The sequence below is a fragment of the Physcomitrium patens genome, chromosome 3, assembly GCF_059467195.1.
Source record: "Physcomitrium patens ecotype Gransden chromosome 3, ASM5946719v1, whole genome shotgun sequence".
NCBI classification, from domain to species: Eukaryota; Viridiplantae; Streptophyta; class Bryopsida; order Funariales; family Funariaceae; genus Physcomitrium; species Physcomitrium patens.
In genome coordinates this window covers 2,208,030-2,280,118 of record NC_143412.1, presented here as the reverse complement: position 1 = coordinate 2,280,118, position 72,089 = coordinate 2,208,030, and the positions used below count along the sequence as shown (strand labels likewise).

The following is a 72,089-nucleotide window of genomic DNA, read 5'->3' as shown; positions in this document are numbered from 1 at the left end:
AACAGAGATCAGAGTATGTGGCGAATACAATTCGTCGCATCATAGATTTCCTCAACATATGATGACTGCTCCTCGTGGAACTCGTCTCTAGAAGGAGGGGTAATGTCACGGCCATAATCATGTAAGCTAATAATTACATATAGAAATAGGTAGAAGTAAGTAAAAGTAGATAAAAGTAAGTTAATTATATAATATTTAATATAGAAGCTTCCTAGAAACTTCCTAGACGCTGCTTTGACTTCATAGGTGTCTTTAATTGACTTTTTGGATTAGAAACGTGGTCAACAAGTTGGCCATGTGCCACACATGTTGTTAGCTTGAAGATCAAGCTAACTATGTGGCCCACACGTAGAAAAACTTGCCTTGTAAGTCAAGGCATGTGTCCTACAAAGTCAACACATATTGGAGGTCCTATAGAACGTCGCCACGTAGCCCCTTGTTAGATAGTATATATAGAGACAAGAGTGAAGGCTTCTTCGCTCTTGTCAACTCCTTTCTTGCTTCTAGTCCAGGTTCAAGAGTCTTTAGTTTCTTGTCTTGTGGCAATAGCCATTCCAGTTTCCTTTTAATATACCTACTTATTTATATTTTGACTTATTATATCGAGATAGCCTTTTGGTGTATATTTTTCCTCATCGAGTCTTTGTCCTTGGCAAAAAGTCATGGTATGCTTGAAGAACGCATAGGCAAGTTGGTCCTTCAGGAATAAACAAACATTCTTCAAAGAACAAGAGGTTGTCTTCAATCTTGAATTTAGAAGACTATTTAAGAAGGTTGTTGGTAAGAAGCTTGATATTAAGAGGGTCGATGATTAAGGTTTTACAAACCTGATCAAAAAATAATAAATTCACAAATATTGATATATTAGTTGCTCAAAAATGAAATTTCAGAAGCTTTAATAAGGTTGCCCATTGTTGGTCACATGCTACCTTACCTTCTTTTGTTTCAAGGTAAGAATATTTTGATAATGCACTTCATAATCTTTGTTGGTTCTTGTATCAATACATGATGCAAAAGTCAAATTGGGATAAAGATATATTCTAATGCACTTAGCAATGGTTCAAGACTTGGACTAATATAAAGTATTCAAGATTCTTAAGATTTGTATATATAGTCACCTGATGAGAGGTGCTTTCAAAAAAATGGTACTATTCTTAGAAGGAATCCATGATGGTAAGCAATTCTTTATTGTAGATTTTGTAGTTGATTTTTGCTAGTGAAAATTTTCTAGAATAGAATGCAATTGGATAAAATTTGTCATCTTCTCTATACTGCAATGACATTGTTCTCAATGCAAAGTTTGAAGCATCGGTCTCTATAAAATATGACTTGTTGAAATCTGAATATATCAAAATAGGAGGTGTTATAAAAGCATCTTTAAGCTTTGAAAAGCTTTCTCTACTTTGGAGCCTCAGTCTAGCTTGTCTTTATATATCAACCACGTAAGTAGAACAATCTTGGAGTAATACCTAACAAAAATTCTATGGAAGTTTACAAATCCAAGAAAACATTGGACATCACGTACATATTTGGCTTTGTTCAATCGATAATTGCTTACATTTTTTTTAGATCCATAAAAAAGTATTTATTGGAAATAATATATCCAACAAATTTCACCTGAGATACATGAAATATACACTTTTCCAATTTTACATATAGCCCAATACTTTGTAGCTTTTCTAACATAAGCCAGATATATTTTTTTATGGTCTTTTGGATTATTGGAAAAGATTAGAATATTATCTAAATAGATGACAACAAAGTTATTGAGATGTTTATCAAATATGTCATTCATTAAGTGTTGGAATATGGTTGGTGTATTGATAAGTCCAAAAGGCATGACATTGTATTCAAAATGTCCATACCTAGTGCAAAATATTGTCTTCCATTCATCTCCCTCTTAAATGCATACCAAGTTATATGTACCTCATAGATCAATCTTTGTAAAGATCTTTGCTTGGTTAAGTCGATCGATATTAATGGCAATGGATATTGATTCTTTACCATTATTTTATTAAGACCACAATAATTGATACACATCTATAAAAATCTTTCTTTTTTCTTTACAAATAACATTGAAGTACGAATTGGTGACTTGGAATATTGAATAAAATTCTTAGCTAGATTTTCATCAATATACTCTTTTAAAGTCAAAAGCTCATTTTGAGATAAATTATAGATAGATCCAAACAGTGATTGAATACTTTTTTAAAGGTCAATTGCATAATCATAACGACAATGCTTCAACATGATATCCTCATTTTTTTTTTTTAAATACATCTATAAAATCTTTATATGCCTTTGAAATTGTTCTTATAGAAACCACATGTCTGATTGTAGATTTGCATAAACAAAAAATGTAGTGCCTTATTTGGCTGCCTTCATAAATATTCTAATTCTAATAATTAAATGTTACTTAAGTTTTGGCTTGTCAGGTATTAAAAGCTTTTTCATTGATTTGGAGGTTTTATGATCTATTAGAAAAAATTCTAACTTTTGGAATATCCAATCTATTTATGGATTATATTTTTTATGCCATGAAAGTTTTAAAATGACTAAACTTAATGGTGATTTAATGATATTGAATACTACTTGACTACTATGGTTATTGAAGGTTATTTCTAATAAAATTGTCTCATGAGTGATGTCTCTAAAAGATTAAGATCAACCATCTATACCTTCTATATGTACGGCTTTGGATTTTTTGATCGTACATATTTTGTATGATCTAGAAAATTCTTTATCAATAAAACATGTAGAGGTTCCCGAGTTAAGTAATATATAATACTTTTATTTTGTAACTCCTAACTATACATGTATAGTAAAACAACAAGAAGAACTAGCAAAGAATATAGGACCTTTTTTGATTTGTGATAAAAAAGAATCTAATTATAAGATTCTTATTATGGCTAGATACCCTCATTTGTTTGCAAAGCTTTTGATGATGTCGTAGTACTCCTCATTCAATATGTATGTTGGTATTTCTTTGATGAATTATCAACCTTATGGCCAGATTTTTTACAATATAAGCATAGGCCAAATTCCCTTTGATGCTTTTTTTTATTGCTTTGAAAGCGGTTTGAAGCAAATTGCATCAATCTACATATATGCTGCTTGTAAATGCTCATTAAAATAGGATGGTGAAGAAGCTCTATAATAATTAGTATATACATATGATGTAATTGAAGAACATTTATCTTAATGTTGTTGAAATAAATAGTTATTGCACTTCACGGCTTGACTAATGGCTTCATTGAATATTTAAAGATTTGACATAGATAACAATAAGTCCTTGCTATCATCTCTTATCCTCCAATGAAATCGACTCATCAACCTATCTTTTTTTCAATTTATATGATATACTAATTGTCACAAATTTGAGGCATACATTGATGCAGAATACATTTGTTGTTAAAGACTTTGAATTTTAGTTGTTGAAGAACAAATTCTATCATATTCACCAAATGCTTCTACAAATGTTGTCAAAAATGCTTCAAAATTGTGCAATATAGGAGAATTTTTTTTCAAATAATGGAGCAAACCAAGATAAAGCTTGATTTAAGAGCAAGGTTCCAATCAAACCTACACAAGATGCTTTAGTAGAATATTGTTGAGATTGAAAGAAGGAAATTAGTTGTACTTGGTTTACAAAGCTTCAAAATTTTGAGCGGGTGTTATTAAATTTTTTTGGAAGGCTGATCTTTGGTTCTTTTGATGTTATTGTTGTCAGATCATCTCCTTGAATGGATGCGCCTTCTATATTTATTAAAGTAGACATAGTGATTTGAGAGTTTGGAATCTCTATTACTATTTGATGTCATGGTTGAAATACTTTGGCTCCTTGACCATTATCTATGGTCATATATAGTTCTTTATTTTATTTTGACAAAGTCTTTGACTTGATTTTCAATACTTTAAGAGCATTAATAGTAAAATCTAACTTAATTTCTTTGAAGTCTATCATATTGACTTTTCTACCTTTTGCAATAAAAAATCAGAAAAATACATACATTCAAAGGAAAAAAAGCTTGATCTATGATATAAAGAAAAAAAAAAAAAAAAAACAAAACAAAAGAAAATTAAGAACAAAATAATATTACTCTAAAGGAAGATAATCCATAACCTCTAGAATGTTATAGTACTTTCAAAAATAAGGATAATCTACTTTGTATCAAGAAAGACCAAGCTTTTAATATTATTTAATAGTAATCTCGACAAATCATTAGAGGTTGTATATAAGATAAGAATTGAAGACGAAGAAATAGAATTAGCTCAAAACTAGAACAATAACTAGATATAATACAAAAAGGTCCTAACTAGACCACAAGAAGTGAGTTGTTGAGATTGGAGATCCCTTCATCCTTGACTTTTATATATATAAGGTCCTAAAGAGCTTCTTCATAAGTTTTTGTGATGCTTGAGAATAAAACAAGCCTAAAATCCTTGTTTGACAACTTCATAAATCATCTAAAGTCTCCTAGAACCTTCTGGGATCTTCTATAATCTTTTAGAATTTTCTAAGAATCTTTTAAAACCTTCTTAGAACCTATTGGAACCTTCTAGAATCTTCTAGGATCTAAAAGTATCTTCTTAAAACCTTCTAAAATCTTCTTGAACCTTCTTCAATTATATGTCCATGATAGACAAAATTCAAGACTGATTTTGAACTTTTTATGCCATTTACTAGATTTTTTTATTTTTCTTTTGTAAATTTGGAAGAAGCTAGAAGTCATTGTTAGCTTTCCAATAAGCTTTAGCAAATAAAGAGAAGAGCTATGACAAGGGTGATCCAATCTAATTTCTAGACAAAGATTTTGAAGTAGTGACTATAATAAAGAGCCAATCTTTTCTTCCTTGGTCTGACTCTCATTTTTCAAGATTTTATTTATAAAACTTATAAATTTGAAGTTTGCAGCTTGATATAAATACATTGATGAATACTTGACTAAGAATTTCATATGTAGTTCAAAATCTCATGTAGGAGCTCCTATCTTATTTGTGAAGAAAAAAGATGGATCATTACAAATGTACTTGGATTATCAAGGACTCAAGGAGATTACCATCAAGAAAAGATATCCTCTATCTTTCATATCTAAACTTTTTGATCAATTAAATTAAGCTAAGATCTATACAAAAATAGATCTATAATGAGCATACAATTTGGTCTACATTAAAAAAAGAGATGAATGGATGACTGCATTTTAAAAAAGGTATTGACACTTTGAATAAAATGTCATACCTTTTGGACTCACAAATGCACCAACAGCTTCTTAACATCTTTTGAATGAAATTTTTTGTAAGTTTTTAGATGATTTTATTATCTATTACTTAGATGATATTTTAATCTATTCTAAAGATGCAAAAGAAGATGAAGTTCATGTTTGTTGTGTGTTACAAAAATTAAGAGATGCAGAATTATATACTAAGATGGAAAAGTGTGTATTCCACACTACCCAAGTTGACTTCTCAAGATACATCATTTCAAACAATGGTCTAATGATGGATCCTATAATAGTTCAGACAATCATGGATTAGAAGATTCCAAAAACAATAAGAGATGTACAATGCTTTTTGAAATTTGCCAATTACTATCAGATCTTCATCAAGAACTTTTTTCAAGTTATAGTACCACTTATATGCTTAACTTGTAAAGATAAGTTCGAGTGGAATAAAGAAGCAGAAGCATCATTTGAAGTTTTGAAGAAAGCTTTTACTTCTGCATTAATTTTACATTGCGTCAACTTCTCCAAAGTATTTTTTATGGAAAAAAATGTATCTAATTTTGCCTTAGGTGTAGTCTTATCATAAATAGGAGTAGATGGCAAACTTCATCTAATAGCTTTTCATTCAAGAAAATTTTTAATAGCCAAGATTAATTATAAGATCCACAACAAGAAACTTCTTGCAATTACGGATTCTTTTTAAGAATGGCATTATTATTTAGAAGGCACTTTAAATCCAGTCATGGTATATATGGATCACAAGAACCTTGAATATTTTATATTAGCATGTGTTTTGAATTATCACTAGACTCGTTGGAACATGTCTTTGTCAAGATTCAAGTTTAATATGACTTATTAGCCAAAAAAACAACAAAGTTTGTTTGATGCCCTTTCTAGACATTCTTATCTTATACCAAAAGAAAGAGAAGCAGCTTTTAACCAACAAAAGATAATTTTAGTGAAGCCAGAATAATTTCATCTTTAAGCAATGAAATCAATATTGACTATTGATTTGACTTTTTTCAAGTAGATCCAAGTAAGTATGTCGTCAGACCTTCTTGTTCATGATATTAAAAATAATTCTTCTAAGTCTTAAGATACTTCTAAATTTGAGTTTAAGGAGAAACTATTCTATTTTGAAGGATGTTTATATGTTCTAAAAGAAGAAGCATGATTACATGCTCTTAAAGCTTGTCACAATTTCCTTGCAGCATGTCATTTTGGATATAATAAGACTTTGAAGCTTATATCTAGAAATTTTTGATAGCCTCAAATGTAGAAGGCTATTAAAGAATTTTTTATAGATATGTGATCTTTGTTCAAGATCAAAAACTCATCATCATCGACCTTATGGACTCTTCTAACCATTACCTATACCAAGATAATTATGGTCTTCTATTTCTATGGATTTTATCATGGATCTTCTAATTTCAAGTTCATATGATTCTATATTCATGATTGTAGATCGTTTCACTAAGATGGCATATTTTGTATCATGTACAAAATCTATCACAAGTGAAGGAACAACTAAACTCTTCCTTCACAACATCTATAGCTATCATGGATTATAAAGGGATATTATATCAAACAGAGGAACTTAATTTTTATGGAATTTTTGGAGAATTCTTTTCAAGATATTGAAGGTGGATATAAAACTATCTTTAGTTTTTTATCTTCAAACTAATGGACAAATAGAATAGATAAATCAAGTTTTAGAATAGTATTTAAGATGTACCATCAACTATCAACAAGATGATTGGACAACTCTTTTTTCATTAGCAGAGTTTACTTACAATAATTCTATACATTCTTCTATCTAAAAAATATCTTTCTTTGCCAATTACAGTTATCATTCATAATTTGATACTTTTGACTTTTTAAAAGTTGATAATCCTAAGGCAAAAGATATGACAAATTGATTGTCAGAGCTACATGCAAGAATGAAGGTACAATTATAAGAAGCTCAAGAATGACAAAAAGACAATACAGATGTTTATCACAAGGAACAACGTCAATTCCACGTAGAGGATAAGGTATTTTTACTTCATCGTAATATTAAAACTATTTATCTTTGTGATAAACTGGATTATTGTAGGCTTAGACTATTTTCCATTTATAAACATATCAATCCAATTGCTTATCGATTATACCTATCGTAATATATGAAAATCCATCTTGTATTCCATGTATCTTTACTTGAGCCATACAAGACAATGGATATACAAAGAAGGAGACAAATGCCACCACTTCCTATAGAAGTAGAAAATATTGAAGAATTTGAATATAGAAAAATATAGAAGAAGTCTTAGATTCAAAGTAGTGTCGAAATAGGTTAGAATATCTTGTACATTGGCCTAGATATGATATTAATCAATGCACATGGGAGCCATTTAAGAATCTAGCAAATGCATCAGCCAAAGTTAAAGCTTTCCATCAACAACATCCATCAAAACCAAGATAAAGAAAGAATAAATTCTTTGCTATAAAACAAAGCAAGTCCAATGGAGATTTCATTTTATCTTGTATTATTATTTTTTTGGATTATTTAGTACTTAGGAGATAGAGAATCAACAACTAGTAGATTCAACTCAACGATCATAATTTATTGAGCTACCAAATGAGACATTACAACTATCAAAACCTTTGAGATGGTAAAATCAACATGAAGTTCTTCAAGAATGATATATTCTTTCTTCAATAGATGGCAAGATACAATGCATTGTCGTAATACGTGAAGTCTTGCTTAAGAATACTCTGGATACCTAGCTGTGGAAGGTAGAATGGAAATTGCTACAAAATTTTTTTAATTCTAATAGAACACTAATAAGGCTAAAGAAGCTTTAATCAAATTCAAAGAAACCTCAAAGGAATTACAAAGAAATAATAAGAAATCTTAAAAAAATATTAGAATGATTACAAACATATCTCAAATACATCTCAATTCAATCTTAATTTAATCCTAGTTAAAATCCTAATAGACTTCATTCAAATTTTAGGCCAAAAACTAATTAAATCTTAAATCCTAAACTAACTCAAATAAAAACCCAAATCCTAAATCAAATCCTGACCAAATCCTAATCAAAACTTAAATCCTAAACCAAATCCTAAATCCTAAATCAAATCGTAAATCCTACACCAAATTCTAAATCCTAAATCAAATCCTAACCAAATCCTAAATCCTAAATCAAATCCTAACCAATCTTAAATCAAATCCTAAATCATAAACTAAATCCTAATCAAGTCCTAATCCTAAATCAAATCCTAATCAAACCATAAATCTAAACCAAATCCTAACCAAATCCTAACCAAATCCTAACCAAATCCTAAGCAAATCCTAAATCCTAAACCAAATTCTAATCTTAAATCAAACCCTAATCAAATCCTAATCCTAAATCAAACCTTAATCCTAAACCAAATCTTAACCAAATCTAAATCCTAAATCAGATTCTAACCAAATCTTAAACCCTAAATTAAATCCTAATCTTAAATCAAATCCTAATCAAATCCTAAACCAAATCCTAAACCATAAATCAAATCCTAGTAATTCCTACTGCAGATTTAAACCTCAATTATTACGAATGAACTATTAATCTTAATTAAAAATTTACATGCTTTTGAAAAATTAAGTTGCAAAAAATCACAAAAAAATTTAAAAAGGATACGAATTATAAAATAGACAATAGCCTCAAAAACAAGCTTAAATATTGGTCGGCCCCTTGTCCGACCTTGATGCCAATCTTCCAAAGCCAATATCTCTCTTTTTAATCGTTTGATTGATTTCAAAATTCTCATACATATAGAAAAACAAGTCTAATATCCTCATACATAAATTTAATTCCAATCCAACTAATAGATTACAAGAAATCATAAAAATCCTCATTGGATCTAAAATTCTACTTTCTAAGACCTTGGCCCACTTAAATCTCAATAATCCTCAATTCAATTGTTAGATTGAGCTAAGATTCACAACACATATTAAGCACAACTATGACCATTAATCCACTAAATTTCACTTATAGATCTACTACAAAACTCTTGAAATCACTAGAAACGTCAATCCCATTTTATTTCATAAAGCCCAAGTCATCCAAAAATAAGGTTAACTTTATAAAGAAGAGACAAGTTTTAAGAAAAAAGAATATTGTAAGAGCTATTGGAGTACATGAAGGTGAATCTTCATCAAGTGAAAGGAGATATCCTTTGAGAGATCGAAAATAACTTGGTGTATGGTAGAAGAATCACATCTTTTCTTAAGTAAGTGAAAAACATGTCAATGTTGCACTCCTTGTTGATCCATTGAGTTTGTGTGATGCAATGAAGTCCACGAATGCTATGAAGTGGGAAAATGCCATGAAAAAAGAGTAAAAATCACTCATAGACAATGGAACATGGGAATTGACTCAACTTCCATCAAATCGATCTTCAATTGGTTGTAAAAAGGTGTTTAGAACCAAAAAGGATACAATAGAAAATGTTATGAGATACAAGGCTAGGTTAGTTGCCAAAGGATATTCATAAGTTGCTGGAGTTGATTTCAATGAGACATTTGCTCTCGTGACCAAATTCAAAATAATTAGAACTATTCTGGCTATTGAAGCAGCAATGGACTTGGAGATGCATCAAATGGATGAGAAGATGGCTTTCTTCAATAGAAAGTTGGAAAAAGACATCTACATGGATCAACCTCAAGGATTTGTTGAAGATGGCAAACAAGACCTTGTTTGTAAGTTGAAGAAATCCTTGTATGGGCTCAAGTAATCTCCAAGGGCATGGTACCAACATATTGATACATTCTTTGTGAATGAAAGATTTGTAAGGAGTGAAGCTGATCATTCATTGTATGTGATGCAATCAAATGAATTCATATTGATTGTTATCATCTATGTTGATGATTTAATTATCTCAACCAATGCTATGAAGATGATGGATTGGTTGAAAATAAAGTTAGAAAAAAAATATGAGATGAGTGATTTGGGAGAGCTTCACTATTATTTAGGATTGGAATTTATGAAAGATCATGCTAAGAAGACCATTACAATGAGCCAAAGTAATTACATTAAAGAGGTGCTGAAATAATTCAACATGGAGGAATATAAGCCTATTGAAACACCTTTGGAAGTCAATTTGAAGTTGATGAAGCTCACGGAAGAAGAATTTGCTGAAGTTGAAGGATAAATGCAAGGTGTTCCATACAAGGGAGCAGTGGACTCACTTATGTATGCAATGATTGGTACAAGGATGGATCTTGCATATGTAATGAGTGTTGTGAGTCAACACATGTCAAAGGCTGGACTAATCCATTGGCAACCATCAAAAGGATCATGAGGTATTTAAAAGGTATTTTGAACTTCAAATTATGTCTTAAAGGTGATAACATTAATATGCATGGTTATTGTGATGTAAATTAGGCTAAAGATGCAAATGATAGAAGGTCAACAATGGGATATGTATTCTTTGTTGGAGTGGGAGTAATTTCATGGAATTGCAAAAGACAACCAACAATTGCAAGGTTAACAATAGAGCGGAGTACATAGCAGCAAGTCATGATGCAATGGAGGTAATATGGCTAAGACAACTTTTGGAGGACATTGAAGATGTGCAAATGGAAGCAACTCCAATGAAGTGTGACAACCAAGGATGTCTTCCATTTGCAAAGAATCCAAAGCATCATTCAAGGACCAATCACATTGACATTCAACATCACTTCATAAGAGAGAAGATTAAAATGGGAGTGATTGATATGAAGTATTGTGCAATAGAAGACATGCTTGCTGATTTGTTGATAAAGGCATTAGTAAAGGATAGACACCATATATTAACAAAGGTATTAGGATTTGAAAGTCTTTTGACCAATATCAAAGTGAGAGTGTTGAAGTAAAAGTAAATATATATATATATATATATATATATATATATATATATATATATATATATATATATATATATATATACCTTGTAGAGGATATTATCTTAGGTAAGTTGCTAATGGTCAAAGAGTTGACTCTTGATATATAGAAAGGAAATTCTATAGATATAGGATAAAGTTAAGGACTAAAAGTCAAAGTCAAGAGCATAAAGTATGAACTAAGAAATATCCATAAATTATGTAAGAGTAATTAGTGTTTGGCATAGGATACCTTTAAGATTAGTAAGATGCAAAAGGATCCAAGGACCATAGAATAACCTCGAGGTACGTTAGATACCAAAGGATCATAAGACCAAGGATCTTATGTATAAAAGTCAATGAGTGGAAGTTGTCTTATAGGGCAGCAACCACAACCTATAAGTATTGGGTGTTGGAAGTGAGAGATATCTTATTCCATACTCTCTTTGTGTACAACTTTGTTTATGCTATGTGTTGTGACTTCAAAGTTCTATTTCTTTAATAAATAAGTGCACCACCATTCCACTTGATATCAGTTGCAGGTTTTGGAAATTATAAAGCATATAATGTTACTGATTGATTAACTTGTCACAAAATATGGATCTTATTGGTTACAACATGAGTTTCATCATATTTTTCATATATGGACTGGAATTCTATGAAAAATGCCTCCAAATTATTCAATATTGGATCTCGTCGTTTAAGAAAAGATGAAAACTACAATAGTGCTAAACGTGAAAGAATTGTAACAATGAATCTAACTTGTGATCTTGGAGTTGAATAGCTTTGAGGTTGAAGTTCAATCACAAGTTGTATTTGATTAATAAATCCTCAAAATTTGGATCTTGTACCATGAAATTTCTCGGATAAAGCAACTCTTAATTCTTTAACACTTGAAGGATGTTCCACTATGGGTAGAGGGACATGATTTGGTGCAGATGTTAAAGCAGCTCTAATCATTTCTATATCCTCACTTCCTTCCATTCTTGTTAATATATATGGTGGTAAGTTAAGTTGATGCATCGCAAGTATCAACTCCCTCAATTGTTTTTGTATTTGTGCCATTGTACTCTTCATTTTAATAAGCTTTGCCATAATAACATTCAAAAAAATATCTAATATCACTTAAGACAAGTAGAAGAAAGGGCTTGAGGACAAAGAAAATATTAAGAACAATATCAATTTAGAAGAGGACAATCCATAACTTCTAATATACTTATGTCTTATCATTAGCAAGAGATAATCCACTCTTAATCAAGACACGATAAAGCTCTGATATTATAAGTGTACTTGTATCAATCTATTAAAGACATGAACTATAAGATGATGCATAAACCAATGAAATCTATATCAAAGAAAGAGTAAAAAAATAAAAATAAAGAAGTATGTATATTAAAAATAAATTAGAATAGCTTCTTGCGAAAAGACAAGAAAATTTGAGACTCTTGAAACTAAACTAGAAGTAAAAAAGGAGTTGACAAGAATGAAGAGGGATTCATTCTTATCTCTATATATACTATCTAATTAGAGGCTATGTGGCGATGTTCTATAGAACCTCCAATATGTGTTGACTTTATAGAATACATGCCTTGACTTATAAGGCAAGTTTTTTTATATGTGGGCAACATAGTTTGCTTGGTCTTTAAGCTAATAATATGTGTGGTATATGGCCAACTTGTTGACTACTTTTTTAATCCAAAAAGTCAATTATAGATACCTATAAAGTCAAAATAGCATCTTTCTATTAGAGACATAGTCCTTAGAACCTTCTAGAGACAAGTTTCTAGAACCTTCTAGAAGCAAGTCTCTGGAACCTTCTAGAAGCTTCCTAGTTGGTAGAAGTTGCTTGAAAAGCTTCCTAAATAGAAGTATATATTGGAATTGAGGCTGAAGAGTTCTTCAGTCTCGACAACACATCTCTTGGAGCTCTAGCTCACCTCTTTGGTATTGTTCTCATCTGATTAATTTAGTTCTTGCTAGTTCTTCCTGAACTTCTTGTTAGATCTCGAGTCTGTATTTCTCTGTCCGTGGCAGTTTGTCAAGACTACACTCATCTCAAATATCAGAGCTAGTTTCTTCTTTGTTAGAGTGTGGATTATCCCTCTGCTTGGAAGTGTACTAGCATTTTAGAGGTTGCGGATTACCCTCCTCTAAACTAATACTTCTTTTGTTACAATATTAGAGTCTTATTCTTCTTGGAGAGAGTGGATTATCCATTTTCTTGAAGCTCTTAAGGCATTTTAGAGGTTGCGGAGTACCCTCCTCTAAACCAATATTGTCTTCTTATAGAGTTATTTTTGTCCTTCTCTTAGAATGGCCGGAGGCCAAGACATTAGTATGATGGAAAGTTCGGAGTCCAAGTTGGATGCTATCATGAATGCCCTTACTATGTTATCGCAAAGAACTGCAGAGATTGAAGGAGTCATGGCAAGGCTTCATAATGATGGAACATCTGAGATGGCACAATCTAGGTTGCACCAGCCTCAAACTTCTGCACTTGGAGAAGCAACTTTGCCTCTGGTTCGACAAGCACCGCTAGTTCTACAACATAAGGAGCCCCGAGTTAGCCTTCTGAAGAAGTTTGATGGTACGCGTTCCAAGTTTCGAGGATTCGTCAACCAAATCAGGTTGATAATAGTTTTACAGCCCGAACGCTATCCAACGGAGGAGTCACGTGTTGGGCTTGTTGGAACCTTACTTACAGGGCAAGCTCTATCATGGTTTGCTCCTTTGTTTGAGAAACGATCGTCCATACTAAACAACTTTGAAACCTTTTTGGACGTGTTTGCAGAAGCATTTGGTGAACACGATAAGGTTCGATGGGCTACAACAAAGATCCGGTCACTATGACAAGGAATGTGCTCTATATTAGTCTATGCATCGGACTTCAGGCAATTAGCATGCGACATCAATTGGGATGAAGAAGCATTGATGAGTTGATTCTATTAGGATTTAAGGGACGATGTGAAGGATTTGCTGTTAACTCTTCTTGATTTGCAAACGCTCAACGAAGCTATTAGCCAAGTTGTGAAGTACAATAACTGCATATTCCAACGTCGCCAAGACCAACGTTCAAGACAACATACGATTTGCCATGCCTCAACTATGTTGGCAAGCAGCATGAATTCACATTCAAAGGTAGAAGATATGCAAATTGATGAAGTACTTATCAAATCCCTAACTCTACAAGAAAAAAAGTAGCATATGGAGGAAGGTCTATGCTTGTATTGCGGTGAAAAAGGCCACAAAGTTGGAAATCGCCCAAAGAAGTAAAATTGATGTATTGTCATGACTAAGGGCACGTTTGTTCAGGAAAACGAGGATGCCCAACCAGAATAGGAACCGTGCGGCTGGACAGTGAAATATTGCAACAACAACCAAGTTCCTTTCTTTCCGCTCAATCTGCCCTTTATTTTACAATCCCTTTGCTTATTGGTCCTCACAAACTGAGAACCTTAGCATTATTAGATTCAAGAGCATCTGCTTGTTTCTTAGACGAAGAAATTGTGAAGTGTCATAAGATCCCTTTAGTACAAAAATCCAAACCTATTCACATTGAGGTCATAGATGGACGACCTTTATTGTCTGGTAGTGTCACCCATGAATCAGAACCTATAGAAGTGACGTTTAAGGGCCATAGTAGTCATATTATTTTCAATATTATTAGAACCCATCATATCCTGTTATTCTTGGTCTTTCCTGGTTGGAAAAGCATAACCCATCCATAGATTGGAAGTTGTAGAAGATAACCTTTCCCACAAAACCACCCAAGAGCAAGCCTAGTAGAAAATCCCGAATAGAGAAATCCTTATTTATTGGAGCAAGAGTGTTTATAAGATCGTCCAAGGAAGGCACACCGTTTGTCATTTATGTGACTCCAACTACCGGGGAGAAGATCTCAACAGCAAGTATACTTGAGCAATATAAGGATTTTAAAAACGTGTTTCAAAAGAAGAATGCCGACATGCTACCAGAACACAGACCATATGATTGCGCCATAGACTTGTAGGAAGGAGCACCGATCTTATTTGTGAAGAAGAAAGATGGCTCGTTGCGGATGTGTATAGACTATGGAGGCCTCAACAAGGTAACAAAGAAAAATCGTTATCCATTATCCTTGATTTCTAATCTCTTAGAATAACTTAGACGTGCAAGGATCTTTACAAAAATTGATCTAAGGAGAGCTTACAACCTCATACGAATTAAGGAAGGAGATGAGTGGAAGACAATGTTCTGTACAAGGTATGGCCATTTTGAATATAATGTCATGCCCTTTGGTCTTACCAATGCTCTAGCGATCTTTCAACATATGATGAATGAAATTTTTCGAGAGCACCTTAATGATTTTGTTGTCATCTATTTGGATGATATTTTGATATTCTCCAAAAACGAGGAAGAGCATGAAAAGCACGTTCGTTTGGTCTTAGAGAAACTACGTGAGCAAAGACTATATGCGAAGTTAAAAAAGTGTTTATTTTACTGAATAGAGATGGAGTTTTTGAAGTTCATTGTGACTACAGAAGGCTTGAAGATGGACCCCAAGAAGGTGGAAGCAATCATGTTCTGGGAGGTTCTGAAGACGGTTAGAGACGTACAATGCTTTCTTGGTTTTGCCAACTTCTATCGGAACTTCATCAAGAATTACTCTCAAGTTGCTACTCCTCTCACTAGGTTGACATGCAAGGATAAGCTAGAATGGGGACCTCTAACGGAGAAGGCATTTCAAGACTTGAAGACTGCATTTACTACAGCTCCAATCTTGGTACATCAAAACTTTACAAAGGCCTTTTATTTAGAAACTGATGCTTCGGATTTTACCTTGGAAGCTGTACTTTCACAAATGGGAGAAGACAAGAAGTTCCATCTGATTGTATTCTATCCTCGAAAGTTTTCTGCTGTTGAAATCAATTATGAGATCCACGATAAGGAACTTCTTGCTATAGTGGATTCTTTTCAAGAATGGTATCACTTTCTTGAAAGAGTTGCACATCCATTGACCGTATACACAAATCACAAGAATTTAGAGTATTTTATGTCGGCTCGAGTACTAAATTGACGTTAAGCTCGGTGGACTATGTCGCTATCTAGGTTTGATTTTGTTATCACTTATCGACCTGAAAAGTAGCAAGGACTATCTGATGCCTTATCGGAGAGATCGTATCTTATATCAAAGGCTGAAAAAGTAGCATTTGATCAACAATGTACGACGTTATTGAAGCGAGAGCAATTTCGGCTTTATGCTACTATTGTGCCAATTGATGCTGACTTCTTGAATCATGTATGTGCCGTGACCATTAAAGATTCAATAGCCATTGATATCAAACAGCGTACCAATGACAACAAATTCAAGGTGGAAGGAGATCTTTTATACTTTGAGGACCGGTTGTATATCCCAAAAGGACCAGTACGACTCCAAGTTCTTCAATCTCTCCATGATTTTCTAGCTGCTGGATATTTTAGATTCAACAAGACCTTGGAGCTTATTTCTCAAGATTTTTGGTGGCCCCAAATGTGGAAGGATGTGAAAGATTTTGTCCTCTCCTGTGACATCTGTTCAAGATCCAAGAATCCTCAGCATCGCCCTTATGGACTCTTACAGCCATTGCCGATTTTACGTCGACCATGGTCTTCAGTTTCTATGGACTTCATCATGGACTTGCCATCATCGATTTTATTTGACAGCATCTTTGTCGTGGTAGATCGGCTTATAAAGATGGCGCACTTTGTCCCTTCCAAGAAGACATTATCCAATAAAGTCATAGCAAGGCTCTTTCTCGATAATGTGTATTGATATCATGGACTACCAAATGATATCGTATCAGTTCGAGGAACCTAGTTCATATCAAAGTTTTGGAGATCTCTCTTTGAGATACTGAAGGTGGATATCAAGCTTTCTTCGACTTTTCATCCTCAAATTGATAGCCAAACAAAACGGATGAACCAAGTCTTGGAACAATACTTACGATGCAGCATCAACTATCAACAAGACGATTGGACCACATATCTGCCGCTAGCCAAGTTTGCATATAACAACACCCTCTATGCGTCGACTCAATACACACTATTCTTTTCCAACTATGGGTATCATCCGAAGCTTGATTTATTGAGTCCATCAACAAATAATAATCCAGCATTTGAAGGATTTGCGAAACAACTATCAGAGCTTCAAAATACGTTGAAGCTTCAATTACAATCCGCTCAAGAATCCTACAAGGCATTTGCAGATAGATTTCGGAATCAAGCACCTACTTTCAAAATTCGAGATAAAGCATGGCTTCTTGGATGGAATATTAAGACCAAGTGACCATGTGATAAGTTGGACTATCAAAGATTGGGATCATTTATCATTCAGAAGCAAATCAATCCACTGGCGTACCCTCTGGAATTACCGGCTTCTATGAAGGTACATCCAGTCTTTCATGTTTCTTTATTGGAGCCTTATCGAGAATCGTCTTTTCTTGGAAGAATGCAATGTTTGCGACCTAGTATTGAAATTGAGAACCACGAGGAATATGAGGTTGAAAAGGTACTGGATTCATGGTGAAGGTGGGACGAGTTAGAGTATCTTGTTCATTGGTGCGGCCACAATATTAATGAGCGAACGTGGGAGCCAGCTGAAAATCTCACCAATGCGCCACAAAAGGTACATGGATTTCATCAACAACATCCTCATAAACCTAAGCCGGTTCAACGATAGCTTCTTTCTGAAGCTTGCTCACCCAAGAATATAAGAAAAGGGGAGAGCACCACCAAAATTCGTAGTTGATGTAGTTATTTTCTCCAAGATAAAATAGAATTTTTTCAGTAGCCATAGTTTGGTCTTCTGATATGGATAGCCAAGAGATAGATACTATACCAGTCAGATTATCTCAACCAATTAGCTCACGAAGGCAACTCCGAGATGAAGAACCGCCTACACCACGATGACGATGGAGGATACCAAGTAACCGATTACTGGTGATTGTATTTGAGTCCGAGCCTGCTTACGATGGTCAACCAGAAGGCATATTTGTAGGACAATTTCACAATGAGGACACGAAAGTTCATGCTTGGTCAAAAGTTGAAGGACTAGGCCACTACCGTTGGCTTCAAGGGCAGATAAACCACTTGCGTCGTGAACAATAGTTGGAGTTCATAACAGACGTTATGCGACAGATCTTCATTTTCTTGTGTTGGTACTGATTAACAATAACATTACTTCTTGGAGACCTCGAAGCTAAAGGAGGGGGTGATGTTAGGGACATAGTCCCTAAAACCTTCTAGAGACAAGTTTCTAGAATCTTCTAGAAGCAAGTCTCTGGAACCTTCTAGAAGCTTCCTAATTAATAGAAGTTACTGGAGAAGTTTTTTAAATAGGAGTATATATTAGAAACGAGGTTGAAGAGTTCTTCAGTCTCGACAACACATCTCTTGGAGCTCTAGTTCACCTCTCTGGTATTGTTCTTGTATTCATCTGATTAATCTAGTTCTTGCTAGTTCTTCTTGAATTTCTTGTTAGATCTCGAGTTTGTATTTTTTTTTCCGTGACACTTAAAAGCTTTTAGAAAGCTTTTATAGAAGATATTATAGAATTAACTTATATTTACCTACTTCTACTTACTTCTACCTATTTATATAGGTAATTATTCACTTACATGTGTATGTCCATGACAACAAGTCAAAGATATATTCTTTATCTTTTATACTTTAGATTTTAGTTGGGATAGTAGATGGCAAGATGGTTGTAGTATATTAGCACAATTAGATTGTACATATGTATTGTGTGTCTTCAAAAATATTATTGATGATTCAAAATCTTTTATATTTGGGAATAAGTCATATTCTAATTACTTTATTTTTTGACAATAGATTTTATTAAAGCCAGAGGCAAAAATAACATCTCTATATAAGATGAGCTGTCAATTTCTTGAAGACATCAAAGTCCAATGTCAAATCAAAAAGATGTGGCAATGTCATCTAACACAATTGTTTTATGAAAAGTTACAACTTTGTCTTTTTTATTACAAAATATTTTGTGTAAACCAAATTATAGTTTGTAATTGTGAGAATGAACTTCTATAAAAAAAATCTCTATTGCAACAAATAACTTACAAGCTTGCTCCAAAGATGCCACCTATCAAACTTGCTTCACAATATGTGTCGATTGTCTTCAACAACTAAAGCGACAAATAATTGTAGGACAAAAATTTTAATCTAGAATTAAATAAATTAAGGCTTAGATTAATGTTCTTAAGATTTTTTCTATGATATATAAGAAAGACCATCTATGGCCTATATTATAAAATTAGAAGATGAAGGCATCGAACTCTAAAATCATCTAAAAAGTTTAATTCATATTTATTAGAATTTTTATAGCGAGTTATATTAAGCTTGCACTCCTACAACAATCTCAAAAGAAGTAATAAACCAAGCTAATCAAGAGGTTATTGACAAGGTAAGCCTTGAAGAAAAAAAAAATTTAAGATGCCTCTTATTTTAGATAAATTTACTAAAATATTATAAGAAATGAGTAAAGATAAATTCCAGGGCCCAAAAAAAATTATTTTAGAATTTTATTGAATCTTTTAAGATGTTATAAAGCTAGATTATTTAGTCATATTACAAGACAATATATGCAAAGGCTATCTTCTTCTAAAAGTGACCCAAGAGCTTATAATACTAATCTATAAAAGAATGATAGAGTAGAAATTTTTATTTTCTATAATAGAAGCTATGAGACTACTTAGAAAGTTTTATCACATAGTTAAGCTACTTTTTTAAGGTGCTAAAGCATGTATGAAGATTAGTAGGTCTTTTTTAAATTCTTTTTTAATAGAAAGAAGAATGAGATAAGGTTGCCTATTAGATCCTTATCTACTCTTTATAATGTTAGAAATCTTCTATATAATAATTATAAAGCTTGAGACTCATAAAAAGTATTCAATTATCTTTAGTTTTCAAATAAAAAATTATGGCTTAATATGTAGATAATATACCTTTGACTTTTGTTGGAGAAGAGTCTAATATACATCATGCCATATATACACTTCAAGCTTTTTGTCTAAACTAAGACTTAATACTAAATTAGAACAAATCAAGTGAATATTGGAAGAATTATGCTATACCAAACTAGCTTCTACAGACAAATGATTTAGGCATCACATGGAAAAAAAATAAAGTGAGAAAATTATTAAGAGCACTATTTGATATTTCTTTGTTCCTCTTAGACTTTGACTCCTTCCTATAATAAAAAATTACCAAAAAACTAAAATATTGGAGCTCTTAATTAATTATTATTATAAATAGAAGAATAATTGTTAATATAATTTTATTTTCTATAATATTCTTCATTTTATCAATTTAGGGAATAATCAAGAGAGGTATATCAAAGATTAAAGCTTCTTTAAATAACTAATTAGCATGATGTATGATGCAATGAACTTGTATCAAAGTGGTATGGCTTCAATGTTGTCAACCTTTGAATAAAGGTGGAATTAATCTTATCATTCCTTAGGATGCAAGAATGGCCTTTTTAGGCAAATGGATAGTTAAAAAAATTAAAAAAATTGAATCAAATCTGCACACATTACTAAAATACCATCTCAAGGAGTACAAACCATATACAAAAGATAATTGGCAACCAAGTTTAGAATTCTTCACCATTGTCATATGGCATGATTTGCTATCTGGGAATATACTAGATATCTACCTATAGAGAGTGTAGCTTAAACCTTTATATGAGTCTTGGTTTAGCCTCCCAAAACTCCTTTATTTTGCATAAAACTCAAAATATAACAAAATCCCTTCAAAACATATTTTTCCAACAAAGGGTTTTCTTGTCATAAACTTTAGAAATTCATAACTCTTGATCTAACCGTTCAGTTTGTCTCAAATTTAAAGAATAGGTAGATTTCACCCTTAACCTTTATCACTAAAAAAACCAACGGCAAATTCACTTCCGAACTTCTGGCATCTAAGAAACCCTAGCAGACACTCTAAACCCTAATTTACAAGCATCCGAGCACTATTTTCTTAATATCTCAAGAATCCAATACTCAAATGTCATAAAACTTATGTAAAAAGTTTACTTAAATGAAATTACGCATTGACTAAAATTTTGAGCCAAAACTTCATCAAATTGCTCCAGATATAGTTCAAGACACAGTCACTAGTAAATCGGGTCACTTACTACCCTTAGATTGCATGCACTGACTTCAATATCCAATAACTCCTTCACTTCAACTTGGAATCCAATAAGAAGTATGTAGAAAGTGTAGCCGCAAAAGTGCTCTCTCCAATCGCAGTCGCCGATCCTCAATTGCTATCTGTACGCGTGCGTTGTACTAAAAAGAGTGACAATAGCTCCCAATGAACACCTTAACTTTGAGCGCATATATCTCTTTTATATAAACTTCAAATCATACAAAACTTACACCAAAACCATAGCCAAAAACCTAAACTTGCTGAATTTAGCCTTCAAAGCTCGAATGGCCCCAAAAAACTAACACTAATCTCTAATATGGCCTCGGGCAGCCTCCTCAAAGCCCATTGGTCATGATTTTTGACCAATAGGAATGGAGATTTTCATCATTCATCTCCATTCATCTATATTGGTGCCCTAATTACTCCCTTTGCTACCAAAACCCTTCTTCAATCCTTTTTCTTGTAAGATTTTCATAATTTATGCTCTAAATACCAAATAAAAGAATCAAAATAAGTTTTCAAAGGTAACCAATGTCTAACAAAGGTGACTCTAAATATTTAGAAGTTACTATCAACCAAAACCAATCTTAAAAGCTATTATCAACCAAAACCAATCTTAAAAGTTAATATCAAAAAGAAATTAAAGTTACACAAATTCTATAGTAATCTTTTTAAACAACCTCTTCTCAAGGTAATAATCAAATTATATTCTACAACCAACTAAAATCTACTAACATGGCTCTCACCATGTTCCTTATTAAATTATATATTAAGTACATAATTACATTATTTTCATATAATGGCCAAACCACAACACGACATCGTACCAAAGTACCAAAGTAGAAAAGATTCAAAAGTATGGAATAGAATTGCATTAGTATGGAAAGACCTCATTCTAGAAGTACTTCACTCTAATGTGTCATGAGGAATGGATTAATTGTAGTCTATTGTATTTTTCCAATAACAATCACAACAGGTTTCTAGGAGTATTATAAGAGGAACATGATACCAAAAAGTTTGGGATGGGATCAAAAACATGTTATAGATTGAATGCACAAAAAGCTAAAGGCCTCCACAATTCTCTCCTTCTTGGAAGCATTGTATATTTGCATACAAGATTTTGAGAAGATTCAAGAAGGCGAGCAAATTTTGGTTGCTACTTCGGGAAATTATTATGTGGGTTTTGTGGATCAAAAGAATACAGTGGTCATAGAAATAAGTTCTTCACACAATTTGGTTGAAACTCGTTAACTATGGCAAAAGCACAAGTTTCAATATGCAAAAGAATGCCAAATGCAAGCCGCAATAAGCGACAAAAGTCATTAGGCTTTTCTCCATGCAATGGTGTACAAACCAGACTCTAGCAAAGTGGGAATGCAATTGACCAGAATGGAAGCTTTCTAGTCCGATTAACTCATTTGTAAATAGTAACCCATAAGTAACTTTAATACACTTGGCCAGACCTGGCCCAGTACTATAATTTTATTTTACTTGGAGTAGAGTAACTCACTATTTGTGTCAAAAAATTAAAAAAAAAAAGTTTCCCTGGGCACTGAACACCTCAAAGACAGCTAAAGCTGTAGATTGTTTTTGAAGTTATTGTGCAGAAGGAATCCAGATGGAGTTCTAGAACACATTCAATGGATTGTGGCCATGGTGATTTCATACCTCTTCCAAGTCGTTCACACCCTTTGATCATTCCAGTTTCTGTCTATTGAGGCATGAGATCTCATTGGTTCTCTAATTTAAGGATGCTTTGCGTTGAGCTTCCCTGAGGGACGCCATGCAGGACACGGTCACAGAACGCATAATGTGGGGAGCTGTGGACATTGGAACTCCCAAGAAGAATATCCATTTCGTGTCACGCTTGATGGTGCTCCTCAAGGTTTCCTGGCAATACGTGCATCAGCACTGGTATCAATAGCCACACACCAGTCCTCAACGGTATACATTATTCCTCTGAACTGCGTGCAGATTGATGCTTGCATATGTTATGGGAGATCTCATATCTATCATCCTGCTGCCACATTGCATTAGCAAACAGGAGAACGAATAATTTGAGGAACAACAAAGTTTCTACACCATTAGTGGGGACTGATGGACGCCATTCAGAGTGTATTATTGGTCACGTGACCTGGTTTCCACAAATGATTGGAGAATGGATAAGTCAAGATCAAGGCTGGATTATCTTACCGAAGTTGAAGCCTTCTCATCAGTAGTCTTCTCATCTGATGCTGTTTAACTTGCACTTGTTCCTAGAGGAAATGTTTTGAATTCTACTTCCTTGATTACTATACCCTCTGATATGAGAATAAGCAACCATCCCGTCTTATGCCTAGACTTTTCTACGCTATCGCAGCCTATTAGCAAAGCCCATGAAAATTGAACCAAACCAGATATCCACAAAGATGGCAGTGTTGATCTTACGTAACTACATCATATTCTAGTATAGCAGGAGGATATCGACGCATCCTGCGCCCGTCCCATCTCCTCTTCTTTCTCCACCTCCAACACCGATACCAAAACCCAGTCACTAGAACAACTTACCAAATCTCTTCCGACGAACGCTGTTAGAACTTTGAAGCAACCTGCTCCTTAATTAATTGGCTGTGGACACAATCTCGACTCACTCACTAGCTGCTTCCTTTGCGCAACTATCCTCCACTACCCAATGCGTGACGACGCTATCCACATCCAAGAAAGGCCCGATGACTTCAACAAACGTCATTTCAATCGAATGCTTCCATCTTTCGCGGAATAATGCTTGCAAATCCTCTCAAACATGATACCCAACGAAAAATTGAAGGCCATCTGACCACTTATAAGTCGAACAGATTTCTCGAAGCCAAGCCCTAAACTTGTGATAAAATTTATAATTGATTTTTTTCTTATATAGGGTGGGAATTTCGACAAGCATCGTAGAATAGAATCTTTGCAACAGTGGCATACTGCAGTTCAACAGCCAAGTGGGACGGGGAAGAGTTTCTGAAACCATGTGGCGTGATGATGATCTGGCGAGTCTGTTTCTTGGGTTACTTCTGGGTTTGGTATTGTTTGTCCGACTGAGTTCTACTTGGTTTGCAAGTCACCGACTCGAATCTGTCGCATATTTTAGTTTTCTATCTTTTGAAAAGTAGTGAGTTTGCGTTGACTTGTAGTAAAAGAGTTTCGATGTTGCTTCGAGGATAGTGGTGCGATTGGGCGGAATTCGATCCGTTGGGGGTTGAAACTATTGATACGCGTTGCTGGTGGAAAATGGTCGGTCAGAGTCTGGACGTAGTTTTTGATGTTGTGTGCGAGCGATTGCCTCTTGTGCTTAGGAAGTGTCACGCTAGAGTTTGCTTGTTTTGAAGCGTAGATTCTCGTCTACTTGTCACAACTCTTAAACATCGGTAGGGAGGTTTGCTGAAGCTTACAACTCTGAGGTCTTTGGGTTGAGGAGGTTCAGTCACCATGAGTTCAACTTGTTTGGAAAGAAGAAAACTCCCGCAGGTATTTGACGACAGCATCATCGTCTGTGCTTGGTGATAATTTTGTTTTCATTTTCTATGCAATATGCGTTTTTGGATAATGTATTTAATGTACATTGGGAGCTCTAATTTGCGACCAGGACGTGATTCTTAAACTATAAGAAGCACAGACCTCTGTTCGTGATGAGAGTGTAATGCATTGTGGGTTGTTTGACAGAACTTCTTCAAGTCTATTCATGAGATAGAGCGCGAGAGACAAAATTTGCAGAATCAAGAGAAGAAGTTGATTGTAGAGATAAAAATGTCGGCTAAGCAAGGCCAAATGGTAGGTTTTTAACTCATCTCGAGGATATTTCAAGCATTGACTCTTGGCTTGACACACACGTTATCAACAGCAGTTTGCATTGCTACGTGTTAAATATGTTTGTGCTTTAAAGTCAAGCCTAATCGATTGTAATTGAGATCGTTTTAATGTTTTCACCACCTAGGTAGCAAAGAAAGCACGTGTTTTATGAGTGCTATTAATTCATCAACAGCAGCTCACATGCTTAACTTTACTAATTGAAAACTAATTCTAGGCTAACCAATGTTTGTTTCCATATCATACATGGTGCTAATTTCATCAATCACTGTTGGGCATGAACTTTTAATGGCGCAGTCTAGGTGATTGCGAAGGATTTGATTGGATCTAGACATCAAATAACTAAATTCAGTGGTCTGTAATCACAGCTGCAAGATATGTCACTACGCAATTAAGCAAGCGATTCCATAGCAATTACTCCCTTGTTTACAGGAGAACATGAGTGCTGCGGTCTGCAACATTGCTCGGTATCATGGGGCGGTTGTGGTGCGACCTACACCTTGGGTTCGGAAGTTGTTGAAGTCAACGCAGGCTATGGAGGACGCAATGAAGGGCGTTACAAAAGCTATGGGGCAAATGAATAAGCAGATGAATTTACCTGCATTGCAAAAGATTATGATGGAATTTGAAAGGCAAAACGAAAAGATGGAAATGACAACTGAAGCCATGGGCGATGCTATTGACAATGCTTTAGATGGAGATGAAGAGGGAGAGGAAACTGAGGAGCTCGTGAGTCAAGTACTTGATGAAATTGGCATCGACCTCGACTCTCAGGTTACTAAGCTCTCATGATAACTCAATTGTTTCCGTATAGAGAGCTCTCTACAGTATTATACTTATCCGTCGTCATTGTGAATGCCTGAAGAAGTTGATGTGTTAACGAAAATATGGAAACTGAAGGTCTTTGTGGAAATTATTTTCATGAGTGGAGCTGGGCACTTCAAGGAACAAAAAAAAGAAATTTTTAAAGAACCTAGATATGAACCTGGCAATATTGTCACCCGTAAATATTGCGAATTGTCTTGTCTAATGCAATTATGCGGAGTTGGCATTTATTCACAACACTGTCTATTATGGGAGCTTTTTGTGGTCCTCGTCAGGGTTTTGAGCGTCTCATACTTAAGTGCATTTTGATGTGGGTGGGCTTCAGTTGTTGACGGCTCCAGCTCATGCAACAGCAGCTCCTGAGCGAGCTACACCGTCAAAAATATCTCAACCTCAGGGAGCAAGAGATCCAGCATCGGATGATGGAAAGATCGACAGTGACTTACAAGCTCGTCTTGACAACTTGCGCAAAATGTGTTCTCAATTAGGGGAGTAAGCGCATAATTTTCTCAGGCCGCTACTTAGCTTTAAACCAGGTGTTTGCAAATCCAGAAAATTTGTTTATGAGATTCTAGTGAGATACATAACCTAAGTTAGCTATGGCTGTGGCACAAGAAAACTTGATTATTGTTGATATTGGTTCTGTGTATAGTACATGTACTATTTCTTGCAGCTGGCCCATAATGTTGAATGTTTGGTATTCAGTTCTTACAAAACTAGTTACACAAGTCCATTGGAAATTTCAAGTCCAATAGACATATGGTGCACACCTAAGAAACTTGCCTTGCAAATTAGACATATGTTCTACAAGTTGAATGCATATTAGAGGTCCTATAGCATGTCGCCACGTATTTCTTAGTTAAGTAGTATATATAGAGGCAAGAGTGAGGCCTTCCTCACTCTTGTCAACTCCTTTTTAATATAGTTTCAAGAATCTTATGTTTTTTAGTCTTTGGCAATAGCCATTTAAATTCTTCCTTGAATATACATACTTTCTTCTATTTTGTCATTTTCCTTTTGACACAAATTCCATGACTTTATGTATCTTCTTCCAATTTGTGTCCTTGACATTATGTGATTTATATCAAATATAATTTATTTATTTTTATGAGGAAAGAATGTTGGAAGTAAGAGGCATTTTATTCAATACTTCTTTTTTGTAATCTACATCAAATGTAATCTCTATGTTATAAGTAAATAATGTTAGAAGTAAGTCATTTTACTTCTAACATTATTTAGAGTGTTGACACTTCTCTTTGTGTGCAATCTTGCTGATGTTAAGCATTGAGACTTCCTACTTTTCTTTTCTTCCATATATGGTCCTCTTAACAACTCTTTAATTTTACTAGTACGGGTGGTAATTGCATTGATCTAGAGCCAACGTTTCTACGCTAGGTAGTTGAATATGTACTTGTGTAACGTGCTGAATTTCCTGCATTGCCATTCAAGAGGCATATTCATCAGTCAACCGGACAGTAACCCTTTGTCGGCATGCTTTGGAAACTTTCAGATGAACCTGACGCCCGACCTAAAATTGACATCTGGTGATAGTAAAGGGCGTCAAGAATTGTCCTCAGCTGCGGTCATCATCTTGAAGTGGATTGTGTGAAAACTCCGTATGCCTGCATCCTACATCGGAGCGCAGAAAGGTCTTGTGCGTCCACGGGTTGAGTGTGATTACGGTGGCACAGATTAACTCAGCAGTGAACGGTGGCATCCTGTGAACCCCTGTCGCTGGCCTCACATTTGATCGATAACTCCAATCCAAATTGACTGTCAAGCTGTCATCTCTGGGGTTTCATTCTTCGGCCAAGTTCACAAGCCGTTCTTTTGAGGTTTTCGGACGCCATTGCCTTTTTAATCATCACTGTCTGCGTCCTCTCGGCAGAACACCGAATCATGCTGATCGACTGTTGGACGGTGATTTCGTTTATATAAGAGAATATTGGGTGTAAGAATGATTGAAATTGAAGTATTCGCAAGTACTCTATCTCCAGACGTAAGTTAGCCTGAGGCATTTCTAAGGATCAAATTTGCTTTGATCAAATGAAATGCCGTCTTGTGTGTAGAAATATTTTATGCCCGTGTCCTTTCGAGGTCATATGGCGCGAATTTTCTGAGGAGCTGTTGAAATGATACAGTAAATGGGAATCTTTGGGCGGCTGTAGCGTGTAAGTAATCTTGCTTTGTTTGTACGTAATTTGGATGTGCATGATCTGCCAGGTTTGTTTGGATTTCATATTAGGTTTGACTTGACTTGATCATGATCGATTGATCCAAGTGACCCTGACCCACAGGATTGTACAGCACAACCCAAGCTTAGCTTCGTGCGAAATGTCCACATGGTGTGCCATGCAGAACAGACGACCTGGGACCGGGCTGACTAGCAATCACGAAATGCATCCAATGCCTAGGCTAAGACAACTTCATGGCTGCACTTGGCTCTTGGCTCAGGGGATCAGCAGACAGATTGAATGTCTCTATCGGTAGCTACAATCAAATTTTAGCGGACGATTCTCTGCCCTTTTTGTGAGAATCTGTGCACTTGAATCTGCACCAACTAGCATGTAACCCTCAATTTGTGGTAGAGTATTGGTATTATGGTAGAATGTGTGCATTGACCAGCTCCAAGCCTCCAACCCTGTACTCCAATATATCGGTAGGGCCCTCAAGGGCTGAGGTACCGGCGAGTACATAATGCAGGTTGGTGTCGAGAATCTACGAACATATCCGTCTGGAATGACAGGATTGCAACTGGTATGAGTTGGTGTGCTATGCAAGACAGCTACGTCTTCTCTCATCGGTTGATTGAAGGTTTCTACTCAAACGGGACCCATGGTCACCCATAATTCGAAAATTGTCAGATGAAACATCGGCCCGGACCAAATTTTTTAGGCCATGCGAAGGGACAAAACTGACCTCATACAGTGCCTAGTGAACCTCAAGTCCCAGTAAGTTGTCTTCATGGAGATAGTTAAGCCTGGCAAGATCTCACTGAATGGGCAAAAGGATTGCGAATATAAATAATTCGCTAATATCTATGCATTTCTTATCCTGACTGATTGACTGCAGCTTGTAACTGCCACTCTTACGTTACGTCAAAATTGGACCTGTCTTGAAGGTCTAGAGTTTTTCTTCACTCAACGAATCCAGCAGTCTCGCAATTATTGTTCAAGAGTTTAATAAGCTGCAGTGTCCTCCAATGTGCAGTGTTTCGGTGTCCTATACTCATTAAAAACAGGTGGGCAGGTCATCAAATTAACCTCGAGAGGCTGTGAGTTGTGATTCATTCCAACCGATACTCTACAGGTGAGTTCTTCCTTGACGACATCATCCTTTGGGCTCTCTAGAAAGCATATTAACGGAGAGTCATTTCTTAATGAACTTTCTGTAATGTGGCAAAGAATACTATCTCTTCTATAAAAACTTTTCAAGAAATGCTACGTACATTTTATTCTACTTTAAAGTATCGAAAATGCTATTTTTTGTACACAAATCTTCTTGAAAATTTTACTTGAATACAAGTATGTATTCAAGATCATGTTCAGATGGTAATATCCTAAAAATATTTCTTCCAGAACTGTTTTAAAGAAACGACATTAAAATTGAGTGGATTACGGTTTCAAACCTTATTTTTCTTCATTCTGTAAGACCTAACAACCAGGATTTGATGCTATTCTATGAGGTAAGTTATGTATTTGCGCATATCTAGTTTCAAATTTCCATTTGGATTCTGTTGATATCCAGCATTATGGGAAATGACTTTAAAAACTTTCAATCTGAAGAATATCTAACTAGAATGCGTTGGGTCTAACATATGAAGTGGATGCTAATTGTCAGAAAAAGGCCAATGCTAGATTCTTCTGACTAATGCTACCTGGTCTCATCCACACAAGCTCAAAAGCCTCTTATCACCGCAGAAATCTATGATAAGGCTACCTTGTTCTGAGCTGGAGCAGCTTTTAATTATTCTAATCTTTCTCTTCAACCTTGAAGGAAAAGTCAGATTTGAGTTATTTCAACAGAAGCATCTTGTAATTCATGCTAGACACTGTACTGTCAGTAGAACATGACCATCCCACCGTCCGCTCAGTTACATGTGACTTCTTTAGAGAACAGAAACTGTGTTTCTAGAACTTAGTGTCATGTCGCCTAGAACCTCAAAAGCGATAAGGGGGACGTTTAGTCTTTCTTGTAAAACGTGTCCATTCACCGTGGAGAATGAACTCTAGCCTGTTGCTTAACTGTTTAATTTGTATTCGATTACGAGAACCAGCCATCACATTATAAAATTTGCACCGGTTAAAGTCTCTCACCGAAGTTTGTCAAATTAGTTGTAGCCCACGGGTTAATTACTTTTATCTGTTTTATCCTCCAGCAACTTCAGTCGGCTGTATGACGAACAGGACTACTGAAAAGTGCACTGCGATGTATATTCTACTTGTTGAAACCGAGATCTTGTGCAGTCGCTGTCGTACAGACAATTGTGCAGAGCTGTGCACGAATTGAAAACGAACACTGCGGTTGAGTTGACAGCCTATTTGCAGCTTCGCCAAGATCATCCTCGTAACGCATGCATACACTGATCATCTATGAAGTTTTAGGAACTTTGATTTTGTCCACGGTGGACCCAGGAGTGGCACCACTCTTGTAGGACCTATATTGTACAGGCAATGAATGAGCTGGTCATGCCTCCGAGGTCATTGCCACGACCACTATAAAGTTTCTCACTTGAAGATATGTTTAATTCACCTTTATTGCTCTTCATCGTGGTTAGTGGCAACATCCTCGGGACTGTCTCTTCGGAGGTATTGTAGTACTTAGACAAGCTCTCACAATCAAGAGTTAGCTGGCGGTATAAGTTACGTGTGTATCACGACATTAGTCTGGTTTGAATAGAGATTCACGGTTGCTTGTCTGTGCGATGGCTGAAGCAGCTCCAGGATGTCCGACTGTACACTGGAATGGTGTGGTAGAGAAGAGCATATCTGCGCCTATTGACAAGGTGTGGGACGTGGCGTCTGACTTCCTTAGATTCCCGAATCTGCTCACAATTGAGCCTGTAGAAGGGGAGAACCGAGTCCCAGGGTGCACTAGGAAGGTTACTAACCTCCCCGGCCGCACAGACACCGAATCCGCCCAGTGGGCGAAGCAGAAGCTGGTGGCGATCAACCCTTCGGAACACGTATTCTCTTATGAATTTCTTGAGAACAATACCGGTGTAGATCCCGGCTATTACTCCACTTTCCAGGTAATAATCTCGTATGCACCTTCTTATCATTCTGTGCATCTATTTTCCAAGCCTCCCTACCTAGCTGATCGAAGTAGTGGCTATCTAGCTATGGATCAGGTGATTCGTGGGTCAAGCTCTGGCAAACCATTGTGTTGCAGAGACCAGTAACAGAGCTCTGAATGGAGTAACTGTCACGATTTGAGATTCAGATCGATTTTTCCTTGGTGATCACAGGCCATGCAGGAAGAAGATGGGAAAACTCTGGTGAGGTGGGCTTTTCGGTTCAGCCCATCTCAAGCTGGTAGTGACCGGTTTGTGCCCTTCATTATGAGCGGGACCAATCTGTATGTCCAAGAATTGGAGAAGCTCGCTGCCCCAGCGCCCCCAGCTTCGGTACTGGTGTCTTGATTCATCGACACACTGAAGTATATGTGATCTATTATAGAAAAAAATTAATCGAACATCCTTCATTTCATCCTTGCTGAACTTTCAAGAATGCTAGATGCTGTATTATGGGCCATGTGGAGATTAGTATAGAATACTAAAAAGATGAGTCAGAATAGACTGACTGTGGATTGAGGGAAGACTATTCGAGGGGTTAAAATTTGAGGTAGAGCTGTTCAAAATGGTTTAGAATGAAGTGTTCTGATGGCATTTGGGACTGTTGAAGATATTGTATTTCGCATGTAGGGCTGCAAATTACCGAATATATTAATATCGCTTTGGTAGTAGAGAGTATTGTTCAACCTTCTTATGAGCCAGATTTACTTCATGAAGATGGGAGGAGACGAAAAATTGTGCATTTACCATCAAAAACTTCCTGCGTACTTGGCATAAACTTGACATGCACATTGTGTTATCAACATGCGTAGCAATAGATTCCACTAGATTTGGTCAAATTTTCTTTCTCTTTCCGAAAGCTTTTCTCAAGCTATGTGCATGAGTTGATAACAGACTTTCTCGTAGACTAGAATCGTGAATTTTCGTCTCACCCTTGTTGGACCTTCAATAAGAAATCCTTGACTGACGATAAAATTACGTCCCAAAGGTCAACACATTTCAGTATATAATAACATTCTCTTTTCTAGTACTCGTACAAGGCAACTACTAGCAATTCTCCTGTGATTTCTTGTTTAGACTCCTTCATGGGATAAGTAAACTATAATGCAATAGACACTGACGAGTTTAGCAGGATGGCAGCGTATGACTCTGGAAACAATACTCCCTCTGTACAATGGAGTCCTGTCCTAAAGGTGAGCTTGTCCAAAGAGAAACTATTGAACAAGGGTATGATTTCGAACTAATTTTCAAGGATGAAAAGGATTTCATACTTGATTCCTGTTTCCTAAAGACTGGGTTAAATCTGGAAGGAACCCTGACCACTAGACCTGGGACTAGTGTAGTATGAAACCACGGAACCATTGTGCGAGCCAATGGATTGCTGACCACGAGATGCAGTCAGAGAACCATTCGAAGTTCTTGGGCTGTAAAAGGATGCTGAGCCAATAGAAGTTCTTGGGCTGAACAGACCTAGGTCTCCAGGTCCAACAAGGGTGAGAAGAAAATATCGGTAGGTACCAGCTGTGTCGTTGGCAACCATCTCTTCTAATGTTCTCTTGCTTAGGTTCGTAAACTCCAACTTGATATATTGCATGTCCACCTCAGCTCGCGTCGTTACCACCCGAATCAAAGCGTCGTCGTCTGTTCCTGCTGCTCCCAATGCATTACACAGTTCCTGTTAACATACCAAAAAGTTTCCAGTTAGAACACGCCAATGCTTTCAACAAAACATGAGCTTATAGCCAAAAACCCGATCAATACACATTTTTGGGCACAAAGAGTATTCAAGTCAATACAAAGACGCATGCATTGCTGATGAAATGATTTTCTATCACCATACACAGTAATGTACATGTTTCGATGGTCAAAGAACCTCACTGGAATAGAATTGAATGAATAAGAGTACCTCCGCGTAAAATTTCGCAGGCTGTCGGAAACATATCACGGTGCATCGCAGCGCTTGTTCGAATTCTCCAGAGTTTTCCCTCGTTAGGGACTGCATACACAACATTGGATCTCAACATGTAGTGATCATCATCAACCCAGATACAAAAGGGGCATCTATATTTTAAACCAATAAGGTGATAGGGCCAAATTTAAGCAAATTTAATAAACTAGAAAAACTGTAAGACAAACCACGAAACAGACCAACCAAACCTGCTCAAAATCGTGGCCGTAGTGTTGATGATAGTAATTTAATGTAGCAGTCAGCTGCTGTGCACTCCGGGTACAAAAAATGCGGATCAAAGTGTCTTCATTACCTACTTTTCCTACAATAGTGAAAACCTTATTCAGTTGGTGTGCGTCATTCAAAGCAATGTGTCTGTCAACGGTTGAGTTCTCGGGTCGACTTGCACGAACTAGCGCCAAAAGAAGCTGCACGTCATGCAAAGAAAACAATTTAGACATTCTTTTTATCAAGAAAACTCTAGACCATATGCAACATACTAGAAACAGTCTGATAAACTCAAAGAAATAAACTAATAGCTCGGTAATGAGCCGGACATTGTCTTTGGCGGAACCGATCTCACCTTTTTCCGTGGGATTAAAGTCCAAAATACTGACAGTTACTGAGATCTGCATCTACAATGGACGACCTGGTTGGAGTTCCTACTTTGGTGGCTTATCCCGCCAGTCAGGTAGGCTTACCTTAGTTACGCTAACTGGCCGCTTATGAATTTCCTTCGGCTTGGATTCACCTCCACGCCAGAAAGCCCATTTGCTCTGGAGGACAGGAAAGGGCTTTGAGGTTTGTACTAAATGTACAGAAAAAATAAAGATTCAACAGTCAAGATATCAAAAAATTGACGACACTAATCAGGCACACAGGTAATGTCCAAGTCACTCACCTTATGCTGGAACTCCACGAAATGTGAATTAGTGCCATCGATGTGGTTCTCTAAAGTTTGGTTGAACATGGTATAGTATGCTTGCTTGATTGCGTATATTTGAGTTGGATTTCGTGTACACACTATCCCAATAAGGGCACGATCAGCCTTTCGTCCCCCAATTTTCATCAATTCATACATAAGTATTGCGTCACGTTCAGCCGAATCCATCATCCATAGGAGTATACATTTCTATACCCATTCACACCATCACAAAACCCAACCAATGAAAACAAGGTCCAGTTTATAGGAGTTTCAAAGGACCACCACCATTCGACAGTTAAATGAGCTTAGAGAAGGACTAAGGTGATAATGGTGGCCCCTTCCCTCCCTCCTCTCTCCCAGTAAAAACATAATCCAAGACTCTTAAAAACAGCTTCTACAGCACAGATTAAACCAACACCACCCTCTTGCAAGTTCAATGTAAGCTGAGTCCCTCAAAGCACTCCTCAGATTCAAATTGAGCGTGAACACATTGTTAATTTAGACTGACCTCAAGCTTGCCATTGAAGGCTGCTTTGAGTCGCTTGTGCAAGCTCTCCCCATAGACAGTTTGATAAGCCTGTGCAATCTCAAGTCGCTGGGACTGCGTTCTCCTTCCTAAGATTTCAATCACTCTCTTCTCATTGCATCCCAGCCCTGCGGTTCATCCACCTCACCATACTCACCATCTGATAGATTCTCCGAGATATGTGCCATACAAGCATGACTTGTCCACTGAATAAACTCCGAATTGAATGTGCGTAAACTCCTTACATAGTGAGTGGTACGAGCAGGAATAGCTAGTGAAGGAATTTAAAGCAACACCTTTGAAAGATAATCGAAGTTCTTTGCAATCTTCTTGTAAATTGAAATAAGGTGGTAACGTCAATGTCCCCATCTCCTCCGCTTCCGACTTGGATGTCAACCACCTTTTTCTGCTACTCAGTCACATAAGTTTCTGAGGTAACATGTAGGCTTAAAGTCTGAATGGCCCCCTCTTTAGAAACCCATTCCACTCAAAATGTCGAAAATTGTAGAGTGGAAAACCCTAGTCGTGTATGGCATCCTTGAACGGTGTTTTGAGAGCTTAATGGAAGCTCATTCCACCTGCTATACTTTGTTGCAGTTTCTCTACCCCCATGAAGTTGCCAATAGCGGTGAGCCAAACCCGAAATTTTAGAGAAAAAAGAAATCCTAGTGGAACAAAGACCTGTGTCACGTCGCCGTGCTCACCGAGAAATCGCTAGGACGGGCCTTCGGTCGACGTCAAATAACCTGAATAAAGAGATGTGTAGCAGCTCTGTAACCTCCAAATGCTGATGAATCCTCGGGATTACATCATCTCAGCCTGAGGACCGTAATTCTGGCTTGTTCTGGGAAGGTTTGGAACATTGAGTGGGTAAGGAGAGGTTTCAAGTAAAGCGGAGACCTTCAAAGAGAAGACGCATGCAGAATCCACCAAAGATATGCTAAATGCACTTGCGGGAGAACCCCAAGAGGTCGTCGGCTCTGACTAAACCAGCTTGAGAGTGCCACTCAACAGAGCAACAGACCTAGGTGTGTGGAACCATTACCGCTGACGACGTTAGTATCAAAGCAAACACCCGAATTGCAAAAAGAGAGGAAAAGGGTTCTATCAGCCATCACGAAAAGATCAGCGCCTCGATCGAAAAACCCTGCCTTATTGAGGAGAGGCAAGAACATGGGCTCCACATACCAACTTTGGCAACCAATTCTGATAGTCTACACTGACGACAGCAGATCCCAGGCTTGTGCACATCCATTACAAGATAGACTACGGCGGTGTCGGGGCGCTCGACTCCATCACCCCAACTTCCAACTGACTTCCGAACCCAAACCCACCACCCGCAACCACAGATTGAACCGCGAGTTCACTAAAACCAAACACTCACCGCGTCCTCGCCACTCCACTCATCCGCTGCACGACATAGAATTCACTCCAAGCTCAGAAAACTCGGTTCGGATGGAAGCGCCAGATATGAAACTCATTACCCCTACACTAGTGTCCCGTGCGTCAAATCTCCTGGCGCTTATCAGTCGGAATTCCCATCATCTCGCGACCTTGAGCCCGGAGTTCGGAGTTTCCTGGGTGACGACAAACGATTCATGGATAAGCGATAAAAAAGTCTTTGCGATGCTAAAAGCTATAATATCTTTCTGGCCTCGTGTTTGATATGTGTTGGGCAGCGATTGCAGGAGGAAGCCACTTATGGCCCTGGTCTCTTCTTGCCTGGCCCAGCTATGTATAGTAAGGTGACCTTCTCACGACAAAGCTATGGCTCTCCAAAGATCTCTATCATCCTGCAATCTACTGCAACTGATTCGATCTCTCTCCAGCCGTTGCAGCTGAGTCGGAGCGTCACCTCTAACTCGGAGCCTGAGAGTATCGTCGAAAATATCACATTATGAGCTGCATGAAAGCTCTCCATGCATGGAGAGCTACAGTGCTCGGTGGTCATGTGCAAGAAGACTTTGTTGCACCTGGGAGCTTCTTACTCCAGGTAATTTTCCTCCACTTTTAAAACTTATTAATAGGATTATTTCAAACATAGATATCCTTCTTAATGTTCATCAGTCGTAAACAGAAGGCTTAATTTTACTTCGTGGATTTATTAGAATATGACACAAAGGAGTACCCACTGATTCGTGAACATTATATCTTCCCATCAAGCACATTTTATTTTTATCGTTTGAAAAAGTTTGGTTGGGCTGGTTAAGGAATGTGGATTTCAATTTCAATTCATCTCCATTTCATATCTTGGTCAAAAATAGTGATTTTGGACTATCTTTTTTTTAAAACTTCACAAAATTTTATATTTCTTTTCGAAATTGTTTGATGCCATATTTTGAAAACTACATCGTTATAATTCTTCTATCATGTTTTGCTGCATGTTACTACTTCAGTGGAATATACTGAGCTTTTAATTTTCAACCATTATTTGTTATCAGAACTTCTTGTGTGGCGATTCGATCAAACTACAAAAAAGGTACTACTTTTTTAATAGGACCCATGATATAGCTGCTTCTTTGAATCCTCCTAACAGTTGGAAATACTTCCAAACAAATCTTTAATATTCTTATTGTACCACTACTAAATTCAAACATATGTGTATAATATTATCACTTTACAACTTATACATATTTTATAAACACTACATCATGCATAACAAAGTCGATGGAGTTGAAAAAAGTATCCGAGTTCCTTTCAGGGCCAGTGCTTCCTGGGACCACATAATTGCAGACAACGAATACTTTGTGCAATGAAGCCGAATAATCTTAGGGACAATGATATTGTAGATAATGCGCATAACTAGGACCTTTGTTTGGCATTAGAACTCGAGACTCCACTGCAAGTGGGAGTCTAGATAGCATCATACCACCTGATAGCTCACGTTCGAATTCTCATTTCCGCAGATTATGTTTCAAGGTGGTGCATCACGCTCAGCATCACTGATGCCAACTGCATCTTCCTTCCGAATGTCAATTCTGATCTCGAGGAGAAAAGCTCAAGCCACAGACGAGGGGAAGCTTGGATCGATCCGCGCATGCGATCTCTCTCCCGGTCCAAGAAACTATATTGATCAGGAACCTCCTGTCATGGTCGGGGTTCCGATTCATGTGATTCTTGGGGGAGATTGGAATGTTAGTCTTCCCTGGCAAGAGAGCGCTACAGCTCTTACAGCATCAGCTGAAGCTGTACCGTAAATTGAAGCCAGGCGAACTTCGAACAGCCTGACTATATCAGAAAATCCTTGGATTCTATCGGATCCTACGCGAGTCTAATGTGCTCGTGCGAAGCTTGAGTGTGCTTGTTTGAAGAGACATCCATGAGTTTTGGGGAGGCCCTTGTCGGCCGGGGTAAGAGAATTTCGCTACTCTGATCATTCGATACGCAGTCAAACTTTCGACGACGTTAGTTCAGCACATTATAACCAGGCAGTGGGCGCTCGTAGTGCGACCTCAGCAATGGAAAAATCATGAACTCAGTGCACTATCACAACACGATGCCCATTGAAAAAGGCATACATTGTAGCCTTTTTTTGGAGGTCCAGGCTTGGTCAATGTTGTAATGCCCACAATAAGTACATGCACTTTTCTACACATCTGTCACTGACGCGCGGGGTCCATGGATACGAACACTGTCATTCTGACAAACCCATCTTTCTAGAGACAAAAAAACAAACTTTCGCAACAGTCTAGTGGGCCATTTTTCAACTTCCGGTGCCGTGCCAGTCCAGGGGGAGGATTGTAAAAACTTTCTCCATCGGCGAGAGTGTCCCGGAGCTCATCAACCAGTGACTTTGGCTCTACACTCCCAATGCTGTGCTGTGATGGGCTGTGATCTACGAGACAGCGGTACCGATGCACGATTATTGTCCCAGCATTGCATTTGTCAGCCTTGGTTCCTCCTTCCTTGAGTCTGAGAAAAGACTTGCAGATGGAGCTAGACACGACAGGCTGTGTTGGGTGGATTAATGTGCCGTCATCTCCACCCGCTGTGAGAGTGTCTCCTTCTGCAGTTACACGCATCTGCATGTGCCTGGCACCCCAGTTCTGTATGTGTTTGTCCGCGGTGTGCCTTGCTTCCGTGTTTCTGATGAGGCTGTGGCAGACTGCCTCCACGGCTTTTCTAGTGTTCTAGCTCTTCTTAGAAACTAGAAGCCATTCCCCGCCCACATTGGCCTACATCTCCGTTTATGCGTGTGCCTGTCCGTGTGGGTTTCATCTTCTATTGTTGATCTTACAGTGTTTCCACTGCAGTCTTCCAAATGTCTAGAATCTTATGCATCGCTTCTGGTTTGGCTCGGTCGGCCATATCCTTGAATCACTCATGTTATGTGTATTGATTTCCAGTTTACTATGATAGCTTTTTTGAAAAATAAAAAAAGTATAAATTAATATAAATAAATAAATGAAAAGTGACTGGAGTTTTCCAGACGTGGAATGCTTTCAAATTATGTGCTGAATTTTCAAATTGGATGGGATCTAAATTGGGTACCGGTGAGAATTTCTCTTGCTTTATTTTAAGTCAGTTTTCAACATGCTTTTGAAGAACAAGATGAATAAACCTAAGGGTTGTGAAGGAAAAAATTCATGGATATACATAATTTTCTTTAAAAGTTATACAATTTAAAGTTGGAAGTAATCATATTTTTAAAATTTTAATTTTAATCAAACAATTGACTTTGCTATGAAGTATGAAAATTAGATTGTTTGTTTTGTTCATGAAGTTGTATAACTATAGCATAATGCTTTAACAATTTTGTAACAAAAATTATGATTTTTTCAAAAATAAAATTAAGAATTAAAGATATATAATTAATGTCATATAATTTAAGTCGATATATATATATATATATATATTGTTTTATTCTAGAGATAACAAACGTTGTATTTAAATTTATAAAAAGCTTTGACTAAATTAAAATTTTCAAAATAAGATTACAAAAAGCTAAAAAAGAAAGAAATAAAAAAAAATTAATTACAACAAGAAAGGTGAGGCTGGATTCTCATGCATCATCTCATAAACTATTATTTTATTTCATGGTGTAAATTATGTTTAAGGCTGAAAAGTTATATAGTTTCTACCTCTACCTTATTAGATATTAAAGTCTTTATTCTTTTTTATAATTAGAGACTTATTATTTTATACTTATTATATTTTAAAAATTGACTATTTTAAGTTAAATTGAATATATTATCTTCTTTATTTTTTACTTTTTCATCTAAAAAAAATTAAAAGAAATATTATGCATTAGGCCTTCAAATTTTTAATTTCAATTTATTAAAACAAAGGCATTTATGAAAGTTGAAAAAAACAAAAAATATATATATATATATATATATATGTATATCTTTACTTTTATGGCACCTAAATCTTAGTCAAAAGTAGATACTCATGACATTTTACATTATCATAAATATGTAATAAAAATATGATATAGATATTATATTTGAACATTGTTTTTACAATGTCACAATTAACCTTCACAAAGTAGTCAAAGTGTTATATGGATCATTTCACAACCATCATGGCCTCCCCTAAAGAATTTAATATTAATTTGAGATATAAATGAACAAAAAAAATACTTAAGATTCTTGAAACTAAAACAATATGTGATTGAATTATAAAAGTCTTTAGGATATTAATGCTATTTCTGAAATAAATCTACAATGACAAAGAATTATTTATTATGAACTTTGAAGCTAATCTTAATCTTCAAACTTATATACATTGAATTAAAAAAATCAATTTTTTTTTTATCAAATGCACCTATTATAATAAAAATATATAATACAAAATCCAATGTATTTTATTTATTAAATATAAACTTAATAAATTTATTTTAGTATGATTAGAATCAAAATTAATATGATATAAAATTAATATATTTCAAAAAATTAAAAAATCACTCCTTTATTTAATAATCTAGATAATTTTGAATAGAAAGATATGTTTTAAAAAATATATTTGTATGTATTATGTAAATAAAATTTTAAATTAATTATTATGTTGATTTTAAATAAATTTGATTTAATATGAAACTTATTTATAAAAGAAATTTATATGTTCTTAAAGATGAAATACAATATATGACTTTCAACCACAATATGAATTTTTATTTCAAAATCATATTAGATACCAATAGAATTATATTTTATTTTAAGAAATATTTAATAGCTCCAATGTGAAAAAATTTGAAAACTCTTATACACTCTTCTGGGATTTGCATTTAAACAAAGGCTCCATGTTGTTAATTGTGTGTGATCTTTAAACTACTATTTATTTTAAAACAATCTTGATTTAGTGGTTTATTGGATTATATCATAAAACAAAAAATTTCAAATTTTATTTGAAATAGTAGATATATTAAATATATATATATATATATATATATATATATATATATATATATATTACCATTTAAAATATAATAGCAAGTGAAAAGAAAAAAAATCCAATTTTAATTTAATGTAATTGAAAACCGAGTTTTATATGATTTTTTTTAAAGATCTCCTTTAAGATATTAAAAATGGAGACTAAGTTTTCTTGAAAACATTATCTTTTGATTGATAGAAAAATCAAATGTTTGAATTCAGTATTAAAACTAAATTAAATTTTTTATTAATTATTATTGAGAAAATTGGAGAATTTTATTGTCACTGAAAAAAAACTTATATAATTATGGGACGTTTTTAATATTTAGTAAATAATAGTTTTTTTCAAGTATAGTTTTTATTCACTATTTGATATTTTTTTACTTTTAAAAAGATAACATGCTTTGAATAGAAAATTCTGTAAGTAGATTTTATAGATTTGCACAAAAAAATGTGCAACTAGTAGAGATAAAATTGTTTTATAACCAATTATGATATCTTTCTTGAAGAACAATCTCCATTAAAAACTATGAAGAAAGTATGATTATGTTAGTAAATTTCAAGACTAATTGAGTTTGTAACAAGTTAAATTATTACAAACATAACTCTTGTAATAATCCAAAGAAAATGACTATTTTAGTTGCAGAAAAAATCGCCATCAATACGTTCATCATGCAATTACAATAAATTTTCTAAAAAGTTTTTTTTTCTCCTAGAAAACCACTGTTCATATGTCTTCTAACTTGGACTTATGGACCATAAGACTCATATTTCTAAGCAAACTTCTACATATTTTTTCTTACTAGATAATATATAAATGATATTGATTCATCAAAAAAAATTAAATACATATATATTTAAATATAATTATACTTAATATCATAAGATGATAATAAAGATATTTTTTTGATAGTGTAATAAAAATTTATTAAAATAAAATCTTGTGGTTGGTCAAGAATAATTGAAAAAATACATATAACATAATTGAATTACTAACATATACTCTTATATATTTATATATATATATATATATATATATATATACCTATCTATTTATTTATTTTAAAACTATAACTAATACATGTATGATTAAAAATAATAAATAAAGACCAAGAAAAGGCTAAGTTTTATTATGAATTAGAAAAAATAAAAATTTATTAAAAATAACATTAAAGCATATAAGAAGCATTGATAAGGTTGAAATTAACTTTATTTATATATCTATAAACACTAGTTAATAAGATGGTTTTGTAGTAATATTTTTAAAGACCATGAAGTTTGTAATACAAGTTTTAAAGTTGCAAGACAACTAAATTTTAGCTTTTTAGTTTCAAAAAATTCCCAAGAAAAGTTTGTAATGCTATATGGTAAATTGAAGAACATTTGTAAACAAAATATGCATTTAGAAATTCTCAAAATATTTTACAAAAATGTAGATTTTCTATTTATCTTATTAATTTAATTAATATAAGTGTTCGTAATAAAAGTGTATTTATACTTTTAGAGATGTTAAATTTATCAAATATTAACTTTGAACTATAAATTAATTTTAAAATATTATTACAAAAATATTTAGTTAAATATAAATATAATCAAAAGAAAAAAATTAATTAAATAAAAAATATTTATATTTAAAAATTGAAATAACTACAATAAATTGGATTTCAAAATAATAATTTTCAAATCTTTTATATTTTTTAAAATTATGCATTTTAAAACATTTATGTTAAATTCTTCTAATCAACTTATATCAACAAAATTCGTTATTATTTCTTTAGAGACATATTATTTTATCTTGTTAATATTATCATCTTAAATATATTATAATTTTGTAGATATTTTAATGAAATAAAAATAATATTTTAATTTTATAGAATTAATGATTTTACAAAAAATGTGTATTTTTACATTTTAAATTTCAAATTAATTCTTAAAATAATAATATTAATAATTATTTTATACTATTATATTTTAGATATTATATACTATTATATTAGGGTATTATTATTATAAAATATTATTTATTTGTTTTGGAAAAAATAAAAATGAAATGAGTTAATTATGTATAGTTTAATATGTCACTGTACTTACAAATTCCTACTTTATATATCTATATATATATATATATATATATATTGCAAAATGTGCAAAAATTGAGCATTAATACGTTATTTAATACACTCAATAGGAATATCACTATAAGTTAGGATGAATTGTGTTGAAAATAACCAATTCTTATATTTGTAAAATAAATTTTATAAAAGAAATCCAATAACTAATTGTCAACTACCTTTTCAAATTTAGAATAGACAAATTCAATCAAGGTACATTATTCAAGGCAAATTAAAACGTACGAATATTCTCCTAATCTCATCTAAATTCTAGAAATAATAATCAATAAAAAAATATTTTTTATTTAATATAAAAATTCTATTTTTGGGTTCACCTACATCAGTTCCCTTGAAAGAGACGACATCGTTCCTTGTTTGACATCCAAAAAAGATGTGAGTTGGGAAGGCCAAATTGGGAATCCATTGGGGTTTGTACAACTGAGGGCTACAATTGGCAAACGCAAAACCCAAGTGCGTATCGAAGTAAAGTATACCTTTAATTGTGTAAAAATAATTAAAAAAGGAAAAGAAAAAGAAAAAGAACCAAGTGCGTGTTAACGGCACACGATCACGAGAGAAGATCAGCGTCTCGACTCCAAGCAAGTGTTGGAGTACGTCTCGTCGGTGGATGTTCGCATTATCCAAGCTGAGTTAATACAATAAATCTATATATATATATATATATATATATATATATCTCGATTTTACAGATGCAAGTTGTGGATTGATAGCTTGGGCAACAGATCCAACCAGGACACGGCGGAGATAGTCAGAAAGTGGGGGCTTGGACCAACCTTCGAGGCTACAATATAGCTGGGTCCATGTGCAGAAGTAGACACTGTGAACTGGAAAGTGGGGCTCAAAGATGTGGTTAATACTTGCGAGTAACCTGGAACGCACGGGTGTGTGTTTGTGTGTTTGTGGGTGGGTGGGAGGCAGCGAGTCGGTTGGTAATTCCAAGTTCTGGTGTGCATTGATCCCTTCTTTCCCGCCGGTCCACAAATTCGTGTGGACGTTCACCGTCGCTTCGTTCCATGTCGTGTACGTAGAGGTTTTAAATGAGACGTAGAGGTCAGGACGCTCAAGTCAAAAATTATCTGAGATCACAACTCGTCAATGAATGGCATATACCTCTGGTCCTTGCGGACAACAAATATCTCGGTAGTCTCAAGAGAATTCTATACTCGGGCTCCCCTGTTTGATGCTCTCCGTCAAAAATCAATTTAGGTTTTCTCAACACTATCTCCGTTACCCACCTTATCTTACAAGTGACCATCAGACCGACTTCACAGTTCTCCGGTGGAACGTAATCGGTCGACTCTAATCGACAAAATCATCTTCCTCAGCTCAATACAGCACAAGTATGCCGGCAAAATTGGACACCATCACAAAGTGAATTGGAGACTACAACCTCATTAATCTCTTTGTGAGGCCACAGCCCAAGGTTTGAGTCGGAAGCTCGGGAATGTGTTCGATGCCCTCCGCGAAGACGGTTCCCATACCCATGTGAAAATGCGGTTCAATGTGGCAGTGAAAGGGCCACGCACCAGGGTTATTGGCGATGAAGCGGATCACAACCCACCCATATGGGAATACGGCCACTGTGTTCCGTACCGGAGGATCCACCAGGTTGAAAAACGCAGGATCTTTCTCAGGGTCGAATTGGCCCTCGCCATAGCCAAGAATCCAGAAGTCGTGGCCATGAAGGTGCCAAGGATGGATCTCGCTATTGTTCGGGGTTAAGGTGTTAGCGTTTTGTACGATGATGTCAACCACACTATCCTTCGTGAACACATACACCGGGCTGCCCGAAGTAGCATTTCGGTAGTTGGTGGGGGGCGGCGCGAACACGTCATAGTCCTTGATGGGAAAGTCGGGCGGAGGTTCGGAGTCAAAGGCGCCGCGGATGTTGTACTTCAACGCTGCGAGAACAGGAGTTGGTCTCGCCACGTGGGAGATGTTATTCAACGCCCATTTTATGTGTCCATCCACCATATTCTGCGTGCCGAGGATCGTCACCGTGCGGTCTGGTTTCAGCGGAGGTGCCTGCTCGTAGCCGAATTTGGCAAGAATCATTTTAGCTTGCGCAACGCTTGCAGCGGTGTCATTCCAGGCGGGGCTAACAGGGGTAGGGGTGAGAGGCACAAGGGTCGCCGGGTTGGGCAGGTACTGCAAGATTGCGAGGCCTGTTGGGGTGCTCATTTTTCTTCCCCTAACGTTTACGGCGGCCCAGAAATTCCTCGATGGCTCCTTGTTTGTTGTGAAGAGAACATCATACGACTGCCCAGAGTATACATTCAAGTTGTCAACCTGGAATGGCTTCACGTATCGTCCATCAGCCTGGACTACGGTCAATGTGTGACCCTGCGTAGCATTCGAGGTAACCGTACTTTAGTCTTGAGCCCAACGACTTTTATACGATTGGGCTAGGACTCCCACAGTTTTCTGAAAATTCCGATCGACGAGAGGATTTTAAAGACTCCGTGAAGCCTAATTTTCATGCATTTTAAAACGTAGAGTTCTTCGCCTAATTGGAGAGGTGAATCTGGCGTTCGTTCTTAAATTTTCAAGGAATTTTATACCTACCTCAAGAATGAAGTTGAGGGACGACAAGGAAGCAACGCTGGCAATGCGTAGCCGGTACGTCTTTCCAGGCATCACAGGCAACACATGTGGAGCACATAAGGGATTGGTGGAGTTGCAGACGATGCAGTTGAGGGAACCAGGAGCAACTCCAGCGAGTCCCGTACAATTGTAACTACCTCGGCCCTGAATTAGCAAAGACTGCACACCACAACCACAGCACCCCCAAGATCAGACCTGGATTCCGAGCATCAATGATTTTATCTTCCGAAATTAGAGCATACGAAGCCTGATTCTGCAAACATGCATTTCAATGGAACGCTTGCATTGAGAGTAGCGGACAAACCTGAGGCTCGCCCACAAATCGGAAGGGAATGCTCGTAAGTCCAAGCTGTTGCTCGTAGATAGACTTGTGCCACCAGTCGGTAAGGATGATGCTGTGCTCGCCATCGTACGCGAACGGCTCCTTGTGCAATGATATTGACACGATCAGAGACCCGAAGAGCCCTCCCGCTCGCTGCATGCCGAAATGTCCATGATAGAAGTAAGTTCCGGCCTGCACAAAAAGATACGCAATCAGATTTAACTGCTCCAGGACTCCATGTAATCACAAAGTTGAACTGTGATGAATTAGACTTACCCGCTCAACTGTGAATCTATAGGTGAAAGTCTCTCCGGGGTTGATAGGACACTGAGACACATAAGCCGCGCCGTCGAAGAATGGTGTCGTCGTCTGCAGTTTCCAAGCCACAAGAATTCTCAGTTTGATGGTACGATGCATCTTTTTATTTTATTTTTAGTTTGGTCAAGAGAAGCCTCTGATCATAACTAGTTATGATGTGATGATTCAGAGAACGACAGCGAACCTGTTTTCAACAGCACCGCGTCTTCCCTTCACCTGATGTAAAGCACTGAAGGAGCATTGAGGTTTAGGCAGACTCTCACCTGATGAATTCCGTGCCAATGGAACACAACACCTTCAGTGGGAATGGCATTCGTCACACGCACTACAAGTGTGTCACCTTCCATGGCATGGATGGTGGGTGATGGAAACTGATTGTTGACGCTCAAAACTAGCTTCTCAACGCAGTCCGGAGACGCAGTGATGTAATCCACGGTCCAGTCATACTTCACTACTGCTGCTTCTGCTATCAGCATCACCATCATCGCTAGAAACACCACTGCTAGGACATCCCATTTCCCCATCCTTTTTTTACCAGTTGCAAGAGCGAACTCTAAAATTGTGAAATTGCTGAGCTGCAAGCCAAACTGTCGGCGAGCCTTTCCAACTAACTATTGCACTGTCTCAATTAAAGTCTTCCGAACAGGCCTCATTTCTACATCTCCGGACTGCGTTGAAATTTACTCAGGAACCTGGATTGTAACCAATTTCTCGTAAAACATAGAAGTTGAGCTAAAGACGAGTGATTGAGCGCCCAGTTCATGGATAACACGCTGACCACTCCAGATGTGATCTCACAATTGAGAAGGATCAGAGAACATGTAGGTAATCAAAATACTGGGATTGGTGAGAGTGCAGTTAGAATAGAATGTTCTGAGCAAGGTTTTGGAGAGGTAGAACATGACCCAATTGGAATGAATCGAGCCCCTGCCCGTGGCTTGAGGTCCCCAAGTTGGCGGCTGCTTATGAGAGGACATATTATGTCTCAAACCCTTGAGCTAATTAGCTTATGGAACTCATTAATCATTAAACACTCAAGGTGTCTCCAAATTGTGAATCCAAGCTGCAATCTGATCCCACAGAAGCAGCCATGTGCAGAGAATGATTCTTTTTCGATTTGCACAGGAGCTTGTGCAAGAGAAATACGTTTCAATAGTGTCCATAAGAGGTTGTGAGGACCCTTCACACGAGATAAACTCCGCTGTAACTGGAGGTGAATGGAGTTTTCGGAAACGCATATTTTCCTAAGAACACACGGAAAAAATTTAGAGTGTTTCTTGTGATTTCCAGCGTCTTTAGGCATCACGAAAGCCTTTGGCGTCACAAGGTAAGCTAATCCAACCATTGCAGTGCTAGGCTAACTGCAGGAGTTTCTAATTTCAAAATCTGGTGTACTTGCGGTGTAGCCTTGTGCATGTAGCATTCAGCCCCTGGATTTCAAGAGAGATACACTTGGCCATCCCTGAATAACTCATGTTAAAATGTACAGTTGTGCAATCTCAAATAGTTCCAGGAATTAGGTTCAGTTCAGAACTGCAACTTGCTAAGAAAATATCTAGTGAATCGCTTGTAACGGGAATAAATTTTGAACCAAGTTGCTGCAGTACTCTTGCTCTGGAGGACGAGATTGTAGTGAAAGCTGATGCTTTTGCCGAAATAGAGAGGGAAAATGCTGTGAATGATGCGGCCTTGGTCAGAGCTCAATTTCAAAGCTGGGTTCAACCTGGTCTGTTGCTGCTGTGTAATTTATACTCTCTATGAGTAACTCATTGCAAAGAGGGAGCTGACGGTGTGATACGGATTGTGAAGTAACGTGTTAAAAGTATCAAGCTTCAAAGTTGCTGGGCAGTTGGGTCATGTGCCAAATGGCGCCAACTCCTTCCTCTCACTGTGGTCTCTCCGTGACCCATGAACTCACATGTAATCTGAGTGAACAACCATAATGCAGTTTGTTGATGGAGCCAATTAAGGCGCCTCAGACTTCATATCAACTGGATCCTCAACGGACTAGCTACGTGCAGGGGATCGCTTCATATCATCTGTATCGACTGTGTTTATATCGGAGCTGCAAAACTTAGCTTTAACGACCAATTCAATGAAGCAATCTGGGATAAGAGAACAGCAGTAAATTTTAGGAATTGCTTGATCGGCCATTGAGTGGGCTTCTGCGGCACATGCTGCGAGATTGTAATTCGCACAAAAAGCAACTCCTCATATGGTTCCGTTTTCAAAAGTTTAGGTGTTGTGGCTGGACATTGAGTAAATGAGATCATGAAGAGCCATACAATAATGAGATGAATGACCAAGTGGCTAGCCAACTTGCGATTCCCCGTTCTATCATTTTAGTGTACGCTGCATTCCGAGTCGATGTACTGGGCATGAAAGTGAGGGCTAGCTGGAAAAGGATTATACTGTTTCCAGGTTTTGCATGAAGGAATTGATGTATAAAATATATAGCAAGTATCGCCGTGGAACTCATCGCTTGCACACCTAGCGCTTGTACTTTCGTATTTGATTGTTGCAACACTCATACTTTTGGACCGATGCCCACATGCCAATATTTCCTACTGGAAAGAGTCAAGCTCCAGTTTAAGTCATACAACCTAATGGTGTGAGATGCGTTTATAGCTGAGATATAACTGTGTCATGAACAACATATGCGGATTGATAAATTGGCGTTAGTAATGCTGATTTGAACAAGGCTACGATAAAGTCTCATAGATATGGCTGGACAATATTCTCAATCCTGAACACTGAGGCAGTCATTGTAAATGTGCAGTTCACTTGTGGTGCTGGTTGAGACTGAAGCTCGTCACCTTGCTGGAGAAGTTCAGTACAGGAACCTTACCATGAGATAGGCTCTGAGTATGCTACGGACAATTTTGAAGGAGCGACAAACCATGATGTGTTTTACCTATCTATGCATTCCTCGATTGTAGCTACTCGTGATGCGCACACGCGATGCTGCTGAAAAACGAATGAAGAAGGAGAAGCTTTCGGCTTAATTAATCTGTAGACTATTCCTAGTGGTAACTTTATCGTACATTTCTGCTACTAGAATGAAGGTCCCGCGGCATGGTAGTGAAGCTGGTCATCAGTTGAATGATTTGACGACAACTCTCGCTATATTCCGATGAGCTCGAGCGGGTGTTGGCCTGCATATGATTTCAACAGTGTACTATAAAAAAAAAAAATCTTGCCTGACCACAATCTGCTGGTGAAGAGAAGTAGACTCTTTCACTCTTGTAACTACTGAACGGCCATGGCTGTCAACATTACACCCAACGAGCACCTCTCAAGGGTAAGAATCGTCGGTAGGTACTCTTTGCATTCACTTCTCAGATTTTGAAATTCTGAATTCTCTGCCTGTTCCCTCAGTTATATGGTCTCTGCTTCGTATATAGGTGCATTGGGAAGGTTGAAATGGTCAAATCGAAATTGTCTGGGAAGTTGTTCGAACGTGAAGAATTGTGTACGAAAAATGTCAACGCATATCCAACAGCATTTCGCATGCTCTCACAATGTTAGAAGATTAGCACCTTGACATGATTACGAGAAAAGTCATGAACCAGAAACATTTCACTGCGTGATACGACAAATATGAGATCCTAGAGCAGGCGGAGGATGGCTCAAACGCTGGTTTTAAGCTGCCAGCGGGAGCAACAGAATCTAGTGCAATGGAGGGATGATGGGAGGGTGGGAAAAACTCCGAAGAACCGACGCTTTGGTTGTTGGAGCTGGAGCTGCTGCAAATTTTAAGCTGCGGAGGTTGTTCGGATGGCCGAATGGTTGATCCCGGATCACTTGTTAAAGAATCTGCCGTCTTGAATTCGTAGCACAAGCCTTCGTTGTTCTGCAGTCGAAGTCGTCGACCGAGTCTTGAAACAAAGCTCGAGGAGAATGGCACAGGCCCAGCCAGGAGATTGCTGCTCAGCTCCAACTCATACACGCGAGTCAGATCGCCAAGTGCAGGCGGAATGGTTCCTGTAAGCTTGTTGCCATCCAGAAACAACGCTCTGATGTTGGAAAGAGAACCGAAAGAGCTTGGAATGGGGCCAACGAATTCGGATTCTGAAAGCACCAAACCCTCCAATTTAACTAGTTTTCCTAATGATGCTGGAATTGGAACCCGAAAGCAGTTGCGTTGAAGATCCAAGGATTTTAAGTTCGAAAGGTTGCTCATCGTTTCCGGCAGGGGACCTGAGAATCTGTTGTGCGCCAAATTGAGGGAGAGGAGGCGACTAAGATCGCCTATGGTTGTGGGTATCGCGCCGGTGAAATTGTTGTAGCTCAAATCCAGCTTTTGCAGAGTCCTCAGTCGACCAATTGAGTCTGGCAGAGCGCCGACGAACTCGTTGTCGCTTGCATCGAAAACTGTCAATCGCTCGAGATTGTCGAAGGTACGCCCATCAACCTCACCTCCAAAAGTATTGTCGCTTATATCCATGGCTTCAAGCTCGGTTAACGAGGATAACCAGATGGGCATCGTGCCGGCAAGGGAATTACCATGCACATCAAATGTCCGCAGTTTGATGAGACCGGCGAGCTCCTCAGGAATGATTCCCACGTGCCCGTTGTTACGCAGATGTAGCGCTTCGAGAGAGTCACCTAGTCGGCCAATCTCACTGGGTATACGCTGCGGATTTTCCATGCAACACGCAAAATATCCCAGTTTCCTCAAGTGTGTCAGATTGGCCACCGCCGGCGAGATGAAGGAGTGCTGCGCACAAGAGGGGAAGGCAGTGGCCTGGTCTGTGACCAATCCAAACGACAGTTCCACCACGTGATAGTAATCGCCGTCTTGCACACATTCTATCCCATGCCACCGGCCACTCTTTACGCACACGTCGGGGATACTGGCAGCCCAGCCATTCCCTGTTGCAGCCATCATGGCATAGACAGCTTGCAACTCCACAGGATCTGTTCTAGCAGCCATAGCCACACATCTCCAACTTCGGCCGCCTACCTCGTACACTACCACAATCATAACAAATAGTATAACATCACATGCCCGAATGAACTTCATACCGATGAAATGCGTAACAGTGTTCTCTAAATAGAAACCTTTGGAAATTTGAAGGCGCTACAAAGATCTCTTGACGACATGCACTAAAATCAAACACATATGCTGTCTGAATCAGATAGCTTCAATTCGATTTCAGACAAATTGCATCTGACACGAAATGTCACAGGCTCTGAGCATAAAAAATTCTTCTGATCAGCTCTCAACTTGCCGCAGCTAGCGCAGTCTTCTCACTGATTTCCTGTGCTAGAATCGGTGTATGGACCGTTTCCTTTAACAGGCATTTGTACTTATTGTGCCGGAGATTCGTTTCTCTTGATAACAGTCATAGAGTTAATGACAGCGGAGTGTGGGTAGAGCCGGCATGTGAATTTTTTGATGGAACTGCCGCTGTCTCATCATGCTGAAAGGATCAGCTGAGAGTACGCGTGTACAAGACACGATGCATCGATTCTGTTCTTGCACTATTATCCCGTATAAGTTACAGACAGTTTCACAGCTGACCAACGTTGAGACAACGGAATATTAAACTCGGGCAATTTGCAATGGTCACGTTCTAAAATTAGAAATAGACGACATGTGAGCTCCATCAATCCAGTCAGACCTCAGTAAATAACCATCCCTTGGCAACCGAAACATCGACTCTGAAACCAACCTGCAAGGACAAGCATTAACAGTGTAGACGTCCAATAGCCTGCCAAGCCTCAACCATCTCGTCAAGCATCACGTGCTGTTGCAGGGTCCGTCCGACCAAAGAGAGCACAGGATAAGCCACTGCAATGATTAACATCGCTCACCATTAAAACCAACTCTTAATCCGCGCTGCAACCTTGTCCTGGGTCGTCTTTTCGACCCGAATATAAGCCAAAAGTCCTGTGAGGTGCCATCTGAAGGCACCCACAGGCGCTGTCAGTTACGCTTTTACTGCAGCTTTCGGGTCATTCAGGGCTGATCGACTCCTTCCACCCGCCGAATCTGGAGGCGAAACCGGCTCTCGTAGGACCACCTCCATCGCTCAAATCGGCTCTGTGCATCGACGTCCAAGCTTATCCCTTGAATCTGTCTGTAAGTGGTGAAGGGAAATTGCTGTGTAATGCAAATCTGGTGACACTGAGATTGCTACAGTTTCAATGCACCGTTAATGCACGCTCTGATGTTGGAAAGACTCGCCCCGGCAGCAACTTTCCCCACCAACATCCCCCCACCCTCCAATCCTGCTTAGTGGACCATCGCTGCGTCTCATCGACGTGACCGACATCGCCGCGATCCAAGCTAATCAAGCTGCTCCCATCGAGCCACAATCTGCTGCTGGGCAATCCGACGTGGAGTTTTGCTGATCTGGCATCCCCGACCCCTATCCGATGTTTTTACTGAAACATCACATGCCGTATTTTTCACGTTTTGTACTACGTATTTTATACGGATATGGTATTTTTTGCAGACGTATCTTCTGTGAAGTACTCTCGGGCTGGTCTCTGTCTTTACCTTTGACCAACTTCTATGTATTTGTTTTTATGTGGAAACACAACCACATGTAGCTTCTATATAGTGTCCAAGATATAGAAGCCTCAAAAAGGGGAGTGAGATTACCATATGTATTAATGTGGAGGTTCGGAAGAAATGCAAATGACATATTCCTAAGACTAGCTAAATATTGAGATAATGCTTGGAAAGTTATACCATTCAAGTCAATAAGAGGTTGCTATATTGGTGTCAAGGAGATGAATCTCAAAGAAAGGAAATCCTCAATACACACTTGTATCATTCAAAAGAACTAGAAAGTCACTCAAAGATGATATAATATTGAATTAAAATGGTTATTGCCAAAAATAAGAATACCAAAAAGTCTTGAAACAAGACCAAGGATTAAAAAAGCATTGACAAGAATGAAGAAGACTTCACTCTTACCTCCATATATACTTTTAATTAGGAGCTACATGGTGATGTCTTATAGGACCTCTAAAATGTGTTGATTTTGCAAGATACATATTTTAACTTACAAGGCAAGTTTTCTATATGTGCGCCACATAGTTAGCTTGTTTTGCAAGCTACCAACACGTGGTTAACTTGTTGACCAAGTATCTAACCTATCAATCAACTACAAGTACATATAAAGTCAAGTAGCATCTATGAAGCTTTTAGGAAGCTCGTCTAAAAGATCTTATGAAATTAAACTATTTTTATCTATTTTTACCTACTCCTACTTAATTATGTAGATATTTATTAGAATATCTATATATGTTTGTGACATTACCTCTCCTTCTAGAGATGACTTCCACAAAGAGCAATATTTATATATTGAAAAAATCCAAGATGCGGCAAATTGTATTTGCCATATACTCCTATTTTTGTTCTCTTTGAAGATGATTGATAGGCCCTCTCGGCCATCGATAGTATCCTATACTAAGGCTAGAAAACCACCCTATTATTTAGTCATTGTTGAAGCCTTTATAACTTCCTTCAAATAAAATATTTGAAATATCATCGGGAGTTATTTCTACCTCTAATAAAATCACCAAATATCAGGAGTCTCTTCCAAGGTCGTGATATCAAATATGTTATACCTTGCCATGTATTCAAAGAAGAACATGTCATTCTTGAAGAACTTCATCTTGATTTCATCATCTTCAAGGTTGTGACAATCATAATGTCTCATCTAATAAGTCCACAAATGAAAGCTCTTAAATTGAAATTGCTGGTTGTTGATTCTCCATCTCTTTAACAACACAGAAGCAACAAAGAAGGATAGAAGGTAGAGTGTTATCTTCTTTTAATCTTATTTCTTTTATAATAAAGATTTGTTATTCTTCATCTTAATTTTGATGGATATCATTAATGAAAAGCTTCAACTCTCTTTGCTATATTTATAAGATTCTTTGTTAGCTTCCATGTGCATTCATTAATATCATATTTTTATCAATGAACAAGATATTCCAATCTATTTCAGCATTGCCTTGAATCTAAGACTTCTTCCACCTCGAACTCTTGATTATTATCCACTTTTGTAGGAAGAAATGGCACTTGTCTTCTTCTCGAGATATTTACTATCTTTATTAGAGACCATATACAAGATAAAGATTCAAGACTAAGAAATGGAAATAGCTCAATATTAGAACAATAACTAGATACAAACTAAGAAGGTCTTGGCTAGACCACAAGAAGTGAGTTCTCAAAACTAAGAATTCCCTCAGCCTCGACTCAAATATATACTAGGTCCTAGGAAGCTTTTTGAAAAGTTTCGATGAGGCATGAAAATAAAGCAAGCCTAAGATCCTTTTTTGACAACTTCCTAAATCATCTAAAGTATCCTAGAACCTACCAAAATCTCCTATGACCTTCTAGAACTTTCTTAGAATCTATTAGAATCTTTTAGAACCTACTATTAAGGACACAAACTAAAAAAAGATACGTAAACTTGTAGAATTTGTGTCAAAAGAAAAGTGACAAAATAAAAGAAAGTATGTATATTCAAGGAAGAACTAGAATGACTATTGCCTAAGTTTAAAAAACATAAGACTCTTAAAACTAGACTAAAAGTAAGAAAAGAGTTGACAAAAGTGAGGAAGGTCTCACTGATACTAAATGCATTGTATCTCACCATCTATTTGAAGAAGAATATGTCATTTTTGAGGATCTTTATCTCAATTTTGCCATCTCAAAGGTTGTGATAGTTGCAATGTTTTATCTGGTAGCTCAAGAAATGATAGTTCTTAAGTTAAATCTATTGGTTGTTGGTTCTCTATCTCTTAAGTACTAAAAAATTCAAAGAAATAATAATACAAGATAGAATGAAATCTCTATAGGGCTTATTTTGCTTTATTGCAAAGAATTTCTTAACTCTTCAACTTGGTTTTGATGGAAGTCATTGATGAAAAGCTTTAACTTTGGCTGATATATTTTCTAGATTCTTAAATGGCTCCCATGTGCATTCATTAATGTCATATCTATACCAATGTATAAGGTATTCTAACCTATTTTGATGATGCCTTGAATCTAAGACTTCTTCTACCTCAAATTCTTCATTATTGTCCACTTCTATAGGAAGTAGTGGCATTTGTCTCCTTCCTTGTATATCCATTGTCTTGTATGGCTCAAGTAAAGATACATGGAATATAGGATGGATTTTTATAGACTTTGGTAGGTATAATCAATAAACAATTAGATTGATCTGTTGATAAATGGAAAATGGTTCAAGCCTACGATAATCCAATTTGTCATGAAGATGAATAGTTTTAACATTATGACAAAGTAACTATATCTTACCCCTTACATGGAATTGAGGTTGTTCCTTGCAATAGACATCTGTGTTGTTTTTTTTTATTCTTGAGCTTCTTTTATTTATGTCTTCATTGTTGCATGTAGCTCTAATAATTGATTTTTTACATCTTCTGCCACATGATTATCAACTTTTGAAAAGTCAAAAGTGTCAAATCATAGATGATAACATAATTGGCAAAGAAAGATGTTTTTTGAGTAGAAGAATGTACTAAATTATTATAAGCAAACTCTACCAATGATAAAAGAGTCATCCAATCATCTTGTTGATACTTAATAATATACCTCAAATATTGCTCTAAAACTTGATTTATCCATTTTATTTGTCCATCAATTTGAGGGTAGAAAGTCGAAGATAGTTTTATATCCACCTTCAATATCTTGAAAATAATTATCTAAAATCTTAATAAAAACTATGTTTTTCTTTTAATATAACATCCCTTGGTAATCCATAATAGCAATAGATGTTGTCAGGGAAGAATTTAGCTATTCCTTCACTTCTAATAAAATTTTTAAATGATACAAATGTGCCATCTTGAAAAAATGATCTAAAATCATGAATATGAAATCATAAGAACTTGAAATTGAAAGATCCATGATAAAATCCATAGAGACAAAAGACCATGGTTATTCAGGTATAGATAATGGTTGGAGGAGTCCATAAGATCAATGGCAAGGAGTTTTTGATCTTAAACAAACATCACATGTTTGTACAAATTCTTTAACAGCCTTCCACATTTGAGGCTACCAAAAATCTCTGAAAATAAGCTCTAAAGTCTTATTATATCCAAAATATCATGCTGCAAGGAAATTGTGATGAGCTTCAAGAGTACATAATCATGCTTCTCTTTTTGGAACATATAAGCATCCTTCAAAATATAGTAGGTTCTCCTTAAACTCAAACTTGGAAGTATCTTGAGAGTTAGAGGAATTATTTTTAATATCATGAACAAGAAGGTCTAAGGACATATTTGCTTGGATTTCCTTATAAAAAGCCAAATCAATAGTCAATGTTAATCTTATTGCTTGGAGATGAAATTATTTTGGCTTTAGTAAAATTATCTTTTGTTGGTCAAAAGTTCCTTCTTCTTCTTTTGGTGTAATATAAAAACATCTTAAAGGACATCAAACAAACCTTATTATTTTCCTTGCCAATAAGTGATATTAAACTCGAATCTTAACAAAGGCATGCTCCAACAAGCCTAGCGACCATTCAAAATATGTGCTAACATGAAATACTTGAATTTTTTGTGATTTATATATATGGTGATTTGACTTGAAGTGTCTTCTAAATAATGACACTATTCTTGAAAAGAATTCACAATTGCAAGAAGTTCTTTGTTATAGATCTCATAATTAATTTCGATTGCTAAAAAATTTCTTTAATGAAAAGCTATCAGATGAAATTTTTCATCTGCTCCTATTTGTAACAAAACTGCACCTAAGACAAAGTTAGATGCATTTGTCTCTATAAAAATACTTTAGAGAAGTTGACACAATGCGGGATTGGTACATAAGTAAAAAATTTCTTCAAAGCTTCAAATGATGCTTCTGCTTCTTTGCTCTACTCGAGCTTGTCTTTACAAGTTAAGCGTGTAAGTGGCACTGCAACTTGAGAAAATTACTTGGTGAAGATCTAATAATAATTAGAAAATCTCAAAAAATATTATACATCTCTTACTGTTTTTAGAATCTTTCAATCCATGATTGTTTGAACTTTTTTAGAATCCATCGTTAGACTATTGTTTGAAATGATGTATCCCAAGAAGTTAACTTGAGTAGTATGGAATACACTCTTATAAACATGAATCTCAAAAAAAAAGAATCCTCAATACACTCTTGTGTCATTGAAGAGAACTAGAAAGTCACTAAAAAGATAATGTAATATTTGTCAAAGACAAGAACATAATAAAAAGAAATAAACAAGTGAGACTACTTTCAAAGAAAGATGACAAAATAGAAATAACTTGATATGTATATTAAAAAAGAAAGTGGAATGGCTATTGCCAAAAGATAAGAAAACTAGAGACCCTTGAAACTAAACTAGAAGCAAGAAAAGAATTGACAAGAGTGAAGAGGGCTTCACTCTTATCTCTATATATACTATCTAACTAGGGGCTATGTGGCAATGTTCTATAGAACCTCCAATATGTGTTCACTTTGTAAGACACATGCCTTGACTTATAAGGCAAGTTTTTTTTTGTGTGGGCTACTTAGTTAGATTAGTCTTCAAGCTAACAACATGTGTGACACATGGCCAACTTGTTGACTACATTTCTAATCCAAAAAATCAATTAAAGACACCTATAAAGTCAAAGCAGCATCTATGAAGCTTCTAGAAAGCTTTCATATCAAATATTATAGAATTAACTTACTTCTACCTATTTATACATGTAATTATTGGCTTATATGTGTATGTCCATGATATTATCCGCCCTTCTAGGGACGAGTTCCACGAGGAGCGGTAATTATATGTTGAAGAAATCTATGATGTAACGAATTGTATTCGCTACATATTCTGATCTTTGTTCTCTTTGAAGATGATTGATAAGGCCTTTCAACCATCGGTAGTGTCCCATGCTACGACGGAAAGACCACCCAGTTATTTGATCATTGTTGAGGCCTTCATAACTTCCTTCGAATAAAATATTTGGAACACCATTAGGAGTTGTTCCTACCTCTAATAAAATCACCAAACATCGGGAGTGCCTTCCAAGGTCGTGATATTAAATGCATTGTATTTTGCCATCTATTCAATGAAGAACATGTCGTTCTTGAAGATCTTCATCTCGATTGCGTCGTCTTGAAGGTTGAGACAATCGTAATGTCTTGTTTGGGAGGTCAGTAAATGAAGGCTCTTGAGTCGAATCCCCTAGTTGTTGGTTCTCTATCTCTTGAGCGTCACAACTACAAAGAAGCTACAAACAAAGATTGAAAGTAAAATGATATCTTGCCTAGATCTTATTTCTTTTATAAAGAAGGTTTTCATCTTGATTTTGATGGATGTTGTCGATGAAAAGCCTCCATCGCCTTTGTTGCATTTGCAAGATTCTTTACTAGCTCCCATGCGCATTCACTAATATCATATCTACGTCAATGGACAAGATATTCTAATTTATTTCGGGGCCGCCTTGAATTTAAGACTTCTTCCACTTCAAACTCTTCATTATTGTCCACTTCTATAGGAGGAGGTAGAGCTTGTCTTCTTCTTGGTATGTCCACTATCTTATATGGTTCAAGAAGAGATACGTGGAATACTGGATGATTTTTCATTAACTCTGGTAGATGTAAACGATATGCAACTGGATTGATTTGTGCAGAAATAAAAAATGGTCCCAACCTTCGATAGTCCAACTTGTCACAAGGACGAGTGGTCTTGATATTGCGATGAAGTAGCCATACCTTATCACCCAAGAGGAATGGTGGTTGTTCCTTTCAATAGACATCCACATTGACCTTTTGTTGTTCTTGAGCCTCTTTTAACTACGCCTTCATCGTTGCATGTAGCTCTGACAAATGAATTGCCAAATCTTTTATAATAGGATTATTAACTTTTAAAAAGTCAAAAGTATCAAGTCATAGATGATAATCATAATTAGTAAAGAAAGGTGTTTGTTTTATAGAAGAATGTATCGTGTTATTGTAAACAAACTCTACCAATGGAAAAAGAGTTGTCCAATCATCTTGTTGCTAGTTAATGATACATCTTAAATACTGCTCTAAAACTTGATTAACACGCTCTGTTTGTCCATCAGTTTGAGGATGGAATGCTGAAGTTAGTTTTATATCCACTTTTAGAATCTTGAAAAGCATCTGCCAAAATCTTGATACAAATTGAGTTCTCCTATCTGATATAATATCCTTAGATAATCCATGATAGCGATAGATATTGTCAAGAAAGAACTTAGTTGTTTCTTCACTTGTGATAGATTTTTTATATGGTACAAAATGTGCCATCTTGATAAAATAATCTACTATCATCAATATAGAGTCATAAGAACCTGAGATTGGAAGGTCCGTAATGAAATCCATAGAAATAGAAGACCATGGTTGTTCTGGAATGGATAATGGCTGAAAAAGTCCATAAGGTCGATGACGAGGAGTTTTTGATCTTGAGCAAACATCACAAGATTGTACAAAATCTTTAACTGCTTTCTACATTTGAGGCCACCAAAAGTCCCTGGATGTTAGTTCTAAAGTTTTATTGTATCGAAAATATCATGCTACTAGAAAATCATGACAAGCTCGAAGAACACGTAATCGAGCTTCACCTTCAAGAACATATAGGCATCCCTCAAAATATAGTAGATTCTTCTTGAATTCAAACTTGGAAGTATCATGAGACTTTGAAGGATTTTCCTTAATATCATGAATAAGAAGATCAGAAGACATACTTGACTGAACTTGCTTAAAAAAAGTTGAATTAATAGTTAGTGTTGATTTCATTGCTAGAAGATAAAGATGCTCGAGCTTCAAGAGAATTGTCCATTGTTTATCAAAAGCAGCATGTCCTTCCTTTGGTACAAGATAAGATCGTCTAGAGAGTACATTTGACAAACCTTATTATTTTCCTAGTCGATAAGTGATCTTGAATTCAAATCTTGACAAAGACATACTCCAACGGGCTTGGCGATGATTCAAAACACATACTGACATAAAATATTTAAGGTTCTTGTGATTCGTATATACTGTGACTGGGTTAGAAGCACCTTTCTAGATAATGGCACCATTCTTGAAATGAATCCACGATTGCAAGAAGTTCTTTGTCATAAATCTCGTAGTTCATCTCGCCTGCTAAAATATTTTTGGAATGAAAAGCTATTGGGTGAAGTTTATCATCTGTTTCTATTTGTGACAATACGACATCTAAAGCAAAATTTGATGCATTTGTTTTCTTAAAAAATAGCTTAAAAAAATTGACGTGATACAAGATTGGTGCAGAAACAAAGGTTATTTTCAAAGCTTCAAATGCTACTTCCGCTTCTTAATTCTATTGAAGTTTGTCTTTGCAAGTCAAACTTGTAAGAGGAGCTGCAACTTGAAAGAAGTCTTTGATGAAGATTCGATAGTAGTTGGCAAATCCTAAAAAGCATTATACATCTCTTACCATTTTTGGGATCTTTCAATCCATAATAGTTTGAACTTTCTTAGGATCCATCATAAGTCCATCATTTGAAATGATGTAATCTAAGAAGTCGACTTGAGTAGTGTAAAATATATACTTTTCTATCTTGGCATAGAGTCTTGCATCTCTTAGTTTTTGTAATACTTGGCGAACATGAAGTTCATATTCTTTTGGGTTCTTAGAATAGATTAAGATGTCGTCTAGGTAACACACAACAAAATCATCTAAAAACTCCCGAAAGACATCATTCATTAGATGTTGGAATACTACTAGTATATTTGTAAGTCCAAAAGGCATGACATTGTGTCACGGCCATAATCATGTAAGCTAATAATTACATATAGAAATAGGTAGAAGTAAGTAAAAGTAGATAAAAGTAAGTTAATTCTATAATATTTAATATAGAAGCTTCCTAGAAACTTCCTAGATGCTGCTTTGACTTCATAGGTGTCTTTAATTGACTTTTTGGATTAGAAACGTGGTCAACAAGTTGGCCATGTGCCACCCATGTTGTTAGATTGAAGATCAAGCTAACTATGTGGCCCACACATAGAAAAACTTGCCTTGTAAGTCAAGGCATGTGTCCTACAAAGTCAACACATATTGGAGGTCCTATAGAACGTCGCCACGTCGCCCCTAGTTAGATAGTATATATAGAGACAAGAATGAAGGCTTCTTCATTCTTGTCAACTCCTTTCTTGCTTCTAGTCCAGGTTCAAGAGTCTTTAGTTTCTTGTCTTGTGGCAATAGCCATTCCAGTTTCTTTTTAATATACCTACTTGTTTATATTTTGACTTATTATATAGAGATAGCCTTTTTGTGTATATTTTCCCTCATCGAGTCTTTGTCCTTGACAGATTGACAAGAGTACACTTATAATATCAGAGCTTTGTTTTTTCTTGAATAAGAGTGGATTACTCCTTTCTCTTGACAAGACATAAGTGTATTAGAAGTTTGCGAATTACCCACTTCTAAACTGATATTGTTCTTAGTATCTTCTTTGTTATCAAGTCTTTCTTTTCTTTTGTCTTGAGCAATATCAAACAAATTTTTCTTCTTAGTGTCATTATGGCAGAGCTTGTTGAAATGAAGAGTGCAATGGCACAAATGCAAGAGCAAATGAGGGAGTTAATGCTTGCGATGCATCAACTCAATTCACCAACACAGGAAAGAACAAGAATAGCAGAAAGTGGAGATATAGAGATGATCGGAGCTGCTTCAACATCTACAACAAATCACGTTCCTTCTCCAATTGTACAACACCCTATAAGCACTAGAGAACCAAGAATTGCCTTACCTGAGAAATTTGATGGTACGAGATCAAAGTTTCGAGGGTTCATCAATCAAGTACAATTGGCAATTGAACTTCAACCGCAAAGCTATCCAACTCCAGGATCACAAGTCAGGTTTATTGGCACTCTACTTTCTAGTTCTGCATTATCGTGGTTTTCGTCTTTTCTTGAACAACAAAATCCAATATTGGACAATTTGGAAGCTTTTTTGGCAGAGTTTCGATCTATGTATGGTGAATACGATGCAACTCGTGTTGCAACAAATAAGATCCGAATTCTGCGACAAGAAAATCGCTCAGTAACAGTATATGCTTCACAATTTCGACAACTTGGAATTGACATGAAGTGGGATGATGCTGCACTCATCAGTCAATTTCTTTATGGATTGTAATACGAAGTAAAGAAATTGATGCTCAACTTACCTGATCCTCAAACTTTGAGTCAAGCAATCGATTTTGCGGTAAAATGTGATAATCGACTTTTCGAATTTCGATCCGAGAATCATTCACGGGAACCTCAACGTTATTACTCAATGGCAACATCAACATCTTTGCCAAACGTACATTCAGAAGTAGAAGACATGTAAATTGACGCAGTACGTTTTAAACCCTTAACTGAGCAAGAAAAGATTCGTCGTCGTCAAGAAGGATTATGTTTATATTGCGGAAAACCTAAGCACACTGCTCAACATTGTCCAAAAAAATGACGCAACTATAAAATGAGGGGTACGATGGTCAAAGAAGACAACATGTCAGAAAAACGGATTCGTCCAGCTACAATAGGGACCGTGCAGCTGGAACCTTGTACAATTCCTAATGAAGGTCCTATCCTCTCCTGAGAACCCTCTCCTTGTTTTATAATAGACTTATATTTAGGACCTAAGAATTACAAAGCCTTTGCTTTATTAGATTCGGGAGCCTCAACATGTTTTTTAGATGAACAATTTGTTAAAAGTCGTAAAATACCCTTTGTACAGAAACCTAAACCAATACATGTAGAAGTCATAGATGGTCGTCCCTTGTCTTCTGGAGATGTCACTCATGAAACTCATCCTATAAAAGTAACAATAGACGGTCATGATAGCTACATAGCTTTTAACATAATTAAATCCCCGTCCAATCCAATTATTTTAGGTTTATCCTGGCTAGAAAAATATAACCCTCGAATAGATTGGAATTCGCATAAACTTGACTTTTTCCAAAGCGTTATTAATAGTTCTACCAACCAAGTAAAAAATTATAAGTCTAGTATAGTAAAACCCGTACTGATAGGTGCAAAAGCATTTATACACGCAGCAAAAGAAGGATCAACTTTTGCTATTTATGCTGCACCTATTTCTGAAAACGTAAAGACTTCAATTGGCATTCCAAGTCAATATCAGGAGTATCAAGACGTTTTTGAGAAAAAGAATGCAGATATTCTTCTTGAGCATCGCCCATATGATTGTTCAATCGACCTCAAGGAAGGAACACAGCCACCATGTGGACCAATTTACAATTTATCGCAAGATGAGATGGCTGAACTCAAGACATATATTGACGAGAATTTAGCAAAGAATTTCATACGCCATTCAAAATCTCCAGCAGGAGCTCCAATTCTATTCGTATAGAAAAAAGATGGATCTTTACGAATGTGTGTTGATTATCGAGGACTCAACAAGATCACAATCAAGAACAGGTATCCATTACCTTTGATATCAGGACTCTTTGACCAGTTGAATCAAGCTAAGATCTATACAAAAATAGATCTAAGAGGAGCATATAATCTAGTACGGATCAAAGAAGGAGATGAATGGAAGACTGCGTTTCGAATCAGGTATGGACATTTCGAATATAATGTCATGCCCTTTGGACTCACGAATGCACCAGCTGCTTTTCAACATCTCATGAATGATGTATTTCGTGAATTCTTAGATAATTTTGTCATCTGTTATCTAGACGATATCTTGATCTATTCTAAGAATGTCGAAGAACATCAAATACATGTTCGTCAAGTATTACAAAAACTTAGAGATGCAGGATTGTACGCCAAGATAGAAAAGTGCGTATTTCACACTACTCAAGTTGACTTTTTAGGATACATCATTTCAAATGATGGTTTCATGATGGATTCTAAGAAAGTCCAAACAATCATGGATTGGAAGATTCCAAGGACATTAAGAGATGTCCAATGTTTCTTGGGATTTGCCAATTACTATCGGATCTTCATCAAAGATTTCTCACGAGTTGCAGCTCCACTTACACGCTTGACTAGTAAAGATAAATTCCAATGGAATCAAGAAGCGGAAGCAGCATTTGAAGCCTTGAAGACATCGTTTGTCTCTGCACCAGTCTTATATCGTGTTGATTTTTCCAAGGCATTTTTTATGGAAACAGATGCATCAGATTTTGCCTAAGGGGCAGTTTTATCACAAATGGGAACAGATGACAAACTTCATCCGATAGCTTTTCATTCAAGAAAATTCTCAGCAACCGAGATCAATTATGAGATCCACGATAAAGAACTTCTTGCGATCGTGGATTCCTTTCAAGAATGGCATCATTATCTAGAAGGCGCTTCTAGTCCAGTCACTGTGTATACAGATCACAAGAACCTCGAGTATTTCATGTCAACACGCGTATTGAATCGACGTCAAGCTCGTTGGAGTATGTCTTTGTCAAGATTCGAGTTCATTATCACTTATCGGCCAGGAAAACAACAAGGTTTGTCTGATGCCCTATTTAGACGTTCTTATTTTGCACCAAAAGAAGGAGATGCAGCTTTTGAGCAACAAAGAACGGTCCTCTTGAAACCGGAGCAATTTCATCTCCGAGCAATGAAATCAACATTGACTGTTGATTCAACTTTTCTCAAGCAAATCCAGTCCAGTATGTCCTCAGACCTTCTTGTTTATGATATCGAGAATAATTCTTCCAAGTCTCATGATCCTTCTAAGTTCGAGTTCAAGAATAATCTATTATATTTTGAAGGACGCCTATATGTTCCAAAAGGAGAAGCACGTTTACGTGTTCTTCAAGCACGTCATGACTTTCCAGCAGCAGGGCACTTTGGATATAATAAGACTTTGGAACTCATATCAAGAGATTTTTGGTGGCCACAAATGTGGAAGTCAGTCAAAGACTTTGTACAATCATGTGATATTTGTTCAAGATCAAAAATTCCTCATCATTGACCTTACGGACTTCTTCAGCCATTACCTATACCAGAACAACCATGGTCTTCTGTTTCTATGGATTTCATCACAGATCTTCCAAGCTCAAGATCTTATGATTCTATATTTGTGATAGTAGATCGTTTCACCAAGATGGCACATTTTGTGCCATGTACAAAATCTATCACAGGTGAAGAAACAGCTAAGCTTTTCATTGATAATATCTATCGCTATCATGGATTACCTAAAGATATCATATCGGATAGGGGAATTCAATTTGTGTCAAGATTTTGGAGGACCCTTTTCAAGATTTTAAAAGTGGACATAAAGCTATCTTCGGCTTTCCATCCTCAAATTGATGGACAAACAGAGCGTGTAAACCAAGTCTTGGAGCAATATTTAAGGTGTACTATCAACTACCAACAAGATGATTGGACAACCCTTCTGCCATTGGCAGAGTTTGCTTATAATAATACGGTACATTCTTCCACGCAACAAACACCTTTTTTTGCCAATTATGGCTATCATCCACGACTTGATACTTTTGATTTTTCAAAAGTTGATAATCCTGCAGCAGAAGATATGGCAAATCGGTTGTCAGAGTTACATGCAATAATGAAGACGCAATTGAAGGAAGCTCAAGAACGACAAAAGATAAACGCAGATCTATATCGTAAGGAGCAACCACAAATCAACGTGGGTGATAAGATATGGCTACTTCGTCGCAATATCAAGACTACTCGACCTTGTGACAAGTTGGACTATCGTAGGCTTGGCCCCTTTTCTGTTTTTGAACAGATCAACCCAGTTGCATATCGATTACATCTACCGGAGTCAATGAAGATCCATCCTGTATTCCACATGTCTCTTCTTGAACCATATAAGACAGTGGATATACAAGGAAGAAGACAAATGCCACCGCCTCCTATAGAAGTAGATAATAATGAAGAATTTGAGGTGGAAGAGATATTAGACTCGAGGCAGCGCCGAAATAAGCTGGAATATCTTGTTCATTGGCACGGATATGATATTAGTGAACGCACATGGGAGCCATCCAGGAATCTAGCAAATGCATCAACTAAAGTCAAAGTTTTTCATCAACAACATCCATCAAAACCAAGATGAAAATCTCTCTTATAAAAGAGACAAGATTGAGGCAAGATAACATTCAATTTCCTATCCTTGTTTGTAACTTCTTTGCATTTGTGACGCAAATTAGATAGAGAGCCAACAACCAGCAGATTCAACTCAAGAACCTTCGTTTGCTGACCTGTCGGACGAGACATTACGATTGTCACAACCTTCGAGACGACGCAATCGAGATGAAGATCTTCAAGAACGACATGTTCTTCCTCGAATAGATGGTGAGATACAACGCGTTTGGTATCACGATTTGGGAAGGGACTCTTGATGTTTGGTGATTTTGCTAGAGGTAGGAACAACTCCTGATGGTGTTTCGAATATTCTATTCGAAGAAAGTTACAAAGGCCTCAACAATGATCAAATAACTAGGTGGTCTTCCCGCCTTGGTATGGGACTCTATCGATGGTTGAGAGGCCCTATCAATCATCTTCGAAGAGAACAGAGATCAGAGTATGTGACGAATACAATTTGTCGCATCATAGATTTTCTCAACATATGATGACCGCTCCTCGTGGAACTCGTCTCTAGAAGGGGGGGTAATGTCACGGCCATAATCATGTAAACTAATAATTACATATAGAAATAGATAGAAGTAAGTAAAAGTAGATAAAAGTAAGTTAATTCTATAATATTTAATATGGAAGCTTCCTAGAAACTTCATAGACGCTGCTTTGACTTCATAGGTATCTTTAATTGACTTTTTGGATTAGAAACGTGGTCAACAAGTTGGCCACGTGCCACACATGTTGTTAGCTTGAAGATCAAGCTAACTATGTGGCCCATACGTAGAAAAACTTGCCTTGTAAGTCAAGGCATGTGTCCTACAAAGTCAACACATATTGGAGGTCCTATAGAACGTCGCCACGTAGCCCCTAGTTAGATAGTATATATAGAGACAAGAGTGAAGGCTTCTTCACTCTTGTCAACTCCTTTCTTGCTTCTAGTCTAGTTTCAAGGGTCTCTAGTTTTCTTGTCTTTTGGCAATAGCCATTCTACTTTCTCTTTTCAATATACATACTTATTATTCATATTTTGTTACTTTTCTTTGAGTGAAGGCTTACTTGTCTGAACTATTTTTTCATCGAGTTCTTGTCCTTGACACACGGCCATAATCATGTAAGCTAATAATTACTTATATAAATAAGTAGAAGTAAGTAAAAGTAAGTAAAAGTAAGTTAATTCTATAATATTTAATATGGAATCTTCTTAGAAGCTTCTTAGATGCTGCTTTGACTTCATAGGTGTCTTTAATTGACTTTTTGGATTAGAAACGTGGTCAACAAGTTGGCCACGTGCCACACATGTTGTTAGATTGAAAATCAAGCTAACTATGTGGCCCACACATAGAAAAACTTGCCTTGTAAGTCAAGGCATGTGTCCTACAAAGTCAACACATATTGGAGGTCCTATAGAACGTCGCCACGTAGCCCCTAATTAGATAGTATATATAGAGACAAGAGTGAAGGCTTCTTCACTCTTGTCAACTCCTTTCTTGCTTCTAGTCCAGATTCAAGAGTCTTTAGTTTCTTGTCTTGTGGCAATAGCCATTCCAGTTTCTTTTTAATATACCTACTTGTTTATATTTTGACTTATTATATCGAGATAGCCTTTTTGTGTATATTTTCCCTCATCGAGTCTTTGTCCTTGACACATTGTATTCAAAATATCCATACCTTGTTCGAAACGCAGTCTTCTATTCCTCTCCTTCTTTGATGCGTACCAAATTATATGCTCTCCATAGATCTATTTTTGTATAGATCTTAGCCTGATTCAACTGATCAAGAAGTTCAGATATTAAAAGTAGCGGGTACCTATTTTTGATTGTGATTTTGTTGAGTCCTCGATAATCAATACACATCTGCTATGATCCATCTTTTTTCTTCACAAATAAAATTAGAGTTCCTACTGGAGATTTGGAATGGCATATGAAGTTCTTAGCTAGATTCTCTTCAATATACTCCTTGAGTTCAGCTAACTCTTTTTGTGATAAATTATAGATTGGTCCAAATGGCGGTTCTGGTCTTCCTTCAAGGTCAATTGAGCAGTCATAGGAACGATGTTGTGAAAGAGTATCTGCATTCTTTTTCTCAAATACATCTTTAAAATCTTGATATTGGCTTGGAATGCCACTTGAAGTCTTTCTACCAGTAAAAATAGTTATGGTATAAATGACACAAGGTGATCTTTTTTTTGTAGCATGCAAAAAAGCACTTGCACCTACAAATATAGGTTTAATTATACTAGAATTATAACTTTCTACTTGATTAACTACACTCTTAGTTATACTTTCAGAAAAGTCAAGACTACGAGAAGTCTAATCTATTTTAGGGTTATATTTTTCTAGCCATGATAAACCTAAAATGATTGGAATAGAAATAGATCTAATGATATTAAATATTATAAAGCTACTATGACCATTAGTTGCTATTTCTATAGGAAGGATTTCATGAGTAATATCTCCTGAAGACAACAGACGACCATCTATGACTTCTATATGAACAAGTTTAGTTTTCTTTATTAAAAATATGCTATATCTTTTAGCAAATTTTTCATCTAAGAAACATGCTGAGGCTCTTGAATCTAGCAAGGTAGAGGCTTTGATATATTTAGGTCCTATAATAACATTTATTGTAAAACATGGGAAGGATTTTGAGGAGAAGATAGGACCTTCTCTAGGGATTATACAAGGTTCCAGCCACATGGTCCCTATTGTAGCTGGACAAATTTGTTTTTCGACATGCTATCTTCTTTGATCGCCGTACTCCTCATTTTATGGTTGCATCGCTTCTTTGAGCAATATTGAGCAGTGTGCTTAGGTTTTCCACAATACAAGCACAATCCTTCTTAATAATGACAAGTCTTTTCTTATTCAGTAAGAGGTTTGAAATGTACTGCATCAATTTGCATATCCTCTACTTTCGAATGTATGTGTTGAAGAGGTGTTGGTGTTGCTATTGAATTTAAGTTACGTTGAGGTCCACTTGTATGGTTCTCAGATCGGAATTCAAAAAGGTGATTGTTGTACTTCACAACAAAGACAATTACTTGACTCAATGTTTGAGGATTGGGTAAGTTGAGCATTAATTTTTTTACCTCATATTATAATTCGTAGAAAAATTGGCTAATAAGTGCAGCATCATCCTACTTGATTTCAATTGCAAGTTGTCAAAATTGTGAAGCATATATAGTTACTAATCTATTGTCTTGTCATAAAATATGGATCTTATTGGTTGCAACACGAATTGTATCATGTTCTCAATACATGGATCAAAACTCCGCCAAAAAATCTCTAGATTATCCAATATTGGATCTCGTCATTCAAAAAAAGATGAAAACCATGATAATATTGAACCTGAAAGAAGTGTACCAATGAATATAAATTACGATTGTGGAGTTCGATAGCTTTGGAATTGAAGTTCAATCACAAGTTTTACTTGATTGATAAATCCTCTAAACTTTGATCTAGTACCATCAAACTTCTGGGGTAGGACAATTTTTGGTTCTCTAACATTGGAAGGATGTTCCACCATAGGATGAGAAATATGATTTGGTGCAGATGTTGAAGCAGCTCCAATCATTTCTATATCTTCACTTCCTACCAATCTTGTTACTCCTTGTGGTGGTAAATTAAGTTGATGCATTGCAAGCATTAACTCCCTCAATTGCTCTTGCATTTGTACCATTGCACTCTTCATTTCAGTAAGTTCTGCCATGATAACACTTAGAAAAGAGAAGATGTCTAATATCATTCAAGAAAAATAAAAGAGAAGACTTGAAAACAAAAAAAATACTAAGGACAATATCAGTTTAGAAGAGGGTAATCCGCAACTTCTAATATGCTTATGTCTTTTCTAGAAAAAGAGGTAATCCATTCTTAATGAAGATTAGATAAAGCTCTCATATTGTAAGTATACTTTTGTCAATCTATCAAAAACACGAATATAATAAAGATAAATAAACAAGTGAGACTTCTTTCAGAGAAAGATGACAAAATAGAAATAACTTAATATGTATATTAAAAAAGAAACTGGAATGGCTATTGCCAAAAGACAAGAAAACTAGAGACCTTTGAAACTAGACTGGAAGCAAGAAAGGAGTTGTCAAGAGTGAAGCCCTCTTCACTCTTGTCTCTATATATACTATCTAATTAGGAGCTATGTGGCAACATTCTATAGGACCTCCAATATGTGTTGACTTTATAGGACACATGCCTTGACTTATAAGGCAAGTTTTTTTATGTGTGGGCCATATAGTTAGCTTGGTCTTCAAGTTAACAATATGTGTGACACATGGCCAACTTTTTGACGATGTTTTTAATCCAAAAAGTCAATTAAAGACACCTATAAAGTCAAAGTAGTGTCTATGAAGCTTCTAGAAAGCTTCTATATCAAATATTATATAATTAATATACTTTTATCTATTTTTACTTACTTCTACCTATTTATACATGTAATTATTGGCTTACATGTGTATGTCCATGACAATATTAATTAGAATGGCTATTGCCAAAAATAAGAAGACTAGAAAATCTTAAAAGAAGACTGAGAACTGAAACAATATTGGTAAGAGTAAAGAAGGCTTCACTCTTACCTCCATATATACTCTTTACTAGGAGGTACAAGGTGATGTCTTATAGGACCTCTCAAACATGTTGACTTTGTTAGCCACATGTCTTAATTTATAAGGCAATTTATCTATGTATGCGCCATATAGATAGCTTGTTCCACAAGTTATTATGTAGAATTAACTTGTTCCACAAACTACCAATGCGTGGTTAATTTATTGGCCAAGTTTCTAATCTACAAACACAACTAAAGTCTAACCGTCCTAAAAGTCTTTTTTCAATTAGTCTATATTTATTTACTTCTACGTAATCTTATAAGTAATTATTGAGATAAATATATATGTCCATGACATTACTCCCCTTTCTAGAGACAAGTTCCATGAGGAGCAGTCTTTATATATTGAAGAAGTCCAAGATATGGTGTTGTACTATAAATACTTATAATATGTAAAATATAGTTAAAAAATATTATATGTTGATAAGTCTAGATGTGTGTTAGAATGGTTAGTAGATTAAATTTAAAAAAATTGGTATAAGAAACCTTACTTTATTTTTTTTATTTTTTTTGATTTTGGCATAAATATATATATATATATATATATATATATATATATATATAGGACCTAAATATTTAGTATGAAGCCTTAGAAGAAGGTGGAAGCCTAAGAAAGAAAATCCAAATTAGTGGGAGGCTTATTGAGAGGGATGAAAGCAAGGCATGATCGGATGAAGGCAAGGAATAGAAAACTTTATCTCTAATGGTCGAATATCATACCCAATGGGCTTTGAGGAGGCTGCTTGTCACCTTAACAAGGATTTTGGTGACTTCAAAGAGGGCATTTGGGAATTAAAAACCAGAGTTGTAAGATTTAGAATTTGAGCTACAAATTTTGTGCAAAAATTAGAGGATTTGGAGTTAGGGTGAAGAAATTATAGACGTTTGAAGTTAAGGTATTAATTTAAGATATACTATTTTGTGAATATGAGAAGTTTTATGGCAGTTTTTGAAGATTAAAAGATGCAGTTGGAATACCAAGTTTAAGGCCTACATCTTTCATGAAAGAATTTTTGCTTTTGGAGTTTATATAAAAGAGATATAAGGAGTTGAAGGCGATGCTTCCAAATCAAAGGCA

The 72,089-nt window shown here is 36.2% G+C and overlaps 5 protein-coding genes across 6 annotated transcripts; 2 read left to right on the top strand and 3 right to left on the bottom strand.

Moving 5' to 3' along the window:
- The first annotated feature begins 24,326 nt into the window (after positions 1 to 24,326).
- Positions 24,327 to 26,948, top strand: LOC112279658 (vacuolar protein sorting-associated protein 2 homolog 1). Its single transcript, XM_024514302.3, has 4 exons — positions 24,327 to 24,780; positions 24,976 to 25,083; positions 25,488 to 25,893; positions 26,270 to 26,948. The coding sequence occupies exons 3-4, from the start codon at positions 25,558 to 25,560 to the stop codon at positions 26,438 to 26,440; spliced, it is 507 nt and encodes a 168-aa protein (XP_024370070.3). The 5' UTR covers positions 24,327 to 24,780; positions 24,976 to 25,083; positions 25,488 to 25,557; the 3' UTR covers positions 26,441 to 26,948.
- A 3,754-nt stretch (positions 26,949 to 30,702) lies between these two features.
- On the top strand, positions 30,703 to 31,927 carry LOC112280153 (lachrymatory-factor synthase). The gene is made up of 2 exons (XM_024515278.3): positions 30,703 to 31,195; positions 31,412 to 31,927. Exons 1-2 carry the CDS (start codon positions 30,869 to 30,871, stop codon positions 31,583 to 31,585), a joined length of 501 nt encoding a protein of 166 aa, XP_024371046.1. The 5' UTR covers positions 30,703 to 30,868; the 3' UTR covers positions 31,586 to 31,927.
- Positions 31,928 to 32,186: 259 nt separating this feature from the next.
- LOC112280152 (annexin-like protein RJ4) lies at positions 32,187 to 36,151 on the bottom strand. Of its 2 annotated transcripts, XM_024515277.3 has the most exons (8): positions 36,021 to 36,148; positions 34,933 to 35,480; positions 34,619 to 34,764; positions 34,087 to 34,317; positions 33,887 to 33,961; positions 33,395 to 33,613; positions 33,144 to 33,233; positions 32,187 to 32,912 (listed from the first exon to the last, which is right to left on the bottom strand). In XM_024515277.3, the coding sequence occupies exons 2-8, from the start codon at positions 35,003 to 35,005 to the stop codon at positions 32,535 to 32,537; spliced, it is 1,212 nt and encodes a 403-aa protein (XP_024371045.1). In that variant the 5' UTR covers positions 35,006 to 35,480; positions 36,021 to 36,148; the 3' UTR covers positions 32,187 to 32,534. The 2 variants fall into 2 exon arrangements, with proteins under 2 accessions (XP_024371045.1, XP_024371043.1); XM_024515275.3 differs by having other exon boundaries at positions 34,933 to 36,151.
- Positions 36,152 to 43,397: 7,246 nt separating this feature from the next.
- Positions 43,398 to 46,883, bottom strand: LOC112279727 (L-ascorbate oxidase). The gene is made up of 5 exons (XM_024514406.3): positions 46,647 to 46,883; positions 46,342 to 46,434; positions 46,048 to 46,257; positions 45,705 to 45,902; positions 43,398 to 45,482 (listed from the first exon to the last, which is right to left on the bottom strand). The coding sequence occupies exons 1-5, from the start codon at positions 46,866 to 46,868 to the stop codon at positions 44,523 to 44,525; spliced, it is 1,683 nt and encodes a 560-aa protein (XP_024370174.2). The 5' UTR covers positions 46,869 to 46,883; the 3' UTR covers positions 43,398 to 44,522.
- A 2,960-nt stretch (positions 46,884 to 49,843) lies between these two features.
- On the bottom strand, positions 49,844 to 51,709 carry LOC112279766 (uncharacterized). The gene has a single exon (XM_024514433.3). The coding sequence runs from the start codon at positions 51,407 to 51,409 to the stop codon at positions 49,916 to 49,918; it is 1,494 nt and encodes a 497-aa protein (XP_024370201.1). The 5' UTR covers positions 51,410 to 51,709; the 3' UTR covers positions 49,844 to 49,915.
- Positions 51,710 to 72,089: the final 20,380 nt, after the last annotated feature.

What these genes read in the sequence shown, in the direction of transcription:
- LOC112280153 (XM_024515278.3), top strand. Translation starts at nt 30,869, where the DNA reads ATGGCTGAAGCAGCTCCAGGATGTCCGACTGTACACTGGAATGGTGTG. An exon ending in GCTATTACTCCACTTTCCAG is followed by an intron (nt 31,196 to 31,411) that starts GTAATAATCTCG and finishes TGGTGATCACAG; the next exon opens with GCCATGCAGGAAGAAGATGG.
- LOC112280152 (XM_024515275.3), bottom strand. Translation starts at nt 35,005, where the DNA reads ATGGGGACATTGACGTTACCACCTTATTTCAATTTACAAGAAGATTGC. An exon ending in ACTTCGATTATCTTTCAAAG is followed by an intron (nt 34,765 to 34,932) that starts GTGTTGCTTTAA and finishes GATGAACCGCAG; the next exon opens with GGCTGGGATGCAATGAGAAG. An exon ending in TCGTGGAGTTCCAGCATAAG is followed by an intron (nt 33,962 to 34,086) that starts GTGAGTGACTTG and finishes CCTGTCCTCCAG; the next exon opens with AGCAAATGGGCTTTCTGGCG.
- LOC112279658 (XM_024514302.3), top strand. Translation starts at nt 25,558, where the DNA reads ATGAGTGCTGCGGTCTGCAACATTGCTCGGTATCATGGGGCGGTTGTG. An exon ending in GCATCGACCTCGACTCTCAG is followed by an intron (nt 25,894 to 26,269) that starts GTTACTAAGCTC and finishes GGTGGGCTTCAG; the next exon opens with TTGTTGACGGCTCCAGCTCA.
- LOC112279727 (XM_024514406.3), bottom strand. Translation starts at nt 46,868, where the DNA reads ATGATGGTGATGCTGATAGCAGAAGCAGCAGTAGTGAAGTATGACTGG. An exon ending in ATTGGCACGGAATTCATCAG is followed by an intron (nt 46,435 to 46,646) that starts GTGAGAGTCTGC and finishes TGGAAACTGCAG; the next exon opens with ACGACGACACCATTCTTCGA. An exon ending in CCCTCAACTTCATTCTTGAG is followed by an intron (nt 45,483 to 45,704) that starts GTAGGTATAAAA and finishes AATGCTACGCAG; the next exon opens with GGTCACACATTGACCGTAGT.
- LOC112279766 (XM_024514433.3), bottom strand. Translation starts at nt 51,409, where the DNA reads ATGAAGTTCATTCGGGCATGTGATGTTATACTATTTGTTATGATTGTG.